Here is a 72,089-nt window from a genome sequence, read left to right on the forward strand (position 1 = left end):
CTTCCTAGACCCCCTGAAGGCACAGCTGCACAGGCTCAGGCACAGCATCCACTTCCTAGACCCCCTGAAGGCACAGCTGCACAGGCACAGCATCCACTTCCTAGACCCCCTGAAGGCACAGCTGCACAGGCTCAGGCACAGCATCCACTTCCTAGACCCCCTGAAGGCACAGCTGCACAGGCTCAAGCACAGCATCCACTTCCTAGACCCCCTGAAGGCACAGCTGCTCAGGCACAGCATCCACTTCCTAGACTTCCTTAAGGCACAGCTGCACAGGCTCAGTCACAGCATCCACTTCCTAGACCCCCTGAAGGTACGGCTGCACAGGCTCAGGCACAGCATCCACTTCCTAGATCCCCTGAAGGCACAGCTGCACAGGCTCAGGCACAGCATCCACTTCCTAGACCCCCTGTAGGCACAGCTGCACAGGCTCAGGCACAGCATCCACTTCCTAGACCCCCTGAAGGCACAGCTGCACAGGCTCAAGCACAGCATCCACTTCCTAGACCCCCTGAAGGCACAGCGGCACAGGCTCAGGCACAGCATCCACTTCCTAGACCCCCTGAAGGCACAGATGCACAGGCTCAGTCACAGCATCCACTTCCTAGCCCCCTGAAGGCACAGCTGCACAGGCTCAAACACAGCATCCACTTCCTAGACCCCCTGAAGGCACAGCTGCTCAGGCACAGCATCCACTTCCTAGACCCCCTGAAGGCACAGCTGCACAGGCTCAGGCACAGCATCCACTTCCTATACCCCCTGAAGGCACAGCTGCACAGGCTCACGCACAGCATCCACTTCCTAGATCCCCTGAAGGCACAGCTGCACAGGCTCAGGCACAGCATCCACTTCCTAGACTCCCTGAAGTAACAGCTGCACAGGCTCAGGCACATCATCCACTTCCTAGACCCCGTGAAGGCACAGCTGCATAGGCTCAGGCACAGCATCCACTTCCTAGACCCCCTGAAGGCACAGCTGCACAGGCTCAGGCACAGCATCCACTTCCTAGACCCCCTGAAGGCACAGCTGCACAGGCACAGCATCCACTTCCTAGTCCCCCTGAAGGCACAGATGCACAGGCTCAAGCACAGCATCCACTTCCTAGACCCCCTGAAGGCACAGCTGCTCAGGCACAGCATCCACTTCCTAGACCCCCTGAAGGCACAGCTGCACAGGCTCAGGCACAGCATCCACTTCCTAGACCCCCTGAAGGCACAGCTGCACAGGCTCAGGCACAGCATCCACTTCCTAGACCCCCTGAAGGCACATCTGCACAGGCTCAGGCACAGCATCCACTTCCTAGACCCCCTGAAGGCACAGCTGCACAGGCTCAGGCACAGCATCCTCTTCCTAGACTCCCTGAAGGCACAGCTGCACAGGCACAGCATCCACTTCCTAGACCCCCCTGAAGGCACAGCTGCTCAGGCACAGCATCCACTTCCTAGACCCCCTGAAGGCACAGCTGCACAGGCTCAGGCACAGCATCCACTTCCTAGACCCCCTGAAGGCACAGCTGCACAGGCTCAGGCACAGCATCCACTTCCTAGACCCCCTGAAGGCACATCTGCACAGGCTCAGGCACAGCATCCACTTCCTAGACCCCCTGAAGGCACAGCTGCACAGGCTCAGGCACAGCATCCTCTTCCTAGACTCCCTGAAGGCACAGCTGCACAGGCACAGCATCCACTTCCTAGACCCCCCTGAAGGCACAGCTGCACAGGCTCAGCATCCACTTCCTAGACTCCCTGAAGGCACAGCTGCACAGGCTCAGCATCCACTTCCTAGACCCCCTGAAGGCACAGCTGCACAGGCCCAGGCACAGCATCCACTTCCTAGACCTCCCTGAAAGCACAGCTGTACAGGCTCAGGCACAGCATCCACTTCCTAGACCCCCGTGAAGGCACAGCTGCACAGGCTCAGGCACAGCATCCACTTCCTAGACCCCCTGAAGGCACAGCTGCACAGGCTCAGGCACAGCATCCACTTCCTAGACTCCCTGAAGGCACAGCTGCACAGGCTCAGGCACAGCATCCACTTCCTAGACCCCCCGAAGGCACAGCTGCACAGGCTCAGGCACAGCATCCACTTCCTAGACCCCCCGAAGGCACAGCTGCACAGGCTCAGGCACAGCATCCACTTCCTAGACCCCCCACAGGCACAGCTGCACAGGCTCAGGCACAGCATCCACTTCCTAGACTCCCCGAAGGCACAGCTGCACAGGCTCAGCATCCACTTCCTAGACCCCCTGAAGGCACAGCTGCACAGGCCCAGGCAAAGCATCCACTTCCAAGACCCCCCCTGAAAGCGCAGCTGCACAGGCTCAGGCACAGCATACACTTCCTAGACCCCCCTGAAGGCACAGCTGCACAGGCTCAGGCACAGCATCCACTTCCTAGACCCCCCTGAAGGCACAGCTGCACAGGCTCAGGCACAGCATCCACTTCCTAGACCCCCTGAAGGCACAGCTGCACAGGCTCAGGCACAGCATCCACTTCCTAGACTCCCTGAAGACACAGCTGCACAGGCTCAGGCACAGCATCCACTTCCTAGACCCCCCGAAGGCACAGCTGCACAGGCTCAGGCACAGCATCCACTTCCTAGACCCCCCGAAGGCACAGCTGCACAGGCTCAGGCACAGCATCCACTTCCTAGACTCCCTGAAGGCACAGCTGCACAGGCTCAGCATCCACTTCCTAGACCCCCTGAAGGCACAGCTGCCCAGGCACAGCATCCACTTCCTAGACCCCCCTGAAAGCACAGCTGCACAGGCTCAGGCACAGCATCCACTTCCTAGACCCCCCTGAAGGCACAGCTGCACAGGCTCAGGCACAGCATCCACTTCCTAGACCCCCCTGAAGGCACAGCTGCACAGGCTCAGGCACAGCATCCACTTCCTAGACCCCCCTGAAGGCAAAGCTGCACAGGCTCAGGCACAGCATCCACTTCCTAGACCCCATGAAGGCACAGCTGCACAGGCTCAAGCACAGCATCCACTTCCTAGACCCCCTGAAGGCACAGCTGCACAGGCTCAGACACAGCATCCACTTCCTAGACTCCCTGAAGGCACAGCTGCACAGGCTCAGCATTCAATTCCTAGACCCCCTGAAGGCACAGCTGCACAGGCTCACACACAGCATCCACTTCCTAGACCCCCTGAAGGCACAGCTGCTCAGGCACAGCATCCACTTCTTAGACCCCCTGAAGGCACAGCTGCACAGGCTCAGGCACAACATCCACTTCCTAGACCCCCCTGAAGGCACAGCTGCACAGGCTCAGGCACAGCATCCACTTCCTAGACCACCTGAAGGCACAGCTGCACAGGCTCAGACACAGCATCCACTTCCTAGACTCCCTGAAGGGACAGCTGCACAGGCTCAGCATCCACTTCCTAGACCCCCTGAAGGCACAGCTGCACAGGCTCAGGCACAGCATCCATTTCCTAGACCCCCCTGAAGGCACAGCTGCACAGGCTCAGGCACAGCATCCACTTCCTAGACTCCCTGAAGGCACAGCTGCACAGGCACAGTATCCACTTCCTAGACCCCCTGAAGGCACAGCTGCACAGGCTCAGGCACAGCATCCACTTCCTAGCCCCCTGAAGGCACAGCTGCACAGGCTCAGACACAGCATCCACTTCCTAGACCCCCTGAAGGCACAGCTGCACAGGCTCAGGCACAGCATCCACTTCCCAGACCCCCCGAAGGCACAGCTGCACAGGCTCAGGCACAGCATCCACTTCCTAGACCCCCTGAAGGCACAGCTGCACAGGCTCAGGCACAGCATCCACTTCCTAGACTCCCTGAAGGCACAGCTGCACAGGCTCAGCACCCACTTCCTAGACCCCCTGAAGGCACAGCTGCACAGGCTCAGGCACAGGATCCACTTCCTAGACCCCCCTGAAGGCACAGCTGCACAGGCACAGCATCCACTTCCTAGACCCCCCTGAAGGCACAACTGCACAGGCTCAGGCACAGCATCCACTTCCTAGACCCCCCTGAAGGCACAGCTGCTCAGGCACAGCATCCACTTCCTAAGACCCCCCTCAAGGCACAGCTGCACAGGCTCAGGCACAGCATCCACTTCCTAGACCCCCTGAAGGCACAGCTGCACAGGCTCAAGCACAGCATCCATTTCCTAGACCCCCTGAAGGCACAGCTGCACAGGCTCAGACACAGCATCCACTTCCTAGACTCCCTGAAGGCACAGCTGCACAGGCTCAGCATCCACTTCCTAGACCCCCTGAAGGCACAGCTGCACAGGCACAGCATCCACTTCCTAGACCCCCTGAAGGCACAGCTGCTCAGGCACAGCATCCACTTCCTAGACTCCCTGAAGGCACAGCTGCACAGGCACAGCATCCACTTCCTAGACCCCCTGAAGGCACAGCTGCACAGGCTCAGACACAGCATCCACTTCCTAGACCCCCTGAAGGCACAGCTGCTCAGGCACAGCATCCACTTCCTAGACCCCCTGAAGGCACAGCTGCACAGGCTCAGGCACAGCATCCACTTCCTACACCCCCTGAAGGCACAGCTGCACAGGCTCAGGCACAGCATCCACTTCCTAGACCCCCCTGAAGGCACAGCTGCACAGACTCAGGCACACCATCCACTTCCTAGACCCCCTGAAGGCACAGCTGCACAGGCTCAAGCACAGCATCCACTTCCTAGACCCCCTGAAGGCACAGCTGCACAGGCTCAGACACAGCATCCGCTTCCTAGACTCCCTGAAAGCACAGCTGCACAGACTCAGCATCCACTTGCTAGACCCCCTGAAGGCACAGCTGCACAGGCTCAGGCACAGCATCCACTTCCTAGACCCCCTGAAGGCACAGCTGCTCAGGCACAGCATCCACTTCCTAGACTCCCTGAAGGCATAGCTGCACAGGCACAGCATCCACTTCCTAGACCCCCTGAAGGCACAGCTGCACAGGCTCAGGCACAGCATCCACTTCCTAGCCCCCTGAAGGCACAGCTGCACAGGCTCAGACACAGCATCCACTTCCTAGACCCCCTGAAGGCACAGCTGCACAGGCTCAGGCACAGCATCCACTTCCTAGACCCCCTGAAGAAACAGCTGCACAGACTCAGCATCCACTTCCTAGACCCCCTGAAGGCACAGCTGCACAGGCTCAGGCACAGCATCCACTTCCTAGACCCCCTGAAGGCACAGCTGCTCAGGCACAGTATCCACTTCCTAGACTCCCTGAAGGCACAGCTGCACAGGCACAGCATCCACTTCCTAGACCCCCTGAAGGCACAGCTGCACAGGCTCAGCATCCACTTCCTAGCCCCCTGAAGGCACAGCTGCACAGGCTCAGACACAGCATCCACTTCCTAGACCCCCTGAAGGCACAGCTGCACAGGCTCAGGCACAGCATCCTCCTCCTAGACCCCCCTGAAGGCACAGCTGCACAGACTCGGGCACAGCATCCACTTCCTAGACCCCCTGAAGGCACAGCTGCACAGGCTCAGGCACAGCATCCACTTCCTAGACCCCCTGAAGGCACAGCTGCACAGGCACAGCATCCACTTCCTAGACCCCCTGAAGGCACAGCTGCACAGGCTCAGGCACAGCATCCACTTCCTAGACCCCCTGAAGGCACAGCTGCACAGGCTCAAGCACAGCATCCACTTCCTAGACCCCCTGAAGGCACAGCTGCTCAGGCACAGCATCCACTTCCTAGACCCCCTTAAGGCACAGCTGCACAGGCTCAGTCACAGCATCCACTTCCTAGACCCCCTGAAGGCACGGCTGCACAGGCTCAGGCACAGCATCCACTTCCTAGATCCCCTGAAGGCACAGCTGCACAGGCTCAGGCACAGCATCCACTTCCTAGACCCCCTGTAGGCACAGCTGCACAGGCTCAGGCACAGCATCCACTTCCTAGACCCCCTGAAGGCACAGCTGCACAGGCTCAAGCACAGCATCCACTTCCTAGACCCCCTGAAGGCACAGCTGCACAGGCTCAGGCACAGCATCCACTTCCTAGACCCCCTGAAGGCACAGCTGCACAGGCTCAGGCACAGCATCCACTTCCTAGACCCCCTGAAGGCACAGCTGCACAGGCTCAGGCACAGCATCCACTTCCTAGACCCCCTGAAGGCACAGCTGCACAGGCTCAAGCACAGCATCCACTTCCTAGACCCCCTGAAGGCACAGCTGCACAGGCTCAGACACAGCATCCGCTTCCTAGACTCCCTGAAAGCACAGCTGCACAGACTCAGCATCCACTTGCTAGACCCCCTGAAGGCACAGCTGCACAGGCTCAGGCACAGCATCCACTTCCTAGACCCCCTGAAGGCACAGCTGCTCAGGCACAGCATCCACTTCCTAGACTCCCTGAAGGCATAGCTGCACAGGCACAGCATCCACTTCCTAGACCCCCTGAAGGCACAGCTGCACAGGCTCAGGCACAGCATCCACTTCCTAGCCCCCTGAAGGCACAGCTGCACAGGCTCAGACACAGCATCCACTTCCTAGACCCCCTGAAGGCACAGCTGCACAGGCTCAGGCACAGCATCCACTTCCTAGACCCCCTGAAGAAACAGCTGCACAGACTCAGCATCCACTTCCTAGACCCCCTGAAGGCACAGCTGCACAGGCTCAGGCACAGCATCCACTTCCTAGACCCCCTGAAGGCACAGCTGCTCAGGCACAGTATCCACTTCCTAGACTCCCTGAAGGCACAGCTGCACAGGCACAGCATCCACTTCCTAGACCCCCTGAAGGCACAGCTGCACAGGCTCAGCATCCACTTCCTAGCCCCCTGAAGGCACAGCTGCACAGGCTCAGACACAGCATCCACTTCCTAGACCCCCTGAAGGCACAGCTGCACAGGCTCAGGCACAGCATCCTCCTCCTAGACCCCCCTGAAGGCACAGCTGCACAGACTCGGGCACAGCATCCACTTCCTAGACCCCCTGAAGGCACAGCTGCACAGGCTCAGGCACAGCATCCACTTCCTAGACCCCCTGAAGGCACAGCTGCACAGGCACAGCATCCACTTCCTAGACCCCCTGAAGGCACAGCTGCACAGGCTCAGGCACAGCATCCACTTCCTAGACCCCCTGAAGGCACAGCTGCACAGGCTCAAGCACAGCATCCACTTCCTAGACCCCCTGAAGGCACAGCTGCTCAGGCACAGCATCCACTTCCTAGACCCCCTTAAGGCACAGCTGCACAGGCTCAGTCACAGCATCCACTTCCTAGACCCCCTGAAGGCACGGCTGCACAGGCTCAGGCACAGCATCCACTTCCTAGATCCCCTGAAGGCACAGCTGCACAGGCTCAGGCACAGCATCCACTTCCTAGACCCCCTGTAGGCACAGCTGCACAGGCTCAGGCACAGCATCCACTTCCCAGACCCCCTGAAGGCACAGCTGCACAGGCTCAAGCACAGCATCCACTTCCTAGACCCCCTGAAGGCACAGCTGCACAGGCTCAGGCACAGCATCCACTTCCTAGACCCCCTGAAGGCACAGCTGCACAGGTTCAGGCACAGCATCCACTTCCTAGACTCCGACTAGAAGGCACACTGCAAGGAGAAGCCTCTTTCATCCATGTGGATGCATGTTAGACATATGGTGACCAGAAATCAGGCAGAATGGAAACAAATGTAACTAGTGTGGAATGTATTGGGGTCAGTTTTTCCTCAGGAATGGTAGGACAGTGATGGTGAAGGAATGATGGATCACATAAGTACTTTCCTTAGCTAACACCGGCTACTAGAGAGAAATGAGGACCAGCAAGAGGCGATTTCTGTGTTGGGGTCTTTGTTAGACAACGGACAACAGTGTTCTGTCAATGCTGCAGTCTCGGAACCGGTAAAACAGTGGCTCCTAAAAATACTCCATTGGCATAGTCAAGTGAGATGTAATAAATTTACTGCACCTGAAATAGTGAGGTAAAGTATAGCATTGTGCCATGTACGTCAACATAAAAGTGTGTATTTGGTCTGTGCTGTTTTAATGTCTATGTGCCTCATTACGAGTCCGGTGGTAAACCTGCCGGTGCTACAGGAGGGTTGCCGCCGGACTCGTAAAATGTTAACGGCGCCTGACTTCCCGGTGCTACCGGGAGATTACAAGTCTGGCAGCCCGGGAAGTCAGGAGCCGGTAACATTTAAGTCCCATTCCCATATGTTAGTGGGGACACGGAAACGCTGGCACCGTTCTAATGGTGCGAGTGCTTCCGTGACGGCTCTGCCTCTGTGGCCACTGCGCCTGCCAGGGCCAGACCTGTCAGGCAGAGCAGCCCAGGCAGGCAGACTCATAGTTTCCCGGCCAGGTAACAAGGGTGCCGGTGAGTGTTAGGGAGAACTCTCTATTTAGGCTGAATTTCCTAACCTAGTGAGTCCCCCAGCAGCTTTGCTGACTTTACTAGTCTTAAATTCTGAACAGAACCAGTACAAACCATCATATTGTGGACGTACTGGCTGGGGCAATTCGATTGCCCCGGGGTCTGTTAGTCGAGGGGGCACGTCTCCGTCCCCCCTGATCGAGTTTTGGCTGGTGGCAGTGGATACTACTTTTTATGTTCTACCGCAAATATTTTCCTATGGGATTTCCCATTGTTTTAGGCTACTATCTTTATTTAATTATTTACGGTAGCCTCGAACATACCGCCGGTTTATTTAATTATTATTAATTATCCGGTTGGTATTTTTTGCCAAAGCTTGATTTTAAAATGGCGTTTGTGTTCTCTTCTGTGACTCCAACCCAAGTCGAGCCCTTTGTTCCACTTTTTGGCGGGCTTCTCCACAGAAGCCCTCCAAAGTGGTGCCACTCTGTCTGGGGTACTTAGGAGGGGTGGAGGGGAATTTAGGCACCCTGGACTGAGTTGCCTAGGCAACTCAAGTCACACTCCGTCCTGATTGGCCCAAGTGGCTCACCACTTAGAATGTTTGAGTGACAGCTAGGCTGAGTGAATGGGGGTTTTCTGCATAAAAGCAGGGCTTTGGGGACTGGAACTTCAGAAGTCGCCACAGGACCTAAGAATCCGACGAGGGAGAAGCAGAGCTGACCTGCCACGACACCACCACCGGCGGAGCCCTGCTGGACCGCCTCACCACTTTTCCCAACGACAGAGGAGATCTCCCGCCGGAGAGTCTTCTTCCTTTGACTGGTGGGGATAACCAGTTTCACCGTCTTTTCGCCTTCCCGGCGTACCTCGTGGCCGCCTTGCTGTGCCAAGCACCCCGGCAACCGGGATACCACGTTTTACCACGACCGCGAAACAAAGGTACCACCTTTAACCGGAAAACTCTGCGGCTGGTTTCTACCCTGGTAGTGCAACGACCTTCATCTTTCCTCCAAGTCGAGATCTTCTCTTCCCCTGGACGACGACAGAACTTGCACCCACTGCCAGGAACAACTGCCACCGCTGGAGGATCCTTCCCACTTAAGGTACCGTGTCCCGCCTGGCTTCCCTTGCTACCGACTGTACGGGGTAGATTTAGCCCCCGGCTTTCGAACCTGGGTTAGCCTGGGACACCCTGGCTAAACTTTCCTAAGCCTCTCTAAACTCTTTTTGAACTCTCTGCAAGACTTTCTAAGCCTAGAGTAACTGTGTGATCTTGGGTGCATTTGTGCTCTGCTCTCTCTAAGAGTGGGCCCAGCCTTCGGACTTTGGCTCACCAGTGACTTTTGCTCTTCTGCTTGCTAACAGTGTTCCTGAATCTTAGAGTGGTGTACCTTTCCATATTCTGCCTTTTTCCCTCCCTTTCTCACAAACTTATTGGAGTGCCATCTAGTTAAGCGCTCACCTCTGTATGAAAATAAGTGGTGTTTACTGTGACTTATCTGATAAGGAAAAAGGGGTGTACATATTACAATAGTAACTGTGTTTAGAATATTTTACAACAAGAGTGCTGGAGTGTTTCAAACCATGTGTTTTTAAATAAATAATTATATACTTTAATACCAAAGCTCTGGTCAGTGGTTGCTTGTATTATTGTATCTGAGTGCCTATTGTGTATACTTTGCATACTGCCTAACTCTTCTTGAGAGAAGTCTGGCTGCTCAGCCACAGCTACAAGGTAAATCTGGGTGGTACAGACTGCTACCAAGTGGGTTTACTGCTAACACCTGTAGTCTTAAATCTTTTGCAGTGGTCCCTAAGGGAATTGCACAGGTTTCTGCCTAACAGTGAGTTACCGGCACCCTTGTTTTCAGACCAGCAAACTTGTAACGAGGCCCTATGTCTCTATAACTTCAATACTGTCTTTGATCATGTGTGTATGATTAAATGATGCCTCACCAACTGGGACATTTTTAAAAAATGTTTATTAAGCAGAAAATATGATCCTACTGTAAGAACAATTCATCAGTTGCTACGAACATTTCCTGATTGGTGGCAAACTCACAGAGAGCTAAGCCTACAGGCGCACGTTTTGCACCTCCAGTGCTTCTCATGGGGTAAATGTATGAAAAGGTGCAGAAAAGAAATGATTATCCTACTAATGACAATACTAGGAAGGAATTGTTAAATAAAACAATAGGAATTGGATAAATTGCTAAGAGACTGTAGAGCAATACAACTGCACCCAAATATCATTTCTCTTCTGACTGTGACAAATATTAATCGAAATCTAAATCTCAAATAAGACAATCACATTTCTTAGCAAATGACGAATATTCAAAGTCCAAAATCCAATAACTATGAAGCAGGGCTCACAAAAATGTACTAACCAACTTGCATTGGCTAGTAGTCTTTATGCAGGGCGAATACCATTTGCATGATACTCGCCCTTCCTGGCAAGTATAGGGATGTTAGAAACTTATTTTTCATTTACTGCAAACACACTTTGCTTCCGGTAAATTGAAAATACAGGTTTCACAGTGCATGCTTGATAGCTCTGCATCAAATATGAAGTGTGCTTATGGTGACATGCACCACTTTACAAAAAGCACAGGTAAATATTTTGTCACCAGCCACCTTGGGGCAAGTGCATTTATCATAGGTCAAGTATGTAAACTAAGGAACTCGCCCTGCAGGTCTAGTGGGATTTCTAAGAATTTGCAAGGCCTGTGAAGACACTAGAAAATATAGTTTGAATAATAGTTTGTAAGAAGCAAATGGGAAAAAACAATGACAGTTTCAAACAACGCTAACTTCCCTTTAACAGTTTTTTTTCAATAATTTTCATAGGTTTTTATTAGTGCAACTAAACCATAATGTCGCTTTAACAAAGAATTTTCACTGAATAAATAAATAGTCCAATGTTTATAGAACTTGCACCTTTTATACCACACAAAGAAATTAGTACAGGGCAAACCAAATTACAACACTTTCCTTTTATTCTACACATAAATCACACTTCACGTAGTGCCGGTCTGATAAGAAGGTTTAGTAACTTTAGCCTCCAAAAACAGCAGTGCCCAAGTTAGGAGATCTAAGTTGTGGATGTTTTGAACATCTGATTTGCTCATGTCAAAACGTTTCATGAATGTCTCCATAGATCACGGATTTGCTTGAAAGTCTTCTGACATTTAGAACATGCATATGACCTCTCCCCTGTGTGATGTTTTGTGATGTAGTAATATGTCACACGTTTGCTTGAAAGCCCTATCACATTCAGATCATGGTATGGTAATGTTTATTTTTAAAGCGCCCATACACAAGGCAAGTGTTTCAAAGTGTTCAAGGAGGGAGGGAGCAAGGGAAAAAACAACAGTCATTCGGAACTCTAGAATTTCTGAACGAAACTAGTCTGCACAGGCAGAGTAAGTGCATTCAATGCAATTAACAGTGTAGATAACAGCAAATAGGTCTGATACGATTCTGGAGTTTTTCCAAGTGCATTGAGGGAACACCATGCAAGGAGGGGAGACAGGGAGATAGATAGGCGATCTTCAAGGCATGGTACGTTCAGATCGTGCAAGTGCACAGACGGTACAGGGGGGGACAAGTGGAGGAGGGGGGTCCAAGTGCACCGAGTCACTCAGAAACTGGGGTAAGTGCTGAGAGATGTCACTCTGATGGGTCATTGACCAAGTGCAGTAACAATGAGGCAAGGATAGAATGGGGAGAGAGGTTAGCAGGATAGAGGGAGAGAGATGGAGGAGCAGAAGAGGAATGTCTTAAGGAGTTTCTGGAATTTAGGGAAATCAGGCTCAAGACAAGAGGGCGGCGGGGAGGCTATTCCAGAGGGAGGCCCCCGCTGAGGATAAAGATCTCCGTCCAAATCTCTGCTTGGAGAACCGGCTCACACGCAGAAGGTTGGAGGCAGATGAGTGGAGGGCTCGGGAAGGACAGTATTTAGGTAGGCAGCGTTGCAGATAGGTAGGTCAGAGGCCCCAGAAAGCCTTGTTGATTTTGCATCATGCACCTATCCTCACCCCAGTGTGATTCCTCTGATGCATCAATAAATGACTTCACCTTAAAGGGCCCATGACATTCAGAACATGTCTGTGATTTCCCCCAAGTGCATCACAAGTTGATTATTTTGTGTGAAAGCCTCATCACGTTGGACATACATATGGTTTCACCCCCAGTGTGTTTTCCCTGCTGTCACATTTGATCTCTGATGTATGAAAAGATTACAGATGTGTGGAAAAGCCAGTTGACAATGAGTTTTTCTTGATGATATGCGCTCTATACACCGAGCCATTGTGTAATTTGAGGAAAGTTGGTTGATAGTTGATAGTAGTTGATAGTTGTGTGAACAGCTCCACTGAAAATGTCTTGGTGCTTTGGTGTGCCGGTCGAGTAATTGTTCTTTTATGAACATAAGGGACGGGCAATATTGCCATGCCTCTTTGCTCGCATCAGACACACACTGGAATACCAATAAAAGGCTTCAAAATACTGACTAGGGTATTGCAGTTTGAGACTTCTCAGCGCAAATGTTTTTGGTGTAGGCAGGCACACCCGACATGTCCTGGAGCATGAACATATAATGAACACCGTCTCATTAGGGGGAACTGAAGACTGAGTCCACATACAAGCATTTATTTGTCTTAGTCCTGATGAAGGTTATGGTCAACTATCGTATGAAGTGGCACAAGGGATTTAGGTGCACCCTGTAATTACAGGCCAAAACACGAAGTGTCGTCATGGTTGAAAAATCCCCTTAAATGACATAGGATGTCTGAGAGAGTACAATACGTACCACAGAACAAGACAAAAAGGATTGTTGGTGTGCTATGCTGAAATATGAGTTAGACATTGATCTGCAAGGCATTCACAGTATTGTGTTTTAGATTGATGTTAAAAAAGGGTTCTCTATTTTTTTTTTATTCTGAAATATTCGTAATGGATGTATTTTGGTATTCATTTTTTTAGCATGAGTGTACTAATCCCTAGATACTTTTCTATGAGACAGGAGGTGTTGTTAATGAAAAGATGCATTTATTGTCAAACCTGTTTAGAATGCAACGTTTATTCTGTTTATATCGGGTCGTCTACAATATAACTGGTGATTGCTTATGCTTCTTAACTTGTGTCACAATCCATTCTAATAAATCAGATGTCTAGGTGGGGTCTCCTACTACTCTTTTAGTATATATGTACTAGTACCCCATCTTTAGTAGGACCTTAGAGAGATTGACCCATTGGAAATATAGTCAAAAGATGACTTCACCTTGAAAGATGTATTACTTTCAGAACATGTCTATGGTTTCTCCCCAGAAATATTTATCGGATGTATCACAAATTGATTGATTTGCTTGTAAGCCTTATCTCATTGAGGACATGAACATGGCTTCACCCAGTATGATTTATCTTCTGTATGAATAGTTCAGTTTTGCTTAAAAGACTTATCACATTCAGAAAATGCATGTTTCCCCCCAGTGTGATTCATCTGATCAGTAGATGACTCTTAACACTGAAAGAGTTATTGCACTCAGAACACATATATGGTTTCTCCCGAGTGTGATTTCTCGGAGTTAACACTAAACTATGCTTTTCCTTGAAAGCCTTATCACATTGAGTACATGCATATGGGTTCCCACCAGTGTGTTTTCTCTGATGTCACATTTGATTTCCCTATTGCTTGAAAGATGTATCACATTCATAACTTGTGTATGGTTTCACCGCAGTGAAATTCCTGTGATGTATCACAAGTTGATAAGTTCTCTTGAAAGCCTCATCACATTCAGAACATGCATGATTTCTATCTGGTGTGATTTCTCTGATGTAACACTAAACTTTGTTTTACCTTGAAAGCCTTATCACATTCAGAACATGCAAATGGTTTCACCCCAGTGTGATCCCTCTGATGCATCACAAGTTGATCGTTTCGCTTGAAAGCCTTATCACATTCAGAACATGCATATGGTCTCTCCCCAGTGTGATTTCTCTGATGTCGTAATAGATTTGGCTTTTGCTTGAAAGACTTATCACATTCCGAACATGCATATGGTTTCACCCCAGTGTGATTTCTCTGATGTCGTAATAGATCTGGTTTTAGCTTGAAAGACTTATCACATTCCGAACATGCAAATGGTTTCACCCCAGTGTGATTCATCTGATGCATCACAAGTTGAGAATTTCGCTTGAAAGCCTCATCACATTCAGAACATGCATACGGTTTCTCCCCGGTATGATTTCTCTCATGTCGTAAAAGATCTGTCTTTTGATTGAAAGACTGATCACATTCCGAACATGCATATGGTTTCACGCCTGTGTGAGTCCTCTGATGTTGTAATAGACCACCATTTTGCTTGAAAGACTTATCACATTGAGGACATGCATATGGATTCTCCCCGGTGTGGATTCTCTGATGTACTATTAGTTCTCCCTTTTGCTTAAAAGACTTATCACATTCAGAACATGAATATGGTCTCACCCCAGTGTGATCCCTCTGATGTATCACAAGTTGATAACTTCGCTTGAAAGCCTTATCACATTCAGAACATGCATATGGTCTCTCCCCAGTGTGATTCCTCTGATGCATTACAAGTTGATCATTTTGCTTGTAAGCCTTATTACATTCAGAACATGCATATGGTCTCTCCCCAGTGTGGATCCTCTGATGTATCACAAGTTGGTCACTTCGCTTGAAAGCCTTATCACAATGAGAACATTTATATGGTTTCACCCCAGTGTGATTCCTCTGATGTTGTAATAGAGCACCATTTCGCTTGAAAGACTTATCACATTGAGAACATGCATATGGATTCTCTCCGGTGTGGATTCTCTGATGTACTATTAGTTCTCCCTTTTGCTTGAAAGACTTATCACATTCAGAACATGTATATGGTCTCACCCCAGTGTGATCCCTCTGATGTATCACAAGTTGATCGTTTCGCTTGAAAGCCTTATCACATTCAGAACAAGCATATGGTCTCTCCCCAGTGTGATTCCTCTGATGTATCACAAGTTGTTCATTTCGCCTGAAAGCCTTATCACATTCAGAACAAGCATATGGTCTCTCCCCAGTGTGATTCCTCTGATGTATTACAAGTTGTTCATTTCGCCTGAAAGCCTTATCACATTCAGAACATGCAAATGGTTTCACCACAGTGTGATTTCTCTGATGTTCCAATAGATCTATTGTTTCTTTAAAAGTCTTGTCACATTCAGAACATTTATGTTCTTTCTTTTCGGTGTGTAATCTCTGATGTTGCCATACATGTCCTGTTTCACTGAAAGTAGCTTCATATTCAGAAAATTCAAGAAGTACCTCCATTGTGAGGATGTTATTTTTAAATCGTGATTTCTTTGTAATGAGCTCCTTGTGAAATTTAAAATATGTATCTAATGATCTTAATCCCTCTGTTGGTCCAGAATGTCAAGAATGAACCTCTGTCCTCGGCCAGAGCAGGCAAGTCTGACAATAGACGTCCAGAGTATGGTATTTAGTCTGTGGTTATATATTTTGGGCTATAATCATTGTCAGCTGCCACTGGAACATCAACTACTACTGTCTAGCACCACAGCAGGGATGCCATTGATTCTGAAGCATCAAGTCCAGAGTTGGAGTTGAGCGCCTTTTTCATACTGAATGTGCTAACCTTTTTTTTTATATAGAAAATGCTTTTGAAAACATTTCACTGTGTCCATGCCCTGTTTGAAGGAAAAGGAAAAACAGGATTAGTGTTCCTTAAGCGACATATGCATATTTCCTGTTTCAAAAAGCATATGTGAAATGCAAACAAGCATGTCATAACTTATAAAAACTGGTTTAATGAAATCCTGAAATACTACTGTAGTGTATAGAGTACACTGGGTTAAATGAACAGAGTAACTCGTCCTAAATATCATGAAAAGGATTACCATAGAAATCACTAAACATGTGACCTATTGACCATTCCCACATCATCCTTTGACGCAGAAATCAATAAAGGTGTGACCCAATTAGACCACAGCCAGGATTAACACAATGTGGTGAAGTGCAGTAAATGAAATCTGTAAAATAGCCAACCTGTCAGTCGAGCGATTGCTGGTTTTGGTCAGGTGACTAGCTCTACGGTGCACAGAAAAGATGGTGGAACAGGAACAAAGAGGAAAGGAAAGGAAAGGTAATAATGTGAGGCAAGGACATTTTGCTAAGTTACTGCCTCAAAACCTGCAGTGGAACCATAACTTCAAGGAGCCCTACAGACGCAGACGTTGCGAGAGGAGGAAAGAAGTAAATCTCAAATGTAGTCATTCACAAATTCTGCCTGCACCCGATGACAGTCACGTTTTGGGGTTAGAATGAGTGGAAAGAAAAGAAATTCAGACACAGAGCCTGTAGCGGAGGAGGGGATGTGGAGGGCTGCGACGGGGAAATAATGGGATAAAACTATAGCAATATTCTATTACATTTTGAAGAAGATCCTCCCAAAAGACGTGCAGACGGCTTTGGATATGGTAGCAGAGACAGAGGCGAAAGGATAGGCAGAGATTCAGTCCATTATAGTACATCATTGTAAACGGCAACAGGAGAAGGAAAGGGAGGCAGTAGACACCACGCTCAAGATTGAAGGGATGTTAGTACAGAAATAATTGGCAAAATTAAGCATAGAAGGAGCAGAGATTACATGACCACCTGTAGGACATGTAGAGCAGTGAATGGCACCGGTGGTGACACATATAGTGCCAGAATGGGTAGGAGGATATGGAGAATATCCAGACAACAGAGGGTACCAGGGAGGATACCAGGAAGGTTATCAGGCAGGTTATCCCAGAGGAAGAGGGGAATTCCAAGGAGTTAGAGGGGGAGGGTTTGGTGGGATCGGGCCATGATTTAGGGGGCAGGACCGTGTTGGTCCTCCAGGAAAATGGCCCATTTCGCACAAGAGTGTAGGATTAGGCAAGCAGCTGCGTATGATCCCTGCGCATATCACAATGGGCCAATGGCCCCACCCACATAGCTCCAGCAATATGGGATGATGCCTCTAAATGCCACATTCAGCGCCTGTGCAGCAGCCCCAACGGGGCCAACAGCCCCAGTATCAATATGAGGCACCTGCACCATCACCAATGCAATCCCCAGCTCCCAATAGCATGCCAGTATATGTGCAGCAACAGACCCAACAGCCTGCTCCACAAGTGTCGAACACAAATGCACTGCCACACAGCAGTCACATAGTATTAAGGGGCAAGTGGGGTTGATGGTAATCCCTTCATGTTCCCAGGGACCAATAACTATTTAGATTAGGACAGCCAGAGAGAGCTTTGGCATGCCCAGTCCCATCAGTCACTGCCAACCTGGAAGAGGAACCCCTGGTAGATGTGGAGATAGGTAACAAATCATTTGTTTTCAAGGTTGACACAGATGCAACAAAATCACGCATTAAGGAAGGGTGCTCCCCCTTATCATGTAAAGTAATGGATACACAAGGGTTCTCCGGGGCAATACGTTTGGTTCCATTCACAGAAGATTTACCAATGAGGGTAGGTAACAGAGAGGTGTTCACTCCATTAATGTTCTCCACAGCAGCACTAGTGAATTTGTTAGATGGGGACCTGCTGAGCAAATTAAATATGACTCATTTTCAGAGGAAGGGCATGTATGGTCCACAGTTGGAATTTGTTATGCTAGAGTGTTGGCTATAACACGAGCAACGTACAGTGATGGCGCCACTAGAGGAATGCCTTTGCACCCAGATTTGTGTATGGAGTAACTGTATTGTTGAGTTGGGTGCCAGGAAACAAACAAGCCATGGAGAGTGCTGTCGGAGTTTTTGTTTCGACCAGCTGTGCCCCAGGATTATACCCCACAAACCATTATTACACTAGACTTGGATGGGGTGGTGATTGCAGACTATAAGATTGTGCTCATAGGAATGGACGAAGGAGGTGGTGAGTGGTGCACCGCGTTGTGCATTAACCCAGCTCAACTCTTGAGCGGGGTGTCAGATGAACAATTGTTTGAAGATGCTGACAATGATGGTGAAATTATAGTGGAGGTTTGTATCCCGTGTCTAATAATGATTTAACATAGGAATGTTCCTGGTCCTATACTTATTGCTAAATGCATGCCTGCACATTTACCGGAGGACTTGTTACAGGTCCCAAGCATTACATGGACGGACAATCCCCATGATGTAGGGCTCTTGAAGAGCATAGGGGCAGTACGTGTTAAATTCAAATAAGGAGCAGTATTTGCCAGAGTGCAACAGTATCCATTGTCAAGAGAAGCAGATGAGGGAATACATGAGACAGTCATTATGTTCTGGCAGCAGGGCACTATAGTACCCTCAGATCTACTTTTAACAAAGCTGTATAGCCTGCTAAAAAGGCAAAAGGGTAAAGTTAGAGGATGATAGCGGCTTTACGCCCATTGAATAATATTGTTGAGGCCAAATTTCCAGTTGTAATAAATTCTGCCATGATCATCTAATATTCAAACCGAGACTACATACACACTTCAATGTTATGGATTTGAAAAATGTGTCCTTTTCTATTCCATTGCACCCCTCACTGTGTTTAACTATCATGGACGGAGGTTCCAACACACTCGTCTTCCCCAGGTGTATTGCGCCCCCCAGTATTTTGAACAGAGAATTACACATAGATTTGGGCAATATACATGAACCTAACATGGTAATTCAGTATGTGGATGACCTCTTAATGTGCAGCACAACTGAAAGAGCGTGCATGGCAGATTCGCTTACTTTGTTGCAATTGCTCACAGAGAAGGGCTACAAAGTGGACAAAGATAAAATGCAGTATTGTCAGAAAGAGGTAGTATGCTTGTTAGGGAGAATTCTCTGTAAGGCTAATTTCCCAAACCTAGTGAGTCACCCAGCAGCTTTGCTGGATTTTTGGGTTTATTTTTTTCTCTCCTGCTAAGAGTGAGATTCTTTTGCTCCCACTCTTAGACATGATTTGAGGTGTTCCTTTAACTTTCCATGTGTTTTATGGGCTATGGGGTCTTTTACTCCATAGGGTCTCATGTGTTTTTTTGATGTGGGTTACACAGCACCCTCCGTGCCGTAACCCAGGGGTGTCGTAGCGACCCCCCACTATAGACTCCATATCCTGGGACTGACTACTGTCTCCCAGGGCATGTAAAGTCACCATTGGCTTTACTAGTCCCAAATTATGAACAGAAACCAGTACAAACCATCATATTGTGGACGTACTGGTCAGGGCAATTAGATTGCCGCGGGGTCTGTTAGTCGAAGGGGCACGTCTCCGTCCCCCCTGATCGAGTTTTGGCTGGTGGCAGTGGATACTACTTTTTATATTTGACCGCGAATATATCGCTATAGGACTTTCCCATTGTTCGAGGCTACCAACTTTAATTAGTTAATTCTCATAGCCTCGAACATACCGCCGGTTTATTTATTTAATATTAATTCGCCGGTTGGTATTTTTTGCCAGGACTCGATTCTAAAATGGCGTTTGTGTTCTCTTCTGTGACTCCAACGCAAGTCGAGCCCATTGTTCCACTTTTTGGCGAGCTTCTCCACAGAAGCCTCCAAAAGTGGTGCCACTCTGTCTGGGTACCACAGGGGGTGTGGGAGGGGGGGTTTAGGCACCCTGGACTGACTTACCTTGGTAACTCAAGTCGCACTCTTATGTGATTGGCCCAAGTGGTAAGCCGGCCGGCACTTAGCATGTTTGATTGACAGCTAGCCTGAGTGAATGGGGGTGTGCTGCATAAAAGCAGGGCTTTGGGGACTGGAACTTCAGTAGTCGCCACAGGACCCGAGAATCCGACGAGGGAGAAGCTGAGCCGACCTACCATGACGACACCACCGGTGGAGCCCTGCGGAACCGACTCACCACTTCCCGACGACAGAGAAGATCTCCCAGCTGGAGAGGCTTCTTCCTCTGACTGGTGGGCACAACCAGTTTACCTTCTTTTCCTCGCATCCCAGGACGTCTTGTGGTCGAATTGCCCGTGCCAAGCACCCCGGCAACCAGATAGCCACTTAGCACTGGACCACGAAATCCTTTTACCTGAGAACTCCTCGGCTGGTTTCTTCCCTGGCAGTGCAACGGACTCCTGTCTTCCTCCCCGACGAGATCCTCTCTTCCCCTGGACGAAGCACCGACTTGCATCCGCTGCCAGGAACAACTGCCCACGCTGGAGTATTCTCACCACTTTAAGGTACCGTGTCCGCCAGGCCTCCCTCTAAAGATTGCTACAAGGTAATAATAATCCCTTAACCTTCTGGACTGGGCTGGCCGCCTTGACCATATAACTGGTCCCTTTCTTTGGTCCAACTCTTTCTGAACCTTTTCAAGACTTTTGTGCACTTCAAACGTGTGACCTTGGACACATTTCGTTCGGATCCTCTTAAAGTGGATCCGGCCTTCTGAACTCTAACTTCACGGTTTTACTTTGCCTTCCTCTCTTGTTGTGTTCTTGTGAAAGTGTTGGGATCTGTTGCAAATTATACTCTGCTTTTCTCTCCCTTTTAAAACGAATTATTAGAGTGCCATCTGCGTTAAGCGCTCACCGCTGTCTGAAAATAAGTGGGGCTTTTTCTTTAGACTTGTCTAATATTCTTTTAAGGGTATAACTTTTAGTGACCGTGTTTTTGAACTGCTTAATATTAGTGCCTGTATGTTTTACTAGATGTGGTTTTAAATAAATAATTATATCTCTTTTACACCAAGCTCTGATCAGAGTTTACTTGTTATACTGTGTTCTTTTGACCTATTGTGAATACTCTGTATACTGCCTAACCCTTCTTGAGGGAAGGCTGACTGCTCAGCCACAGCTACCAAGTGAATCTGTGTGGTACAGACTTCTACCAAGTGGGTTTACTGCCAAACATCTGTAGTCGTAAATCTTTTGCAGTGGTCCCAGAGGGAACTGCACAGGTTTCTGCCTAACAATGCTTGAGCCAAATTATATCATCAGAAGGTAAAAGAGTGACACGTGAAAAGACTGCAGCAGTATGGAACACACCACTGCCAGTTACAGCCAGTTACAGCCAAAGAAAGGCAACAGTTAAAACAAAAATAGGATTGTGCAACTATTGCAGAGCCTGGATTTTTGACTACTCCACTTAGACAAATCCTTTATTGTAGAGACTGAAAGAGGCACAGAAAAAGAAAGGATCACTCACATGGGAAGGAGAAATAATAACATGTTTGCAAGAGCTTAAATATGCTACAAACAACTCTCCAGTATTGGCAGCCGCTGATTACACGCAGGAATTTTACTTATTTTCACATTACAACAGCCAAGTAATGACCGCTGTATTGGCTCACAAAACATCCAACGCACACAAACCTGTAGCATATTACAGTGGTATTTTAGACAATGTAGGGGCAATTTCCATGTGAGCAAGCGTTGGCCGCTGCTACCTTTGCCATTGTAAAATCAGCAACAATCACCATGGGGTGCTCAGTAACATATGTAGAGCATGCAGTGTTCACCATTCTTGAGAGATTTAAATCTGCATTGTCTGCGCAAAGGGCCTCTGCATATGAAGTGTTTTTGTCAAGCCCATCTATGCATATTGTAAGGTGCCGTACAGATAACCCTGCCACATATAGTGCAATACCAGTTAAGAAAGGTGAAGAAGTGTATGATTGTTACCTATGAGGGCCCTGAAGACGATATATTAAAAGATAGGGAGAAAATGCTTGAGTAGGGGGAGTTTCTCTTTGTTGATGGTTCATCGACAATAGATCAGGAGACAGGCCAGAGACATACAGGTGCAGCAGTGGTTTATTTTATTTATTTATTTCATTTGTTACACGCCCAGACCATGGGGTATCACGGCGTGGTTACAGACATCTTGGTCATACATTTGAACAGTGTACAGAAGTTATTTACAAATAGAAGATCAATCATACAAAAGCATTCAAGAACATTATTTACAAGTTAACCAGGAGGGCGTTATACTAGTATTGGTTAAATAACCAGGATTTCAGCTGTTTTTAAAGCCAGGGAAAGAAGTCTCTTTTTGTATGTAGATAGGGAGGGAGTTCCAGTGTTTAGGGCCTAGGACATGGAAGCTATTGCCCCCTGCTCTGGTATTGTTGTAGCGGGGTGACACTAAAAGTTGATTGTCATTAGATCTCAGTGTTCTGGTGGATTCTTCTTTCTGTAAGGCTTTGTTTTGCAAGTGTTGCAATTTGTTGAGGTTGGTATTGGAGATCCCTAGAAGTAGCACATTGCAGTAATCCAACTTGGATAATGCCAGCGCCCTAGCCAGGGTGAGGCAATTGGTAGGAGTCAGGAATTGTCAACTTAGTGCGATAAGTTTGGATGTGTAAGCCATGGATGATGTGTTTGGTCATAGTGAGGTTAGCATCTAGGTATTTGCCTAATGTTTTTACTTGCTTGAGTACTGGGATCAGAGTGCAGTCGATATTAACAGTGGTGTAATCTGAATGGAGGGCAGCTATTTTAGTAGGGGATCCGACAATGAGAACTTTAGTCTTCTCATCATTGAGGCAGAGACTATTCAGCACCATCCAGTTTTGGTTGATGGTGTATATTTTGTTAATGGTGTCATGCACGCACATTTAGGCACATTCACTAGGCCACTAACAACATGCAGAAATGTGCTTCCTATTACCCTTAACACGAAAGGCCCAGAGAGGGTCTCATACCTGAGTATACCCTATTGTGTTCACACATGAGAAGACTCAGGTTGGTCAATTCTGTAGGGGGTATTTTTATCAAATATTTATTTTAAATTCCTTTAAAACTGCTTCATAGATGAAAAAAGGTTTTAATTAGATTTCTCTATCCACAGGACATAAAAATAGGATACATATATAGGTATTTTTACTGAATGTTCAAATTTGTTTTTCTTAATGTGTAGTATCCAGTGCTTTCAAGGTTTCTTAAAAATTCGAATATCCCATGTTTTTTTCTATTCTGGTCTTTTTCATTATTATTATTCCAGAGTCCAGGTCGAAGTTTTTGATGGTTCCCATTTTATTTAGGGGGAATCATAAACAAGGATACCCAGCAAGTTTCTAGCAATTAAGCTGCTTGTCTGGGTTATTGCTGGTAAATGAGCCACGAAACGCCTACCGGTTTCAGTGGCATTGTCGAGGTAGAGGCCACATTAATCAGGGCTGGGCAGACACTCAGAGATTGACGTGTCAATAAGTTGGATAACAGTAAACACCACCTGCAGATGAAGGGGGGGGGGTAAAAACAACTGGGAGCACCATTATAATCGATTACCAATATCACGATGAGATGTTACAGACGTGCTGTGATATTTACTAGGACTTACCTAGTTATAGGGGTCCCCACATGTATCCGTGTGGTTGGGAAGGTAGAATAATGGACTTCTCAGAAGGGCATGGAAAACTTGTCATGCTCTGCAATCTGAAACAAGAGGTAATGTTTTAGGTCTAGGATCAGAGGGGGCGAACAACGCGTAGTCTCTTTTAAAGAACAGTTAAAAATAGTTCGAAATGGGGGGTACCCATGGCAACATTTTTCTCATTAGATTCCGAAAAACGGAACCGCACGTGTTTTTTTAGGAAAACTCAAGGGAGTGTGCTGGAATTGCCCCCTCATTGTTTTCGCATAGGCTTAAAAAGCTAAATGCAAGTTTGGGAAGGAGCATCGCGAACGGGCGTAATATTGTTTTATTAAACAGCCCGTTTTGGCTAGTCAGATATAGAGATGACTAAGTGTCTGTATGTAAATGCCCAAAGATTGTGTGAGAGCTCGTAAGTAGGAGCCGATACGTAGATCCGCCTAGTGGATCCACTTAGCGCTTACCTTCCATACTTTTGCATCTTGCATGAGTAATGCTAAAGTGTAGGGAACTAGTACTGCATGCCTCCGCACGTGGATACCTGTGACATGATATGTGAGAAGTGAGAAGGTTCTAGGGGTGTGACCACACAAAATAAATGTGGCCAAAAACTATCAAAAACTGCACCCACATTGGCAGGCCACTAGCTCGAGGGGTAGGGACAGGTAGATGAAAGTCCTCCCTTCGATGATAAATGGGTAAACTGGAAAGCTGCAGTGTTGTAAAGGCACCTGACATATATTTCTCTGAAGAGGCATATTAATCAGGCATGTTAGTAGCTAAAGGAGGTGACCAAAGGTTCATATCTGGACCCTGACAGATAATGGATAAAGGACATCATGACTCTCGTTCCCTAGCTGGACTAATGGAATTGCCACATTGTTTACGCTGATCTATAAAGTACACCTATTCAGTAGTACAACATAATATGCATACAATCATAACATCAAAATAGAATCATAACATGAAAATAGAATAGAAGTAGAATAGAAAAGATCGGGATCAACCATAATGGAGCCCTTCATAGGGTAGCCAGGGTCTGCCAGCTGGTTGGTTCATTCAAGCCTGTCTTGTCTGTTCCTATTACCCACCAGCAGCTACAGAGGTCTGCTTCACTGGCAGATGCACAGCGGTATACCAGGCGGCTGGCTTACCGGAGGAGATGGCAGCTCCCATGACACCTTTCTGAACGAGGAAAGCTTTCACGCGTTGCTATGGCAACTCAACAACGCAAGCTGGTTGTTGAGTTGCACTCGGACTCCAGTGTTCGTTCCTACTTGGAATCCTCGCTACCAGCTGGGGTTTTCTCAGTCTTTTCTTCAAGTCTTAAGTACTGCAATCCGCAGGTGCTTCCAGTGGAGTGGCTGCCATCTGCCCTGTCTGGCATTCCTCTTGTTCTGCTGCTCCTCCAGGAACAGGTTTGACATCTCTGATTTCCCTGACACCTTTTAGACTCCTCCCCACTCCGCAACCTGCATATCATCTGTTGGTAGGTGTTTTCTTTCTCTGTTCCTAATTGATAACTCACTGCATATAGATTGCCTGATATTTACTTAACCTGCCGTTTCTCCGTAGCAGCCATCCTGAGGGCCTGATGTTCCTGTTCCTGCCATCTGTGGCCCTAATATCCTCGAACAGTGAGTTGTTACTATCTCGCTGTTGGTTGCTTAGGGACGAAGGTATTCATACTTCACACGATCCTCGAGTCCTGGCAAATGGTCAATGTGTCCTGGTCATAATTCACTGAGATGGGTATGAGCATCTGAGTGTCATCTGCAAAGTTGGTGTAGATGACACCCATATCATCTAATGCAGAGAGGAGGAGCTTTGTGTAGTCATTGTAGAGTGTTGGAGAAAGGCAAGACCTTGGGGTACTCCGATGGGTACTGGTATGGGATCAGCAGCTTCCTTACCTATGGCCACCTCTAGAGGTACGTTCGGTAAGAAAGTATTTCAACCACATAGTGGCATCATTAGAGAAGTTGAACTCATTGGCTAGTGATGTGCATAGTTTGTCGTGGTCCATGAGGTCAAATGCTGCGGAGAGGTCTAACAGAAAGAGTATGCAGAGTTTCCCTGAGTCTCTGATAGTATCCATCTGGTTTTTGAGATCCAGGAGGGCTGTTTCCGTGCTATGATTTGGCTTAAAGCCTGATTTTCTATTTCTGAGGAGCTGGTGCTGTTCAAGGTGTGCTTGGATTTGTGTGTATGCTATTTTGTCTATGAGTTTAAGTAAATATTGGAACATTGTTATTGAATGATAATTAGTAGGTACTGTGGGGTCCAGTGTTGGTTTATTTAGAGGTGGGGTGACCCTGGCTTCTTTAATGCTGGCTGGGACTGTGTTAGAGCTGAAGGAGGAATTGACAAAGTTGGTGATGGTAGGGGTGAGGGTGGAGGCACATGCTTTCACTAGTTTAGCTGGGAAGTTATCCCCTTTACTGTTGGAGGCTTTTAATTTAGAGATAGTGTCGAGCACTAGTCCTTGAGTGACCAGAGCTAAGTGGAATAGGGAATTATGATTTTCAATGGCGATGGGCAGGGGGTTGGTGGTTGGGGCATTTTTATCAGCTAACAACAATCTTTTGGTGGTTATTTTGTTTTGTAGCAGTGCAATTGTAGAGGAGAGTGCGTCTTGCATGGTGTTGCACCATTCTTTACTAGAATTGGCAGGTGTCGAGATAGGGGTGGGAATTTCTAATTCTCTAAGGATAGAGAAGAGTTCTTTGGAATCTGATGAGGCATTGGTGATATGTGTGTTGTATGTGTTGGCTTTATGGGAGATAATGGCTGTTTTATAGATTTTGTTGGCGTCTTTGAAGGCTTTAGCGGAGTCAGGGGTGGGATGTTTATTATGGGCCTGTTTGATGGAGCGTTTAGTTCTTCTTAGGGAAACTAATTCTTCGTCGAACCAAATTGGATCATTTTGCCAGAGCGTCACGTTTTACGGAGTTCATCGCTCATGAGGGTGAACTTTATGCAGAAATGGTCCATCCAGCCGAGGGGGGTAATTGAATCTATGGTTATTCTGGTATTAAGTGAGAGGATCCAATCAAGGATTCTGCCCTTGATATGTCTGGGACCATTCACCAGTTGGGTGAAGTTCATGTCTTTGAGTGCTGAATGTAGGATTGCAGCTTTGTGATCTTGGTCATCGTTGAAACCTAGAGTTAGGTCTCCAAGGATAATGCATTTCGTATTGGGTTTGATGAGAGGTGCAAGAAGTAGTAGGATGTTTATTTCGGGGTGACTCTTGGCACTGGGTGTTCTATAGAGCACTACAATATTAATTGTGGTTTTCGTGGTTTGCTCATTTATAGCGAATTTGCCTAGCAGAAGATCATACCTTGAGATGTCTTCGATGGAGCTTGATCTGAGTTGTAAATTACTCCTAGCTATGATGGCTACATCACCTCCTGTGGTGTGAGTTGTATCTGCTCTGAGGATATTGTAGTCGGGCGGGATAGCCAGAGGTAGCAGCGGTTCCGAGCCTTGGTGAAGTCAGTATTCTGTGATTAATAATAGGTCTAGATTTTGTTCCGTGATTAAGTCGTGGATTTCGATTGCATGAGCATCTAGTGACCGGGCGTTGATGAGGGCACTTTTGAAGCTAGGGGGTGGCTTCAGCTCAACTGCAGTAACAATATTAGTCGTCTGAGGCTGAGAGGCATTAGGGGTTCTTTTAGGGGTAAAGGCAGTACGTGGCTTGTGTTTTTCATTTTGCCAGGGGTCAATGGATTTGGGTGGTTTAGGTATCCCGAGGGGAGGGGTGTGGGAGTATGGAGTAATTTGGTGCGTGATCTCAGGTGAAGAGCCCTATCGTTTCCAACCATGGGGTTGGTTTTGGTGGATGAAGGAGTGGTCTGCTGTATGATCCATGGGTACAGGCTCTTGACTGGGGAACCTGGTGGTAAAGCTAGGGATGTGGGCATAATCTAGGCTAGTAGGGAATGTCGAGGTAGGTGGAATGAAAGGTGTTGGGCAAGGTATAGGGTAGTGTCTAGGGCATGCCAGTCTGGAAAGGCCATTTCTGAATACCAATAGGTGATTTCCTGTGCATGGAATGCTATCTTGGACAATGTAGAATGGGAACATGGTGATAAGTACCCAACCTAGCATAACTGTGTTCAGTATGGGATGAGACTGGAAAGAAATGTATATGCAGCTAGGTTTGGCAGTCATGGGGCTCAATATAAAATATTATGCACAGTTAGGCAGGCATAGGACTAAAATAACCAGATCAATGCACGGTTTAACAGACGAAAGGCTAAGTGCACAATTCGATACTAAAAACACAATATGGCGTGGTGTGCTAAATGCAATATACTGCCAATAGCATAAAAAGGCAGGGTGCACTAAATGCAGAAAGATACTAGTAGATGCAGTATGCTACGACTAACATAAAATGGCAGGGTGGCTAAATGCAGCATATTTCCAATAACATAGAATGTCAGGGTGCGCTAAATGCAGTATGCTACCAGTACCATAAAATGGCAGGGTGGGCTAAATGCAGAATATTTCCAATAACATAGAATGGAAGGGTGCGCAAATACACTATGCTACCAATACCATAAAATGGCAGGGTGGGTTAAATGCAGAATATTTCCAATAACATAGAATGGCAGGGTGCACAAATACAGTATGCTACCAATACCATAAAATGGCAGGGTGGGCTAAATGCAGAATATTTCCAAATACATAGAATGGCAGGGTGCGCTAAATGCAGTATGCTACCAGTACCATAAAATGGCAGGGTGGGCTAAATGCAGCATATTTCCAAATACATAGAATGGCAGGGTGCGCAAATACACTATGCTACCAATACCATAAAGTGGCAGGGTGGGCTAAATGCAGAATATTTCCAATAACATAGAATGGAAGGGTGCGCAAATACACTATGCTACCAATACCATAAAGTGGCAGGGTGGGCTAAATGCAGAATATTTCCAATAACATAGAATGGAAGGGTGCGCAAATACACTATGCTACCAATACCATAAAATGGCAGGGTGGGCTAAATGCAGCATATTTCCAATAACATAGAATGGCAGGGTGGGCTAAATGCAGCATATTTCCAATAACATAGAATGTCAGGGTGCGCTAAATGCAGTATGCTACCAGTACCATAAAATGGCAGGGTGGGCTAAATGCAGAATATTTCCAATAACATAGAATGGCAGGGTGCACAAATACAGTATGCTACCAATACCATCAAATGGCAGGGTGGGCTAAATGCAGAATATTTCCAATAACATAGAATGGCAGGGTGCGCTAAATGCAGTATACTAAAAAGCGTAATTTAGCATGATATGCTAAATGCAATATACTAGCATGTGGGGAACACATGATGAGGTTGCTTAGGGTAGTAGAATGCTAGATGACTATCCTTACTGTTCGGTGGGTAATAGTACTTTGCTCGGTAAGTAGGTCAACATTTAAAGATTGTATAGAATGCTAAGGCGTGGAGTCATTTCATTCCATTAGGCAAGTTAGGTTTAGATAAGTGCATATGAGCAAATAACATAGCATGACATTTATAGAGGTTTGTAAAATGCAAAAATGGACGTGAGCTGCGCGGTTTGCCTTGTAGATGGGGAAAATGAGGTTGTTATTCAAAAGAGATTAGCGGCACATTTCTTGGCCTAGGCAGCGGAGCTCATTGCATTCATTCAAGCACTGGAAGCATCCCAAGGATGCTTGGTGACTATTCGGTTTCATTGTACGTAACCCCTACCGTACGTTCAGGCCTGTCCAGAGGGAAGAGAAGGGGGTTTTGAAATCAGATGGCCTGTACAGCATACAGCATTATTAGAAAGATTGATTCAATCCTTGTTCCGCCCAACACTAGTAGCAGTGGTTACATGCGCCGCTCACACCCAGAATACAGACACTGGGCCTCATTACGACCCTGGCGGAAGACCATGGTGCTGCTCCATGCCGGTAAGTTACCGACTCCGCCATGGAGAAAGGGGGAATTACCACCCCATTACAAGGTTGGCGGGGCGGTAATTCCCCCTTCCTCCATGGCCCTTCCCCATTCCCATTTTTGCCCCATAGGGCTCAATGGGACTGGTGAAGGCGCTAAGTACGGTGCCGCAAATTGCGGTACCGTACTCTTAGCACCAAGGTCCCTTTGCGGGTCCCTACTTTAACGGCTGGTCTACACCAGCCGTTAAGGTCGGGTCCCGCAAAGGGACCTCGTAATTAGGCGCTAATAGGTTAACGGCGCCGCAGCCTTTTGCGGTGCCGTTAACCCATTAGCGCCAGGGTCGTAATGAGGCCCCGTGTCTCTCTTGGCAGTGATGCAGCAGGCAAGGCTGCCAAAGAAGCAGCATATCACAGGGACCCAGAGATGTCACTGAGTAGCCTGAGGTGAGCAACCAACAATTAGAGTGAACTATCCCTTACTCAGCAGTGCCGATTACACAAATAATTGAGGTGCAGGGACAAGCACCCCAGGAGGAGAAGGATCTGAAGAGGGGCTGTTCACAGTAACCGATGGATTTGATTTGGAGACAAAATATTATAGGTAAGGTGGAAATGCCTTGGGAGTTGCACTACCCAATGCATATTTCTAAACAGCATCTTTTGCTGCCAACATCCAGGAGGACTGGTTTGTCCCCAATCTGCAAGAATTCCTTAACAGGTTTGTGGCAAATTGCACCACGTGTCATCTGTACAATACTGGCCAGATGCTCAGGCGTTGCGAAGCACATTGCCCCACCCCAATGGGCAATTCTGGGAGCTTCACATTAACTATGTGGGTATGTCTAACAGGTGTAGTAATGACCATTATCTTATTGTTGTAGTATGCCCGTTCTCCCATTGGATTGAGGCCAGCCCCTGTGCAAACCAAATGCAAAATCTGCAACATTTTTGGTACGCAAGGTATTTCCGCGCTGGGGTATGTGTGAGTCCTTAATCTGATAATGGAACTCACTTTTTTAATGAATTAAGGAGACAGCATTTCTATTGGAGATCAGGCACAAGTGCTGATCAATATACTACGCTCAAGACAATGACGTAGAAAAGATTAACAGATTTTTAGTAAATTATCTAAATTATGTGGAACATTAGGGAGGAACTGGGTGCAACTTCTGCCTTTGGCTTTATTTAGCTTGAGAACACAGCCCAGCAAAGACCACCACGTGTCCCTGCATGATAGTGATGGAGAGAAGGATGCACACGCCTCTTACTCCTACACACACAGCATCAGATGCTCATATTGCAGCAGGGGATTTGGAGGAGGAGTTTCAGGGGTAGTCGCGTTAATTAATACAATGTAAAAAGGTTTTGTCTCGGCAGATTGCTACTAGAAGAGAAGGCACAGCTGCAGCATCGGCAACTGATGAATTGAACTTGCTACCAGTGCAGCTATTTCACAGCGAGAATATTTATGTACGAAACTTTGTTCACTTCTGGAACCATCAGAGGTTCCAGGGCCCTGTTACAGTTGTGTATGCGACCCCCTTTGTTGTTAAGGTAAAGGAGTTGCGGAAATGGGTCCACATATCAGACACTCGGAACTCACCCAACACCGTTCCACCTTCTCACAGAACGGATAGCCTTTCTGACCAAGATTAAAGTACATCTTGCATCAAGTCCCCTAGTGACCCATTAAAGGTTGATCTGCACCACATTCTCTTTTTGACCCAGTTGCCTTTTTTGTATAATATTAAAGTGAATAGTGTATCACAGACCCTTTTTGATATTGCAGCTGATCCCGATACCTTTCTATGATGAAGGATTTGCGTTTGTTTGCGTGAATGTCTGTTTTTCCTCTCCCGCTGCAGGATTAATACTACAGAAGTGTGTAATATATATGTTCTCTTGTATAGGTCATTTTTTTTATTGCAGGTTGTTTATTGTGTTTGTGTGGTTATTTTATACAGTGGTGACATATAAAGGGGGTTTCAGGATGTCTGCGATATTGTCTCTGAAAATGACACACATTTAGGGATAACACACACTGCTATGAGGGACACTGAGGAAGAGAGAGAATAACAAATACAAAGGGGTGATTTTCAATACTGTCGCTGATGTGCACCACCCTGAATCGGACAACATGTCCGATAATCACATGCGGAAATGGGGGGCAAATCAGGGCTGATACAATTGTTCCTTGATAACTCACGCGAATAGCACACCCAAGTTGTTTATACCTCAAGAAATGCTGCCTCTTATGGCTGAGTGCCTGTTACATTTGGTCATGTGTAGAGTACAAAGTCTTTTCCAAGGGCACACTGCCATGCGGTCATCATGGACAGGGACGATGAAGAATGTGCCAAGAAGAAAGAACAAGCAGGTGTGAAATAGTGTATGTGCCCGCACTATAGCTACTCCTTAGAAATCGCACTAACTATAGTGAGCTATAGCAACTGAAACATGCCTCCACAGACATCCACCAGGAATACCAAAGGGAAGTCACAGAGGCCCGTGCATGCACTACAGCTACTACCTAGCAATCGCACTAACTATATTGGACTATAGCAACTGAAACATGCCTCCACACACACCCCCTACGAGCCGGTAATGGGGGGTCACACAGACATGTGCCAGCACTATACTACGCCTTAGCAATCGCACTAACGATAGTGGGCTACAGCAACTGAAACATGCCTCCACAGACACCACCTACGAGCCGGTAATGGGGGGTCACAGAGACATGTGCCAGCACTATACTACGCCTTAACAATCGCACTAACGATAGTGGGCTATAGCAACTGAAACATGCCTCCATAGACACCCACCAGGAATACCAAAGGGAAGTCACAGAGGCACTTGCATGCACTACAGCTACTACCTAGCAATCACACTAACTATATTGGACTATAGCAACTGAAACATGCCTCCACAGACACCCCCTACGAGCCGGTAATGGGGGGTCACACAGACATGTGCCAGCACTATACTATGCCTTAGCAATCACACTAACGATAGTGGGCTACAGCAACTGAAACATGCCTCCACAGACACCACCTACGAGCCGGTAATGTGGGGTCACAGAGACATGTGCCAGCACTATACTACGCCTTAGCAATCGCACTAACGATAATGGGCTATAGCAACTGAAACATGCCTCCATAGTCACCCCCTACGAGCCGGTAATGGGGGGTCACAGAGACATGTGCCCGCACTATACTACGCCTTAGCAATCGCACTAACGATAGTGGGCTACAGCAACTGAAACATGCCTCCACAGACACCCCCTACGAGCCGGTAATGGGGGGTCACAGAGACATGTGCCAGCACTATACTACGCCTTAGCAATCGCACTAACGATAGTGGGCTACAGCAACTGAAACATGCCTCCACAGACACCACCTAGGAGCCGGTAATGGGGGTCACAGAGACATGTGCCAGCACTATACTACGCCTTAGCAATCGCACTAACGATAGTGGGCTACAGCAACTGAAACATGCCTCCACAGACACCACCTACGAGCCGGTAATGGGGGTCACAGAGACATGTGCCCGCACTATACTACGCCTTAGCAATCGCACTAACGATAGTGGGCTACAGCAACTGAAACATGCCTCCACAGACACCCACCAGGAATACCAAAGGGAAGTCACAGAGGCACGTGCATGCACTACAGCTACTACCTAGCAATCGCACTAACGATAGTGGGCTATAGCAACTGAAACATGCCTCCATAGACACCCCCTATGAGCCGGTAATGGGGGGTCATAGAGACATGTGCCAGCAATATACTACGCCTTAGCAATCGCACTAACGATAGTGGGCTACAGCAACTGAAACATGCCTCCACAGACACCACCTACGAGCCGGTAATGGGGGGTCCCAGAGACATGTGCCAGCACTATACTACGCCTTAGCAATCGCACTAACGATAGTGGGCTATAGCAACATGCCTCCACAGATACCCACTTCGAGCCGGTAATGGGGGGTCACAGAGACATGTGCCCGCACTATACTATGCCTTAGCAATCGCACTAACGATAGTGGGCTACAGCAACTGAAACATGCCTCCACAGACACCCACCAGGAATACCAAAGGGAAGTCACAGAGGCACGTGCATGCACTACAGCTACTACCTAGCAATCACACTAACTATATTGGGCTATAGCAACTGAAGCACGCCTCCACAGACACCCCCTACGAGCCGGTAATGGGGGGTCACAGAGACATGTGCCCGCACTATACTACGCCTTAGCAATCGCACTAACTATATTGGGCTATAGCAACTGAAACACGCCTCCACAGACACCCCCTAGGAATAGGGAATGGGGGGGTCACAGAGGCATGTGCCAGCACTATAGCTACTACCTAGCAATCGCACTAACTATAGTGGGCTACAGCAACTGAAACATGCCTCCACAGACACCACCTACGAGCCGGTAATGGGGGGTCCCAGAGACATGTGCCAGCACTATACTACGCCTTAGCAATCGCACTAACGATAGTGGGCTACAGCAACTGAAACATGCCTCCACAGACACCCACCAGGAATACCAAAGGGAAGTCACAGAGGCACGTGCATGCACTACAGCTACTACCTAGCAATCACACTAACTATATTGGGCTATAGCAACTGAAGCACGCCTCCACAGACACCCCCTACGAGCCGGTAATGGGGGGTCACAGAGACATGTGCCCGCACTATACTACGCCTTAGCAATCGCACTAACTATATTGGGCTATAGCAACTGAAACACGCCTCCACAGACACCCCCTAGGAATAGGGAATGGGGGGTCACAGAGGCATGTGCCAGCACTATAGCTACTACCTAGCAATCGCACTAACTATAGTGGGCTATCGCAGTTGTAACGCCCTGCCACAGACACCACCCAGGGAGTACGGAAGGGAGGTCACAGATGCACGTGAATGTGATATGATATGGCATTTGTAACGCGCATATACACAAGTGTTTCAATGTGCAACGCGGCAAGGAAGGGGGAACAGAGGGAAGACAGAGACAACAATCTTACTAGGTCAAGTGACATTGAGATCAAGCAAGTGCAGGGGAGGGGGCAGTGCTGTACATGGGATCAAAGCAATAACAAGTGCGGCCAGCAGGTGGCAGGTGCAAGGGTAAGTGCAGACAGCAGGTGTCCAAAAGTGCAGGTAGGGGGACTGTAGGGTTACACATACAGACCCAAGTGCAAGGGTTGCCGGGAGGCAGTGCGGGTGTGCAACTGGGTGGGCAGGGACCTGGGCCAAAATCTGACGGTAGCCAGGTGAGCAGTGCACTATCAGACAGAAAATCAACAGGGGAGAGGAGGAGAGAAGGCAGAAGCAAAGAGGAAGGTCTTGAGGTGCTTCCAGAACCAGAGATGGTTCTCCTCATGTTTCAGAGAGGCAGGGAGGCTGTTCCGGAGGGAGGCCCCAGCCAAAGAAAGAGTTCTACCACCAACTTGTTGCTTGGAGAAGCAACTGACCCTGAGGGAGTTGGAGGTGCAGGGCAGAAGAGCTTGAGTACGAAGGTATTTACGAAAAGAGAGTTGGATGTATTGAGTACCCAGGCCACAGAAGACCTTGTGGACAATGCAGTGGGTCTTGAACTTAATCCTTGCAGCCACTGGGTGCCAATGCAGAGATTTCAGTGCCGGAGCGATATGATCCCTGGGCTTGAGGCCAAGGACAAGTATTGCAGTCCTGTTCTGGATGAGTTGCAGAGGGCAGAGAGTAGAAGCAGGCAGATTTAGAAAGTGGCTGTTGCAGTAGTCCAGCCTAGAGAGAACCAGAGATCTAGAGACAGTAAGCTTCTGGGGGAAGGAGAGGAAAGGAGGAATACCTCTGAGGAGGTGGAGTTGGTAGTTTGACTTTTTAGGGAATCAGAGATGTGAGGAGAACAGGTGAGTGTGGAGTCGAAGATGACCTTGAGATTCTCAGCCTCGTAGGTGGGAGCAGGAAGAGGGCAAAGGGCGGCCGGCCAGAGAGTGACAGGAAAGGAGGGGGCAGGTGTGCCAATGAGGAGAATCAGTCTTACTGGCATTAAGGCAGTGTTGAGACTTGAGTGTCATGTAGGCAGAAGAGGCCTCCGTCCCCAAATGCCGCACAGAGAGAACCCAAAGTCACTCTCTGTGCAACCGTTGAGGCCACAGGCGGAGTTGTTCAAATCCGGGACCGCGAAACTCTGGGACCCCAAGCTGCCGCAAGAAAACACGGGTTAAGTACCAAGCAACTAACAGTAACCACAGTGCCAGAAACAATGCAAAAGGTCTTACCAAGGGGGGGTCAATGAGGAGGTAATGAACATAAGAGAGAGATCCGGGACCCACGTGGACCGTTATACTCCAGAGGGAGTGGTAGTCCACTTTCCACCTGATGATGTTAGCGTGGTAGTCAGCTATGGAGCTATGAAACAGGAAGTTCAAAAGGAACCAGATGCAAGATGGAGAATCCGGGAGGCAATCCAAATAATAGTCCGTGATCAAAAGCCAAAACACGTCCAAGGTAACAAAGCCAGAGGGTAGATCCAAGAGGAGTCCGTAGAACAGCCAGGGTCGATTCCAAGAGTAGCCAGAAGTCCAAAGAGATACGTGACACCAAACAGGATGCAAAGCACAGCTGTGAAGTGGTGAGTAACCGGGCTTCCTGTTTTTAAATACTCACGCTTCTGGTCACGTGGATACTTGAATTGGGCTGATATGGACCCAAACACCATCAAACGGCATTCCAGGCGGCATTTGTGCCTTCACCCAGCAAGCCACTTCAGTCCCCCAAAACTATCTCGGTCTCACTGTTACGATATTGTGGATATTCAGGATATTTCTGATGCACCTCCCTACTGCTGTCTCCTGCAATAGATGCCGGCCTACAGATAAGTGCTGTGCCAGATCTTTTTATGCATTAAAATCTTGCAAATATGACAGCTTTATTCTTTGCCTGCGTATCATTTATGCAGTGCAAAGGTCAGATTACTTGACAAATACAGGAACTCTTCTTTAAATGTTTATCTGCATGGATGAAAGAGCAAGCCATGGAGAGGCCTCTGAAACAGAGCCTTCCTGAAAGAACCAGCGCACAGTGATCGAAGGAATTGTTTCTTACTGTTCAGCTTCTGCTGTGTTTTGTGTCTAGGTGTTCATAGAGCAAACGGAAGAATTATGCATACTTATTTTCCTAGCATTTTAGGAAAATAAAAAAATTAGAACAGTCACGAGGGTTAGGATAGGCCAATAGAGCTAGGTATTGTATCAAATCACCTATAGAGCAATCTTGGCTGTCCAATCAGTGAAGAATATTTCTAAAGTACTCTGAAACAAGTGTCACTCACACAACATAGCAATTTTGTCATGTTCTTTGAATGATTTTTGATCGTTCCTGACCGCGGTTGTATGTAGTACATTTTACCTGTAATACATATTAGTTTTTCTTGCGAAGGCAAGATCTATTTGCCATAAGAGGCATAAAAGGCCTGTTGCCCATTGCAAAGTAATAACGAAAATGAAGGCATCACGAGTGCCTGGACCCAACGGGTTGGCAAATGCAGTGTTGAAAGAACAAGCTCCACTTTTAGCCCACATTTTACTCTTTTGAGCAATAACAAGATCTGTCTTAATCCCTGAATCACAGAGAGAAAGTATACAAGTCCCTATACATTAAAAGGGAGAGCAGCTGAATAGTCAGACTTTCTAGGATATTGCAGCATGGAATTGAATAGTTTGCAGCATAAAAAGCAATTTGTGGCATTTTTGCAACACATTTTCTATTGAGTGGAGTGTAAGATTGACAGGTTGCAAGAAAAAGGCAGTTTGTGAGGGTACAAGAGAGGCAGGTTGTCATTATTTTCACTTTTGTATCAATTTAATAGGAAGAGTGCTAGATGCTTGTTTGTTTGTTTGTTTGTTTGATAAAGCGCACCAAACCCTCAGGTAGCTGGGCGCAACATTACAAGTATACTTAAATCTTAGTTGCAGAGTAAATACGTACATACATAATACATAAATACGGCATCTGTGTGCCCCCCCTGCCCCCCGTGAGTATCTGTGTGCCCCCCCTGCCCCCTGTGAGTATCTGTGTGCCCCCCCTGCCCCCCATGAGTATCTGTGTGCCCCCCCTGCCCCCCGTGAGTATCTGTGTGCCCCCCCTGCCCACCGTGAGTATCTGTGTGATTGAAGCTTTCTTTTTTGCAGTCTTAATTCTTTAAGTTGGGGCGTGAACCAAACATTAAGGTGAGATTTCTGTTTGCCTTTGCGGATTTTGACAGGTGCAATAGTGTCCAGGGCCTTTGTCATGGCGCCGTTAAAGAGCTCCACTAGTGTAGTGGGGTCCGTATTGCTGGATATGTTGTTGATGGCAGGAAGAAAGTGTGGGAGTAGTTTTTCTGCTGTAATGTCCTTTTTGCTTCTGGTCGGCATTGGAGGTGCCATAACAATAGTTTTAGGGCAGATGAGGTCTAGTGTCGCAGAGAAGATAATTAGATAATGGACAGTCCAAGATTGCGGGGTAATGTTAGTGATGGTAATATTACAGTTCAGGTCGGCAACCCAATCTAGGGTCCTTCCTTTGATGTGGGTAGGGGTGAGGGCTTTTTGTTTTAGCCCATGATCCTTCAGTAGTGCAGCGACTGATTGGGCATGTTTGTCATCAGTGTCATTAAAGCCAAGATTGAAGTCTCCCAACAGCAGGATTTGTGAATGGTCTTTGGTGTTATTGTATAGGAGGCAAGCAAGGTCGTCCTCGAAAGTTACTAATGGTCCTGATGGTCTGTATACTAGGTGGATTGCGAGAGTATGGTTATTGGTTAGAGGGAGTTTAGCTGTGAGTATTTCACAAGATTGGTATGAGGGAGAGGTAGTCAGTCTGATAGGTAGGTTAGTTTTTGGGATAATGGCTAGGCCACCGCCTCTGGTGTTTGGTCTATCAGCTCTGAGTATCAGGTAACCATCTGGTACAGCTATCATGAGGGCGGGTCCTGCTGCCTCGTGAAGCCAGGTTTCGGTTATGGCGAGCAAGTCCAGGTTCTCATTGTTTGTTTGTTTATTAATTTATAATGCGCGCCAGACCCAGAGGTAACCGGGTGCAGCAAGAAAGAGTAGGCGAAGCTTACAATGTTACAGGAATCTAGCATTTACAATGTTACATACATGTACATTTTGCATACTTGCAGGTATATGCAAGTAAATAACAGAGGAAGAATATACAAGATACAGTTGGTTTAAAAGCAGTGATAAAATTATATACAATTGTTGATAGATTTCTAATAATACAAATGTGCAAGCCAGATGGGCTAAGGATACCTAAGGTTCTATTGGGGTGACTACAGGTTGTTGGAGTTCATGTGTTTGATGACGTTCCTTCTGAAGTGTGAGAAGGGTTGGTCTGCTCTCAGGTTATGTGGCAGAGCGTTCCATAGTTTAGCGGCTGTCACCGGGGAGCTAGTGTAAATCTTGGTGCTTGGTGCCTTGGCTAGGGTATCTGCAATCTCAGCGGCATGATAATGCCCCAGGCTTGACAAAACAGTGCTGGCTTTGCTCTACCTTTCTGGTTGAATGTGCATGCATTTTTAATATTATTAACATTACTTGATCATTATTAGTTATAATAGTGAAATTATACTCCTTCTCCATTCGACAATCCGGCAAGAACCACACGCCTGACTCATCAACAACCCTCACACTCACCAATTCCCTGTTACACTCCCAAACCTCTCACTCTGTAGCTGGTCTGTGATCGGTCGCACAGCCAAGTCACAATTTGCACTCCCCAGTCCCTGCACACTCCCATGTTCCTAACTGACACGCTGCACCCGCCTGTTCCTCCTGGAGTCTACAATCCTGCATCATTTCTGCTATTCCTCTTCCCCCATCCTTCTCTCAATCTATTTCTGGCAAACCACTCCCTGTGCTTTCTGGTCCACTTATCCCCTTCTAGCCCACCACTCCATGTTCAGGCCCACCGCCCCACCTCTGGCCCACCGGTCCCTCTCTGCACTCTAGCCCACCACTCCATGTTCAGGCCCACCGCCCCACCTCTGGCCCACCGTTCCCTCTCTGCACTCTAGCCCACCACTCCATGTTCAGGCCCACCGCCCCACCTCTGGCCCACCGGTCCCTCTCTGCACTCTAGCCCACCACTCCATGTTCAGGCCCACCGCCCCACCTCTGGCCCACCGTTCCCTCTCTGCACTCTAGCCCACCACTCCATGTTCAGGCCCACCGCCCCACCTCTGGCCCACCGTTCCCTCTCTGCACTCTAGCCCACCACTCCATGTTCAGGCCCACCGCCCCACCTCTGGCCCACCGTTCCCTCTCTGCACTCTAGCCTACCACTCCATGTTCAGGCCCACCGCCCCACCTCTGGCCCACCGTTCCCTCTCTGCACTCTAGCCTACCACTCCATGTTCAGGCCCACCGCCCCACCTCTGGCCCACCGTTCCCTCTCTGCACTCTAGCCTACCACTCCATGTTCAGGCCCACCGCCCCACCTCTGGCCCACCGTTCCCTCTCTGCACTCTAGCCTACCACTCCATGTTCAGGCCCACCGCCCCACCTCTGGCCCACCGTTCCCTCTCTGCACTCTAGCCTACCACTCCATGTTCAGGCCCACCGCCCCACCTCTGGCCCACCGTTCCCTCTCTGCACTCTAGCCCACCACTCCATGTTCAGGCCCACCGCCCCACCTTTGGCCCACCGTTCCCTCTCTGCACTCTAGCCTACCACTCCATGTTCAGGCCCACAGCCCCACCTCTGGCCCACTGTTCCCTCTCTGCACTCTAGCCTACCACTCCATGTTCAGGCCCACCGCCCCACCTCTGGCCCACCGTTCCCTCTCTGCACTCTAGCCTACCACTCCATGTTCAGGCCCACCGCCCCACCTCTGGCCCACCGTTCCCTCTCTGCACTCTAGCCTACCACTCCATGTTCAGGCCCACCGCCCCACCTCTGGCCCACCGTTCCCTCTCTGCACTCTAGCCCACCACTCCATGTTCAGGCCCACCGCCCCACCTCTGGTCCACCGGTCCCTCTCTGCCCTCTTGCCCACCACTTCCCCTTCTGGCCCAATGCTCTCCCTCTGCTTTCCTTTCCATCACTCCTCATCTGGCACATTGCTCCCTCTCTGATGCTCCTTTTCCCCTTCATATTGTGACTATTTTTAAAAATAATGCAGATCTTGGGCCAGTTCCTCCCAAATAATAGTAAATTTAAAAAAGCAGGCAAGTAAAAATAGAACAGAGGATGCAATGTACCATCTGATAGCGAGAGAGTATGCAAGTCCCTATACAAGAAAAGGGAGAGTGGCTGAACACTGCAATGTACCAGCTGATAGCGAGCGAGTATACAAGTCCCTATACATGAAAAGGGAGAGCTGCTGAATCATGTAATATACCATCTAATAGCGAGAGAGTATACAAGTTCCTATACATGAAAAGGGAGAGCGGCTGAACCATGCAAACTATCATCTGATATCAAGAGAGAATACAAGTCCCTATACATGAAAAGGGAGAGCGGCTGAACCATGCAAACTATCATCTGATATCGAGAGAGTATACAAGTTCCTATACATGAAAAGGGAGAGCGGCTGAACCATGCAAACTATCATCTGATATCAAGAGAGAATACAAGTCCCTATACATGAAAAGGGAGAGCGGCTGAACCATGCAAACTATCATCTGATATCCAGAGAGTATACAAGTTCCTATACATGAAAAGGGAGAGCGGCTGAACCATGCAAACTATCATCTGATATCGAGAGAGAATACAAGTCCCTATACATGAAAAGGGAGAGCGGCTGAACCATGCAAACTATCATCTGATATCGAGAGAGTATACAAGTTCCTATACATGAAAAGGTGGTGCGGCTGAACCATGCAAACTACCATCTGATATCGAGAGAGTATACAAGTCCGTATACAAGAAAAGGGAGAGTGGCTGAACAATGCAAACTACCATCTGACAACGAGAGAGTATACAAGTCCCCATACAAGTAAAGGGAGAGCGGCTGAACACTGCAAACTATAATCTGATATCGAGAGAGCATACAAGTCCCTATAAAAGAAAAGGGAGAGCGACTGAAGCCTGAAAACTACCATCTGATAGTGAGAGAGTATACAAGTGCATATACAAGAAAAGGGAGAGCGGCTGAACCCTGCAATCAACCATCTGATAGCGAGAGAGTATACAAGTCCCTATACAAGAAAAGGTGGAGCGGCTGAACCATGCAAACTACCATCTGATAGCGAGAGAGTATACAAGTCCCCATACAAGAAAAGGGAGAGTGGCTGAACACTGCAATGTACCAGCTGATAGCGAGCGAGTATGCAAGTCCCTATACATGAAAAGGGAGAGCTGCTGAACCCTGCAATGTAGCATCTGATAGCACTTTTGGACATTACCAGAAATATTATTGCATCTATTTTAATTGCCAAATTAAATGAGTAGGAGGAAAGAGAATAAGTATTACTCCAGTGTCCGATTGGATTTAACAAGGGTTTATCCAAATAAACAAACATTATAATTTTCAACTTTATAGGACAGAGAACCAGATTATGAGAACAAAACCCACTCTGTGTCCCTTACAGAGTTTTTAGATCCGCATTCGAGAGTGCCTTTGGGCTAAAATGGCAGCAAACCATTAAGGGACCTGCTACTATATTGTACTCGGGTGCGTTTGAATTTAGATGGAATGTGGACTGGGAATCTTGAGATGGACTCAGGGGTAAAACAGGGGAGTGTCTTAGCCACCCTGTTATTTAATATTTACCTGGCGGACTGGAGGCTACACAGCATTTCCGCCACAGCTGGGATCGCTTTCCTGCCACGTGATGCAGCAGATATAGTTCTAATGGACTAGACCCAGATCCGCCTACAGTGGCTGCAGAATACGGGGTCTACTTATAGTGCTGACAATAAATGGGAAATACATATAAATACATATGTTGCTCCATAATAAAAGATAAGCTCTTGCTAGTTTGGGTGGAGAATTGGAAAAGAGCGCATCCAAGTTGTAGATGAAAATATGTAGCTGGGAATATTTGTCAATAATAACAAGCGAATCAAGTAGTTACACTGGTAAATGATAAATAAGCTGCACCCACCTATGGGCGCAATAAAGGGGGTTCCAGGCCCTTGAAATGTGGCAAAGTGGGGGCAGGAGTATGGAAAGAAGGGTAGAGGTGGGCACTACTTTTATATGTTGTGAAGTTGAATTTTTCCATGTATGATATGATATGATATTTTATTTGTATTGCGCTCGTACACAAGTGTTTCAGGGCGCGACTAGACAAGGGAAGGGAACAAGGGAGAACACAGCACAACATAAAAACGATCTTACAAGGCCCAGTGACATTGAGAACGCACAAGTGCATGGGAAAGGGAAAAGGGAAAAGTGCATGGAAGGGGAGAATGGAAAGTGCAGAAGCCGAGGAGCACAAATAAATAAAAATAAATAGAAAATGGAGGCAAACTGTGGTAGTGCAGCCAGCAAGTGGCAAATGCTGTGTTTAAGGCAGCAGACTGGGTAAGTCTGAATAAGTGCAGAAAAAGATGAAAAATGGAGGGGGGGACTGTATGGGTACAGATACAGTCCCCGGTGAAAGGGGTGGCCAGGAGGCAGTGCAGGAAGGTGGCAGGGTGAGCAGGTATATGGGCCCAGGGGACAGAGGGTGGCCAGGTGCACAGTGCCAAGAGAGCACATCAGCAGGGGAGAAGGGGAGCGAAGGCAGAAGCAAAGAGGAAGGTTTGATGTGCTTCCGGAACCGGAGATGGTTCTCCTCAAGTTTTAGAGTGGCAGTGAGGCTGTTCCAGAGGGAGGCCCCAGCTGAAGATAGAGATCTACCCCCAGCTCGTTTCTTTGAAAAATGACTAACCCTGATGGAGTTAGAGGTAGAGGAGCGAAGAGCTCGAGAGGGGAGGTATTTGCGGAGGGATAGCTGAAGGGATTTTGGACCCAGGCCCCAGAAAGCCTTGTGGACAATGCAAAGGGTTTTGAATTTAATCCTTGCATCCACTGGAAGCCAATGGAGAGATTTCAAAGCTGGAGAGATACGATCCCAGGGCTTGAGGCCAAGGACAAGTCTCGCAGTCCTGTTCTGGATAAGTTGTAGAGGGCGGAGAGTAGAGGCAGGTAGATTTAGAAAGAGGCTGTTACAATAGTTCAAGCTAGAGAGAACCAGAGCTTGGGATACCATGAGCTTCTGGGGGAAGGAGAGGAAAGGCAGAATACCTCTGAGAAGGTGCAGTCGGAAGTTTGACTTTTTAGAGACATCAGAGATATGGGCCGAGAAGGAAAGCGTGGAGTCAAAGATGACGCCAAGGTTCTTAGCCTCGCAGGTATCATCTGTATCACGTTCTCTCTTATACTATTAGGTACTAGGAGCTATCAGACATATATGGTCCCATGACACAAGGACCACAACAGACAGTGAACAGGAAAAAAACAGGTGGAAACCACCTAATTACATCTGATGCTCTCAAACTGCTCAATATATGAGTTTTTCTATTCCTTTGTATTTCGTCAAAAAAGTTAAATTTTTGTTCCACTTTTTAGTTTTCTTAATTTTCTTCTTTTTGTTTAGGAATGTTCACACTTAATGTGCCAATATATTCAATCCATCAAAAAAGGACAGAATCCTTCGTTTAAAAGTCTCAAACAGTGTTTAATTCACACATCTTGAGGCAAGAAGAAAGACTCTGGTCTATATTTAACACAATTCAGCCAATGCATTTTGGTGTACAACACCATCATCCGGGCTATATAATCAACATATTTTCATTAAATTCACCAAAACAATTAAACATTTTCAAGAACATGCACAAAACATATGTAAAGGTACATACCAGAAATGTGTTCAAATGTATCCCGTGTTCAAAGGAATAACAAACAATGAAAATAAAATGACGAAAGTCCTAGGTCTCATCATCATAGCTACAACTAGCTTCTGCATGTATGTTTCTCTGCTTGTGGGCAGCCTAAATCATCCCATTGTGTCTGAGTCTTGCAACTAGAGTTCTACACAATTGTTCTTCCCGTAATCTGCGTCTCGTGGTGAGCGAGGTTGCCTGAAATAAACATTGTTGTCAGAGTCTCTCCTGTGTGTGTAATTATTGTATGTGAACCATCTGTATTGTTCCCAATCTTTCTGCTTACCTGAGCAGCACATATCTGTTACAGCGCACTCCGAGGACACCCGCGTAAACGCGCAGCCCTCAGAAGCTTTATATGTTGCCATAGAGACCAACCCGGCGCCGCCCATCAGCTGCAAGCAGCTTCCGAGCTCACGCCTCGCGCCCCACCTTCCCATAGCAATGGGAGGGCGGGACAAACGGTCTCCATGGCTATCATGCATTAGCTTTGGTTTGCTATTTAGTAAAATCTATGTTGCGCTGCCCGCGATGTTAACTGTAATTCAGATTGCCATAATTGTATTTCAAATTCCGTCACAGATTGATCTGCTACACACCATATTAGCGTTCATTGCTCAGGAGATCTGTTAACTACTCCTCCCATGTTATGCATAACCAGCCGAGTAGGCGGGGCATATTAATACTGTTGCTTACACATGCTCCGTTACAGAGTGGATGTAACGAATGTTAAAAATGTACAATCCGTGTCAATGTTAACCACATTTCTGTACTCATAATGTAAAACCTCAGGTATAAGGGTTAATAACGCACTGCCAACCTTATTTGTTCGCTACCATGTACATACATTGTTGTTGAGGTGCAATCCGTGTTTATATTCATCAAATATCTATATTCATAATGGAATACCTGAAGTGTCAGGGTACATCCCGCACTGCCAACATTATTTGATCGCTCCCGTGTTAGTACATATCCGTGGGATCTGGTTCCAACCAAAAAATAATCATAAGTACGGTCTCAAGTAGCAAGCATATTACTATTGAGGACAATGCTTGGATATCACCTCCTAAGTTATGTAGTCAACTGGTATTAAAGAACCTTTACCTTTATCTTTGCATATGCCTATTTGACTAGGTAACTCTCTATCACGCAGACTAAGAGCAGATGTTACCTTAGTGCTATTGATCAATTATATATATATATATATATATATATATATACTTAAATATTGCAAGCAGCCCTCCTATGTATCATGATGACCTTCTTATTGTTATTCAGTTTCAAAAAGCAAACAATGTATTTCCTCATTGAGGCCTTTTGGTGTCAAAGTTCTGAGTTTATCAATCCAGAAGGATTCTCTTTGGTCCAACCTTCTCTGTGTATTTTCATGGGGATCTCGTCTCGACGCCACTTCTAGAATTAGAAACCAGATCTGTGCCAGGTTATGTTTCTTCTCATCCCAGTGTCGAACCACTGCTGAATTAACATTATGGTTTCGAATACAGGACCTGTGTTCGTTCCATCTCACTTTTGCTGTTCTTTTGGACTGACCCACATAGTGTAAGCCACACAGGCATTTAAACACGTAAATTATACTCTGTATATCAGGTGTAGCAAAATTACGCAGTCTGATCCGTTCCCCAGTGTGGGGATGATTGATGGTATTACCTTTCAATATGTACCCACAGTTGCTACAGTTCAAACAAGGATATGTCGCAGTGCATTCTGTGTCTTTTCTTACTACTGCTTGTGTAGTTTCAACAAGCTTATCCATGAGATTTTGACTTCTTATGTAAGCAAAGGTACGGAGCTCTTTGAACAAATGTTCAACCCGTTGGTCTCATACTACCGTCCTCCAATTTTTCTTTATAATGTTCTTTATTCGGTGGCTTTGTTTAGAGTATTTTGACACAAACACCAATGGTGGCTCTATATCAGGGTTTTCTTTCATCTACAGTAGATCTTCTCTTTTCTGGGTTGCCATCCGTGTCCCTGCCAACTCTACCTCTGTTGTGGAGTATCCGCGGTTCAGAAATGTATCACCCATTCTTATCAATTCTTCATTATAGTCTGCAGGTTTGCTAACAATTCTTTTCACCCGTAGGCTATAGGGCACATTTTTGATGGTTCCATGTCATTCCATCGCAAGTTTTTTTGCTTCAAAAACTCATCGAATTATTTTTTTCCTTTAGGTGGGTGACCCCCCCCACCAAATCCCTCTTATCACTGATTTGAATTCTAGCCCCGAAACACCCAGAAACCTTATATCCTTCTAGCCACCCCCCATATTTTTCAATGGGTTGTTTTGCGGTAAACAATCTGCGGCAAAAAATGCTGCAAAGAAAAAAAAACAGCGATGAATGGACGTCGTATCTTTTTGATAAGGCTTAGCTGGTGAAAGCTAAGCCTGTGGAGAAGAATGTTCCTGTCGGGTTGGCTTCCGATAGATGTTGGTCTTGTATCCCATATCAGTTGCTGTAATGTTATCTAGGAAGTGTATTGTTCTGTTTGACTGTCCAAAAGTAAATTGTATCTTCTGATCTATTGTATTGAGGTAAAGAAAGAATTCCTGTAAACTTTCTTCTGTATTTGTCCATATTCCAAAGATATTGTCTATATAACGGATCCACAGTCCTATTTGTTGTTGTCATATGGGGCGATTTAGGACATGGTCTCTCTCAAACCTATGCATAAATGAGTTAGCGCAAGCCGGTGCCATGGTGGCACCCATAGAGGTACCTGCTATTTGCAAGTAGAACTGTTCTCTGTAGTGAAAATAGGAATTCTCTCCTATGAATTGCAGTACCGTAAGAATACATTCTTTCTGCGCTGGGATGTCCCCTTCCCTTAGCAATAACCACTCCACAGCTTCTCTTCCTTGGTCGTGCGGTATTGAAGTATATAAACCTCTTACATCAATCGTGAATAGGATATGGTTGGCATTATATTCAACTCCATTACATTTTGCAGGAAGTGCGTGGTATCCTTCATATATGTACATGTTTTTTGTACTAGGGGCTGAAAAAAATAGTCTATATATATATGCATAGTGGCTGGAGTATGCTGTTAATCCCGGCAACAATAGGTCTCCCTGGCGGTTTGCTTGGGTCTTTATGCACTTTAGGTAGAGTATAGAAGTGTGGAATGTGTGGATGGTTATTTGTCAAGAATTAACTTGTATGATGTTTGATCCAGCTTAATTCTTCTGCTTTAATTAGTAACTCATCTAGATTCCTTTTGATGGAGGCTGTTGGATCCATATCTAGCTTCACATAAATGCTTGCGTCACTCAATTGTCTTCTGCATTCTTAATCATAATCTTTAGTATCCAGTATCACTTTGTCCGCTGACCTTCATTTTTGAAGCAATTACAGACCTGGACTAGGACAGTGGGGAGAAAGGACCCCAGGCAAACTGGTTCTGTCAAAGGAGTGGACACTGACCTGAACCTTTTCTTGCTGAACATTCTGGAAGGGAAGGCCTTTAACAGCAGCACAATAATATACTTGGCCTTTGTTGATCTGAGAAAGGCCTTTGACAGTGTAGATCGTCAACTACTGTGGGCAAAAATGGAGGTCTGGAACTGTCCGGTTGACTTACTGGCCGCCCTCAGGTCCCTTTACGAATCTACCAACTCTTGAGGTATCTGACCAGCCCTATTCACACTGATAGAGGCCTGAAACAGGGATGTCCATTGGCCCCGGCCTTGTTTAATTTATTTATCTCCGACATAGGGGAGTCGCTAGACAGGGTTAGAGCATTCCCTAGAGAAGACAAACTTGCAAGGATGCTCTATTTCCATCACTGTACAAGTTCTTTATCAGTTCCAGCTCATGTGGTTTCATGTTCTAATGACCCGCGTTTTTAAAGCTACATTTTTCAAGATCTTTGATTGTTTGTTTGGGGAAGGTCTCGACTGAAGGAATATTAATTGGTGGTATGAACATGTGTAAGAGGCATGTGGGGCAGACACGCTCCATCATAAACCTCGGTGAACACGAAGGGGTTATATTAGCCCAGAACTAAGAATAAACGCTAGAATGGGGGATATTAAACCTCTTACCTCCGATTCCCAGAGAAGGAGAACCCGGGCCTCTGACACCGCAGGCAAAGGACAAGACACGAGGGAAGCGCTGTCTGCACTGTGCTCATGCGCAAAAGCGGGAAACTGGATAATACGCATGCGCAATAGCAGCTGGGGAGGGAGTGTCTCTACTCTGCGCAAGCCCAGCAACGGAACAGCAGGTACAGGCGCATGCTGCAGCTGGAGAAGTACTATCTACACTGTACGCATGCGTAGAAGCCGAAAACTGGATACTGCGCATGCGCAATAGCAGCTGGGGAGGGAGTGTCTCTACTATGCGCAAGCCCAGCAACGGAACAGCAGGTACAGGCGCATGCTGCAGCTGGAGAAGTGCTATCTACACTGTGCGCATGCGTAGAAGCCGAAAACTGGATACTGCGCATGCGCAATAGCAGCTGGGGAGGGAGTGTCTCTACTATGCGCAAGCCCAGCAACGGAACAGCAGGTACAGGCGCATGCTGCTGCTGGAGAAGCGCTATCTACACTGTGCGCATGCGTTTGCTTCCCTGTCAAATGACCAATCAGGACTTCGAATACACAGGAGCTGCATTTGCATAGCCTGTTTTTCAGAAATCCTTTTGGGCACTCAGTTGCATATTGAATGACGTCACATTAATTGACATCACGCAATGTTTGACCCCCCCCACAGTATCACAGGAGGTGAGAAGAAATGCTGCAAGATTCCCTACAATCATTAAAACACAATGGGAATAAGCTGGCACATTTGCACAATAGTTTTTCAGGGCACTTTAGATGTGGAAGTGCATCCAAACCAGTTCGCAGTTTGCGTGGTTCCGTACATCTTCCTTTGCGGACTTTTGTCCCCCCATTTCCACATTCATGAAAACATTAGTGGTAAAGGCTTTTTACACACACAAGTTCCACACAAAACTAGCCTTACCAGCCTGTAGGACTGTTATGCATACCGGGAGCTGACCTGTTAGATGAGAATCATCAAGGCTCTGTGCAACAAAAGCCACGCAAAACCAGATATTCTGCACATGTATGTGAAGAATTGGCCTGGTGGGTTGACAGACCTTCTAGTGGTGCTGATTCTGTTTAGTAAATACGTTTCCTAGTAATTACATTTGTGGAGGTTCTTGATGCTGAAGATTGCAGGGATGGGTAAGACTCAACCATGTGCTAGTGTAACAATAGTTTCAGCGCTCCACGATAAAGGTATATAAAGAGTGTATACATATAGGTGTCCAGTTTGTGTGATTTACACAGCCACATATATCATGTTTATGTTTACGTACGTTTATGATTTATGTCACAAGACATATATCATGTCTTGTGAGATTCCTGTTAGTAAGTGATGAGTACAAACTTCTGTTACAACATGATGTTATTGACTACTGTTCATGCCAATATAATAAGAAGAGTGATTGCCAAATGCGTGGCCAACAGTTTTGCCTGTCCAGGCTTTGTCAAGGCAGTTTAGTCAAATATTATAACTACAATATTTTGGAGTCATAATGGACTGGAGCTAATGTGGCTCGTGTGGAACGCTGGGGCTACGGCCACGGTTTGTCCTTCTGCATAACGGAGGACAAACGACAACCAATGACAATTGCAGTGCGCGATACGAATGGCTGTGCACAATTGTGCACAGCTTACATTCAAAGCGCTCACAGGGGGAGGACAGTAACCAAATCCCCCATGAGTCTCTCTACAGGTGAGGGACTGCATAACAGAGAGAAAAAAAACCTCAATTTTGTGAATCCACCATGAGAGGATTCACATGGATGGTTTCCACAAACTCAAAGTAATCCGTGACCAAAGCCTGCAACTGCGGGATTTGGTCACGTGCTTTCAGAAACACTGCACGATTTGCCCATTTCCTCTTCTGGTGTAGATGCATCATTATTATGATGATAGATTTATTTTCATTGTGTGCTGCTTCGCTACGAACAGTGGACACGGTTCTACTCCTGATCTACTCCTTTCTGGTGTAGAGGATCAGTTATTAGTGATCCTCATTTGAGGTGGAGTTTCACATTCCCCAGGAGCTTGTACCCTCACTCCATTAGTAGGACCGGGAATCATTAGTGCACTTTCTTCATTTATTAACCAACTAGTCAAGGACGCCGACTGCTTGAACAAACGTTTCCTTGCGCGAGACACTTTTTTCCTGGCACGCTTCGAGGTCTTAGACATCACGTTTGTATTCTGGGGTTTAAGTGCTTCCAGCAGAGCCACCTTTCTCCTTTCTTTTTTTAAGAGCGGCAGATCATATTCATCAGAGACGATCGCGTGGTCACTGTCAATCACCATATTTTCTTCAATCCCATAATGTTGATCCTGGAGTGGCCTCGAACTTCTGGTCATTCGTCGGGGTTCACTATGGATGTTTTCTTGCATCCTACATGCCTCAGGCAAGACAGAGACCTTCTCCATGGCCACTTGCCCATGTGATAGTGCCACTGGTGTAAATAAGGTTTCATGTATTATACCCTTAATTAAAGTAGGATTTCCACGCAAATTGCATAGATACCATAAAGGAGTGTAAATCCGCATTGGAGACCACACTCCTTTTATTGCCATTTATTGACTGTGCCGACTTGGAATGTATGGCCGGATGAGGAAAAGCAGACCAATGCTCATTTACCAGCAGAGACATAACCCTGCCTTCTGTAGAAGCAAAGAGAGAAGGTGTGGATTGCACAGTGTCTACTATCACTCTCTCCTGCCATTGCAATGCTCTGCTGAATGGAATGTCCGAGATCTAGTAAGGAGTTGTTATCAACCCCCTCAAAATGGGAGGAGTCCTCATGATTCAGATTTTTGATTTTGATTTTGAATATTTCTTATGCACACCAGACTTAACTGCATTTGGGTGCAGATGATAACTATCCATCAGGAATAGAGTGCGTAAGTACTACACATGATCTGTAGCCGATTGGCTCACTTAATTTCAAGGTCTGGCAAGCCTGGATTTCCACTGGTAACTGGTTACACAGTTTGGGGCCAAACACAGAAAACCTCCTGTCGCCGTTAAGTACCCATTTGGCTTGAGGTACGCACATCAACAGTTTATCTCCCGAACAGAGATCTCTTGTTGGATGGCAGTGACACACCCTGACAGTCAGGTATTTCAATGCAAGACCATTAAAACATCTGCACATCAAACAGGCCACCTTGAATTTAATTTGGTCTTTATTCGCAAGATGACCGATCAGCCTGATCGCTGCATTCTGGGCCATCTGTAGTCTAGTATTCTGGTTTGCTGGGATCCCTGCCAACAGACTATTACAATAGTCGAGATGTGAGTTGGTCATGGCCCCCATCACCACTGCATGGTCTTCCATCAGAACAAATGGAAGCACATTCCTGAGAATGAGCAGTGAATAATGCACTGCCTTCACCTTGGCGCCTACCTGGGCCGCACTGCCCAGGTTTTCCTGCCAGATACACCCAAGGTTTTTGACTTTCTTCAAAAACTGAAGATCCTCACCTAGAATCAAAGGGGGTGGCATTTGTCTTTCCACCGACATTTTACCTTCTGGCCCAAACAGAATTAACTCAGTTTTCACTGCATTTAACTGCAACTGGTTACAGGCCATCCATCTCCTAATCTCTCCCATCCGTTGATTGGTCTTCTCAAATGCATCTGCAATGTTCTCTGTCTCAATGTAAATTTGGGTATCGTCGGCATAGTAATGAAACCTTAGCCCATGCCTCCTCAGTATATTGCGTACCGGGCGAATATATCGGTTAAAAATCAATGGCGAGAGTGCTGAGCCCTGTGTGACTCTGCATTTTAACCGCAATATCTCAGAGAGAAAACCCCCCCAGGGTCACCCGTTGGGTCCTATCCTTCAGGAAGCAAATGAACCATTCCATCAATGGTTTCGATGCCTTCTCAATTTCTTTTATACGTTGGAGCATTTTGCCCATTTGTGGTATTCACCATGACATTATCTCCCACTATGCACCCTTCGGTTAGCGGCTGGGTTTGGGTTTTCGTCACTGAAGCTCCTAAAGAGAAGAACTCTGATTTTGCTATCCTCTTGTTTAGCAGGGGCTAATGTATTACAGTTATTGGTTGTACTGCTTGAAGTTTAGAAGAAGTCAGAAGTGTCTGTTTCCCTCATTTCATTTCATTACTTTTACCCTTGTTTGGCATCTTTAGGAAAGCGAGGACATCAATATGGTCCTTTTAAACAAATAGTAAGGGGAAAAGGTGTTGATCACTCCAACACAGCAATCGATATTTCAGGTCTTGCTGCATCCTGAGTCTGCGGTGTAAGGAAGGCCTGGTATCAAAGTAAGACACAAGTGATCACAGTTCAAGGGTATTTATTGAACTTTATCAAAGGTGTGATAAACGCCATCTAAACCTAAATCTTAAAGAGGGGAGTAAGCTACGACCATCAGATAATAATAATGCATTCATAGTAGATTCTGGGAAAAGTACAAGGGCTTATTGCCAATTCTTACCGCTAACTTACAAATAGTGTGGGAAAATGTTCATGAAAAAGAAAGAAGTGTTCACAAAATGATAAATCAGGATGTTCAGTCCCTTCCCTATGTTTTTAGCACGGGACAAGGTGGTTCACTCGAGCATAGCACACTCTTGGGCTTCTTCAGAACTAGGCCACAGTTCCATTACAAACACCAGGGACTTCTACGCCCAAGTCTCTCAAGTTATCAAATGTCTGTTGCTTCAGAGGCCCTGATGAATCAAACAAACAAAAAGCTCCTTTCCAAGTATTCAAGTAGGGCGATTCACTCTTGACCCTGGATCCCCCTCAGCTGAATTCAGATCCCTTTTCTTCCACATTTCCAGGGTAAACCGTGAGTCACTCGAGAAAGATCTCCCTCAGCTGGGCTCAGATCCCTTTTACTCTGCACCCTGGAGCCCTCTCAGCCGGGTGTTAGGAAAGATTTCATATTTGAATGTAATTTTCCCTCCATGTGTCAACTCCTAAACATGTTGCTGCTGTTTTACACCATGAACTAAACGTTGCCAGAGAAGCACAGCCCTCAGCTGCACTCCTCTGAGCTTTCGCTCACTTCTTATGGGGAAACTGACATGCCCTTAAGACAGTCAGTACTGGGAGACTCTGTTTCCCTTAATCCTTTCCTCATGTTGCAACTGTTGTGCAACGTGTAACAGGTGTACAATGTAACTTCCCTTACAGTACACTTGGGTCTCTAGTCTTCCCACAGGCCCTAGAAACTTTTGTGGGACTTTTCATGTACTGTGTAGATGTGTCGCGGAGAGGACTAGTGGCAGCTTTCGTTTACATATGTTTTTAACCCTTTTTTGCCATGTTTAACCGCGCTTACCACGCTTGGCACGAAGAGGTGGCCTGGCTCCAAAATGGCCATGCCACGAGGTTGTTTGTCCTGTCCTTTGGCCATCTTGCCCCTTCACCTTCCCAGGGTCGAGTTGACCCGGGTCAGTCCTTATTTGGTCATGCACTTTCCGGCGAAACCCCATGCTTTCGCGGGCTTCTGCATGCCTTGTGTGTGTGCCTCCAGGATGTGGGCTCGGATGTCTATTCCTAGTACACATCCTGGGTGCCAGAGAGTCTAGAGTGTCCTGAATGCCTGGGGCCACTGTGGTCCTTGATTGGTCCACGTATGGAGTGAGTGTTTGTGAGCAGATCTCCCATTGAGTCCTCTCCGTTTTGGCGCGAAGGGAGCTTTGGATAAGAGGAGGCTGGAAACACCACTACCATGTCGATCTCCCGAGTTCAAACAAACAAAGGATAAGGAGCCAAGTATCCTGCAAAAAGAAGCTGAGTCGAGGAACCGCTGGTGACCCGCTGGAAGGTTTGGCACCCTGAGCCCGCTGTCGTCCTGTGGGACCCCTCTGCTTCTGATCGTCCTAGAAGGTCTGCGAAGATGCTTCGACCCCTTGGAAGAGTGGGACCAACTATTCTCGGCACCTTCATCAAACCCTGCAAGTAAGCCTCTTCGGAAGTGTCCCTGGGCCAACCAGTGGGCTGACCAGCTTACACGGGTTGTTTGCTCTGTCACCGCCGCGGTTTCGAGGAGGCCCTCGAAACTTGGCTAGCTCTGTGTCCACGCACCCTCACACCGAATTTCGTACACTTGGCGTTCCCAGGTCTGAAGTGAGATGAGTGTACCCGGACCGGAGTAAACACGGTTGCCGTGTTGCCCTGCTGTGGCAACGACTTGTGCACGTTCACTGCATTTGTGACCCCCTTGCCCCTGAAGCCTGCTGCAGTGGAACTGGGCTGATTCCTCTACCCTAAGTGGAGAAATCGCCACGGTCCCGTTTGGGAATCCTCGCTGCATCTCGGGAACTACACGATGTCGAGACGTCCTAATTGTCGCATTCGAACCTGCCAGCGAAGTCAACTGTACTGGCGAAGTCTGGGTCTACCTGCGTCGGGGACCGGTGAGTAATCCTTACCCCAACCGGTGGCCCCTAGCACAGGAGCCCATTTTTACGCATAAAGTGGCCACCGAGGGCCCCTTTCCTTTCCGCAGCTATTGTGAAATAGCGACTCCATCCTGAACTCTCCAACTGCCTCTGCCCTCCTGTGGAGGTCCTGTTTGAATAGTGGGAACTTGTTCTTCATCACCTTACCCACCTTCCTGAGCTGCTATAGACCCTTGAAGAGACCCTATTTTGTTCATTGGCACAAGCGCGTGCATGTACTATTGAACATAAGGCTCCTCTCTTCGTAGGGCTTGGACTGCCTCTTAAGTAGGTGTATTCTTGATGTGGAACTGGGTCTAAAGATTACCTGCACTGCCTGTTTTCCTCCCCATCTAGGTGGTCTACATATTTCGTGCTTTTAACTTCTTAGACCCCATCGGTCTTGTATATATACTGTATTGATTGTGATGCATTGGTTTATTTAGTGTTACTGTGATTCTTTGCTATGGTCTACGTTACAAAGGCCTTGTAATAAATGTGTCTATATTTTTAATATAACCCCTGTCCGGAGAAATTCATAAGTTCCTTACTTTGTGTGCTCATTGAGGTCTTTCAGTCACCCTCACCCCTCTTGAGACTTAGGGCCTCATCACGAGTTCGGCGGTAATGCAGCGGTTTTCCCGTCGGACGTACATAGCACGAACGCCAAGGCCCCCGGCGGATAATCCGCCAAATCACGAGTCATCGTGCACGCGCCCCGGGACCTGGCGTTAGCGCAAATAGCGTGAACCCTTAATATCGGCGGACCGTGCGCTACCGCCACATCACGCTAATAGCATCCGCGATAGGAGCGCGCACTATTAGCGCGCGGGAAACGCATCACTGCCAGAACGGGAAACAAAGCGGCGGCCATCTTGGGAATCACAATCCGTCAGATATCACAGCCCCTGGAAGCCATCCACGCCATCTGACACCAAAACATGTCACAGGAGCGCACTAGGGGCAAGACTGCCCTGGACAGGGTGAGAAAGCCCAAATTCAGCGACCAGGAGCTGGCTGTACTGGTGGAGGAGGCCGAGACACACCATGAGGAGCTCCAGCAGCGCAAAACCAGCGGCCAGCGTATAGCCCAGATTTGGTGGAACATCAGCCAAAGGGTCAGTGCTGTGGGGCGTGTGCCCCGGTATGGGGAGGATTGCCGTAATCGCCTGAACGACCTGCGTGTGCGAGTCCGTGGCATCCTGTCACAGCACAGGAGTGCAAGCAGGGGAACTGGAGGAGGGACACCACCACTCACACCCGAACTCACACCCTGGGAGGAGAAGATGAGTGCCCTGATTGATATTGGCACCATCGAGGGAATTGGTGGAACGGAGGCAGGCACTGGCATCGACCCAACTGCAGGTGAGTCCCACCCACGAATGCTTGCAGCTGAAAGTACCACACATGCAGACCCTGAGTGAATGAATGTGAAGGAATGTGTGTGAGTAACTGCAGACACCCATAAGTGAGCCCTACATCCTATGAACCGCAGTGCTGCCTAGACAACCATGCACGTGCAGTGCATCAATGCATCAATGTTAGGGGCAGGGCATAGACATCCATAGCCATGGTACAGCTACGTAGAGTTTGAGTGTGCAGGAATACACCCCCAAGACCCTGAGCACATTGCACCCCAACCACACATGAAATGTTGTCACTCAAACATTCCCATGCAGTGTACCTCCATAACCACTCACACCAAGCACCACATGGCGAATGGACAAAATGCAAGTTGAATGCATGATTCACACTGTCTGCAATCCCACTTGTTACCATTAACTGCATTACACTAATGTAAGTAGCATTGGACTCAAACCACACCCTATGTACCCCACAGGCACAGGTCGAACCCATCACGGCGCCTACGGCAGCGAGCCTCCACCAGCACCACCACCACCCCACAGAGAGGCCGCACGGAAGGGAGCCGACCAAGGCCACCCCTATCACCACCACAACGGAGCCCTACTAGAGCACAGCACCACCCACATACACGCAGGGAGGCCACCGCCAGCTCGCCTGAAGCCAACACACACCAGCCCCGATGCAGAGGGACTGACCTGTGGATCTGAGCCCGACGTGGGAGTGACACCTCCACATGCACATCATGGAGGAGGACAGCATTCACCCGGAAGCAGTGACGCAGAAGGGATGGGCACACCACAGGGAACCCCAAGGCCAGGCACACAGCAAGCATGAAGCCCGCATGTGCGTCGTGTCCGCACACCAAAGTCGGATGAGGACACGCCATCATATGGCAGCCCTGATGACCGGCACTCGGAGCCTGGCAGCCCAATCCAAGCTGGCGCCATGTCCCCTTGCAGCCCCCCCCCCACGAAAGTGCACAAGTGGCAGGCCGGCACATGCCACACCAGAGGTGCCCTTCATCACCGGAGCGGCAGTGATGGGCTGACTGGATGTGATTGAGGCCAAGCAGGCCAAGGTGGAATCAATGGCAATGGTGCACAGCCGGCACATCAAGGCTATCAGTGCATCGATACGCCATGGGTGCAAATACATAGCGCGTGACAATGCCGGCACACGCAGAGTCATAGAACAATGTACCGCTGCCCTGACAGGGTTCGGACAAAGAGTGAGGGAGTTGTGTGAGGCTGTGTCAGCACTTGCAGAGCAAACAAGGGAGGGTAACAACCTCATACGACAGCACATGCAGGCAACCTGGTCAGTCCCTTCGACATCAACCACGCCCACGGAGGGATCCCTAGAGCCATCTCCTAGGTTCCGGTCCATGCGCCACCTGAGGTCTCACACACCAGAGGGGCCCGGACAAGGAAAGCGCCCACGACCATCTTAGTCGTACATGGCATCGTTCTTTTTGCCCTGATAGGACACATGCACCTATCTGTACAGTTGTGGGGAGTTCACTGGGGGGAGGAGGGATTGTGTGCTGGGGGTTCACTGGGGGAGAGGGGTTTGTGTGCTGGGGGTTCACTGGGGGAGGGGGATTGTGTGCTGTGGGTTCACTGGGGGAGAGGGGATTGTGTGCTGGGGGTTCACTGGGGGAGTGGGGATTGTGTGATGGGGGTTCACTGGGGGAGAGGGGATTGTGTGCTGGGGGTTCACTGTGGAGGGGGATTGTGTGCTGGGGGTTCACTGGGGGAGAGGGGATTGTGTGCAGGGGGTTCACTGGGAGGAGGGGGGATGGTGTGCTGGGGTTCACCGGGGGGAGGGGGGTTTGCTGCACTGAAAATAAATCACATTTCAAAATTCACAAAGCATGGACAGTTGTGATTGTGGAATACCATTTGGTGTTGAAGTGACAGCTGTCAAATATACCCATCACCCATGTTAGAAAAAATATATCAATCATTCCCTGTCTGGCCAACCTCCCCTCCCTCAGCCCAACCCTTTGTGCATGTGCAACACCTTCAGGCATGTCATCACCCTCACTCCCATCCTCAGGTGGCTGCACATGAGCATCAGGGGGCAGTGGCACATCTATGCGACAGCAGATGTAGTGAAGCATGGCACATGTCAGTACTATTTTGCCATTTTTTTCTGGTGCATACATCAATGCCCCTCCCATGCGGACAAGGCACCGGAAGTGTGCCTTCAGCAGTCCACATGCCCTCTCCATGCAGATCCGTGTACGGGCATGGGCAAGGTTGTATGCCCGCTCCGCTGCTGTGTGTGGATGACACACAGGGGTCATGAGCCAGCTGTACTGGGGATATCCAGAATCACCTGCAGGGGACAGGAAGCCGGTATGGAGACAAGGTAAGTCCAGTAAGTGTACAGAGCTCAGTCATCAGTCTTATTTTGCCATACTAATCATCTGATCAACAACATTGTGGAGTGTGCTGTGCTACAAGCATTATTGGATCAATCAGGTACTCTCAACTGGGCATGCCTCTGTTTCATAAAGTAACTGTACTCATTTACTTGTCACTGGGTAAGGGGGCCCTTCCATCTACTTCTGCATGAGATGAGTGGCTGCCTCATGTGTCATTGCCATTCCCTTTGGCTGCAGTTGCATTTGCTGATTGACACTAATCTGTACTGTTCTCCATGCATTTCCTTGGCCATTCTGGGGACTGTGTTTGTGGGATGTACATTGCCATTTATCATGCTACTTCTGTGTGGTGCATTTGTGGATGGGGCTACTTATGGGTTTCATTTGAATATCTGTCTGGTTGGCAGGGTGGGATGTCTGTACTGTGTCAGTGTTGGGAGCCATAGTGCTACTCACACTGATGGTGCTGCCTATTGGCATTCAGGGATTTCATTGTGTGTGACCAGCCCCCATTAGTTGTGGATTAACATGCATTATGGTATACTTCTGTACTCACCCAGCAGCCATGTGTTTTGCCCTCATTGCCTTTCAATGTACGCTGGCAGGGTACTGTTGCGCAGGACCCTGGAGTCGTGGGTGGATCCTGGGTAGCGGGCACAGCAGTGGCTGAAGGTGAGGTCAGGGCCACATGTCATCTGCACATTCAGGGAATGGTACTGTTTCTGGTTCCTGTAGGCTGCCTCCTGTGCCTGGGGTGGTACGAGTGCTACATGTGTGCAGTCCAGGGCTGCTATTACATTCGGGACTTGGGCAATGGCATGGAATTGACCCTTCAGCTGGTTCACCTGTGCCTGTGTGGCTGGCAATGCGATGTGCTCGTTCACATGATTCAACAGTGCATCGAGCACCTTTCCCAGCATGGCACTGAATGTGGACTGGGCCATTCCATGCATCATGGCAACGGTAGGTTGGTAGCTGTCAGTCCCAAGGAATTGAGGCACAGACACAAGCTTCACTAGCGGGGTACTGCTGTGCTGATGGCTATGAGGCAGCCAATGTCAGCCTGGATTGTGTCCAGCAACTGGGTAATGGTAGCCCTGTCCAGTCGATATTCTGTCATCAACTGGCCATCAGTCAGGGCCCAGGGTGTTGGCCTAGCCCTGGGGATGGCTGGCCGCCTTGCTGGTGCTGCTCTCCTCCTCCTTCTCCTTATCCCCACCACCCCCTGCGCTCCAAGGGCCCTGGCCTGGTTGGCTGGCCTATGTAGCTCAAGGCGCAGCAGGTAGAGGTCCACATCAAGGCTCCCAGCTCAGAATGGCAGCATGGTGTTGGAGAGGGTGTGTTGTGCATGGGTGGTCCTTTGTAGGCCTGAGGATGGCATTGGTTTCACAAGGGCCCTTATTGCTGTCTCCTCCCTGCTACTACTGGTGTAATGGTGTTGGGGAGGGTGTGTTGTGCATGGGTGGGTCCTTTGTAGGCCTCAGGATGGCATTGGTTTCACCAGGGCCCTTATTGCTGTCTCCTCCCTGCTCCTACTGGTGTAATGGTGTTGGGGAGGGTGTGTTGTGCATGGGTGGGTCCTTTGTAGGCCTCAGGATGGCATTGGTTTCACCAGGGCCCTTATTGCTGTCTCCTTCCTGCTCCTACTGGTGTAATGGTGTTGGGGAGGGTGTGTTGTGCATGGGTGGGTCCTTTGTAGGCCTCAGAATGGCATTGGTTTCACCAGGGCCCTTATTGCTGTGGCCTGTGTTCTTTTACCTCCAGCTTTTTTGATGGGGGTATTTTCGGCAGATTAACCGCGCTTTTCTGGCGCTAATTGTGCCTACGCCAGACTTGTGATTGCTAATGTTTTGGCGCAAATGGTTACTGGCGCTTTTACAGCCGACGCTTGTACAGCCGGCTGTACTTGCGCCGGTTGTAATGGCGCCGGCAGTATTTGGACTCGACGGACCCTTAAAATCGGCGCAGATAGCGTTACCGCCGATTTTAAGGGGTACCGCCCAACTTGTGATGAGGCCCTTAGTCTTGACCGCCGCCATAGCTACCCTGATTGGTCTGGCTTGTCTAGAGGTTACCCTGTTCCAAGAAACTAGGCTGGCCTTCTGAACCTCTGCCCCTCCAGGTCAGAGTTCAGAAATCCTTTTTAACAAATTGGTGGCAGCAGTGGGATAGGACTGAAGGTATCCGGTGTTGCACACTAGTGAAGGCATTTTGAGTTATTTCTACCAGGACACATAGTGAATTGTTGTAGTACAACTTTTTAAAGGCCATAGTCCTATCTAACAGTATGGAAACAAGTACCTTGTTAACTTTAAATGCTTCTAGATCCAACACATTAAGAAAGATGTTTGCTGAGAGAGGTGTCTCCTCTCAAGGCAAAAAAGTAGAAATGATCCAAAGAATCATGGACTGGCAAGAAGCTCAGCTTACAGCTATAGCTTCTGAGGACAGTGCAGAAGGAGGTGGGGCTGTCCTCACTGGTACAACTGATGGTTCTGCCGCTGCACTGATTCACAGCAACCATGAGGACATGGAGGATGTAATGTCTAATGTTTCCTCTGCCAGTGCTGATGGAGAAGCCATACTTGAATTCAAGAAGCAAGAACTGCTGTTTAGGCAGAAGGAACTTGAGTTCAATATGGCCAAACTAAAGATAGAGCAGGCAGAAAAACAGAAAGACAGGGATCACCAGTTGGAACTGGCCAAGCTTCAAGTTGCCAATGGATCCAAGGGTCCTGGACATGGGTCTGGGGCCTCCTCTCATCCAAGGTTTCCAAAAGATCTGCTCAGTGTGTATGAGGAAAAGAATGACATTATGGACTGGCTGAATACATTTGAGTATGCATGTGAAGTTCAACAAGTTGACAATGCTGATAAAATCGCATGGTTACTCAGCAGACTGCCCCATTCTGGCTGCAGTGCCAATATGGAAATGTCAAAGGCTGAGAGAGCAGATTTTGCAATGTTGAAGCAGACTCTCATCTTAAGGTTTGGAAAGACTCCTGCCCAATACTTAAAAAGATTCAGAGAGTATAAGAAGAAAGAAGGTGGTACTTGGGTATCTTATGTAACCGAATCCTTAAAAAACTTGACTGGCTGGGTTGAAGGTTATAAGATTTCTACTTTTGAAGGCATGATAAGTCTTGTCATGCTGGAACATATGTTTGCATCTTCTTCCCCTGAGCTTAAGCAGCATTTGGCAGATTCAGAGGAGATAGATCCTAAGAAACTAGCCATTGCAGCAGATTTTTGGGTGTCACATCGAGTGTCCCATAAGGACAAGACTCATCCTGGTAAGCAGGAAGAAGGGAAAAAGTCCAAAGATAAGGAGGGTGTGTAAACAGTTAAATCTTCCTCACAAAAGGGCCACAAAAAGAAACATAAGGGTAAGACACAAGAGAACTCACAGGGTAGTGGAGGTCAGCCTCCAAAACAGAACTCTGGTTATAGTAAGCCTCCCTATGTAAACAGACCCAATGGATCTTGTTTTGATTGTGGAGCAACTGACCACGTGAAGGTGGATACCCGATGTAAGGTCAAAACCTTGGGGGTCCACTCTGCTAATCTGGCCTTCTCCTCCTATGAGGAAGAAGAGATTACAGGAGAATCCTTCTCCTCAGACTCCTTCCCTAGTGGGATAGAAGCTGAGGTAGTTTTAGTTTCCCTGGTTTTCTGGGAGCCTAAAGTCTCAGAGGCTTATGCTAGGATTCCAGTTAACACCAAGCACTACTTTAAAGACAGTGTGCTGATCAATGGAGTAGATACTCCAGCCCTTAGGGATAGTGGGTGCAGTCGAACTGTAGTGGATTCTACCTTGGTAGACCCAGAGGAAGTTGTGAGAGCTACTCTGATGCCCACTAAATTTGCTGATGGCCCACCTCTCATGTTCCCAGTAATAGCTGTAAATCTTACTATCAATGGTACAGCAGTCAGGATTCCAGTGCGCATCAAGAGGAGTGTCCCAGGAAAGGTCTTGTTGGGCAATGATCTCAGAGCTTTAGGGCTTGTGGGAGATACTACTGACAGACCCTGCACAAGGTCTCAAACAAGGGCAGCACTGGCCAAGATCAATATACTGCCCCAGCCAAAGGGGAAGCCCAAGGCTAAAGGAGTTAGAAAACCAAAAAGAGGGAATGAGAATATTCCCCCTAACTCACCTACCACTGAGGTGGAGGTAGTTGGTCCATCACCAGGACCTGACAAGGAGGTGGTGATACCTGAAGTGTTTGACCTCAATGACCATCCTGAACTAAACAATTTGTTAGTAGAAGGTGGTCCTGACAGGGAAGAATTCAGTAAAGGCCAACGTGAGTGCCCATCTCTGGAAGGCCTAAGGAGACAGGCCTGCTCCCAGCTTGAGGGTGAACCTCCTGGGAAGCATCAGATGTATTGGGAAGGTGGGCTCCTATATAGTGAGCCCACAGAGTCTACAGAAGGAGACCATAGGAGGTTGGTGGTGCCCCTTGCTGTAAGACCCTTCCTCCTGCAGTTGGCACATGAAGTGCCCCTTGCTGGTCACCTTGGAATTAAGAGGACCAAGCGAAGGTTATCCATGCACTTTTACTGGCCCAAGATGGGGGTGCAAGTAGAAAGTCACTGCAGGAGTTGTGCCTCCTGCCAGTTATCTGTTAAGAGTGGCTCAACAATCCAAGCTCCATTGGTACCACTCCCAGTTGTGGGGGTACGATTTGAGAGGTTAGGGATCGACATTGTTTGTCCCCTTGCGCCCCAAACATCCTCAGGCAATAGGTTTATCCTGGTGCTGGTCGACCATGCCACCAGGTATCCTGAGGCCATCCCATTGAAAACTGTGACTGCCAGGTCAGTTGCAAAAGCTTTACTTGGCATCTTTACTAGGGTTGGCTTCCCTAAAGAAGTTATGTCTGACAGAGGCAGCAACTTTATGTCTATGTATATGCAGGCTAGGTGGAAGGAATGTGGGGTCACCTATAAGTTTTCTTCCGCATACCACCCCCAGACCAATGGTCTGGTGGAAAGGTTTAATAGGACCTTGAAAAGTATGATTGGGGCTCTGGAAGAACCTCAAAGAAGAAAATGGGATCTTCTTTTACCATGCTTACTGTTTGCCTACAGAGAGGTACCACAAGAGGGTGTTGGCTTCAACCCCTTTGAACTCTGTTTGGTCACCCTGTACAGGGACCGTTAGCCATAGTCAAGGAGAGATGGGAGATGCCCACTCCCCCCATTAATACCAATGTAGTAGACTATGTGCTAGGGCTCAGAAAAAGGATGGTACTCCTGATGAGGCTGGCTAGTGACAAGTTGAAGGCAGGACAAGTTCTGGTGAAACATTGGTATGACCATAAAGCTTCCCTCATCAACTTCACACCTGGTCAGAAAGTACTGATCATGAATCCCATAAGGCCTCGAGCTTTACAGGACAAATGGTCAGGCCCTTACACAGTGGTGGAGTCACTGGGTGAGGTCAACTATTTAGTGGCCCTTGGAAGGCCTGGACAGGCTCCAAAAGTATTCCATGTAAATAGGCTGAAGGCTTTCATCCCAAGAGTTGAAATCGCAGCACTGCTATTGGCTTCAGATGCTGAGGAAGAGGAATCTGAACCTCTTCCTGACCTATTCCAAAGCAGTCCTTCAGATAGCTCCATTGAGGGTGTCAGAGTGGCCCCACACCTGACTTCTGATCAACAGGCTGAGGTGAAAAGTTTGCTTAGGCAATTTTCCCCCCTGGTCTCACAGTCCCCTGGTTTGACACCTTGGTGCAAACATAACATAGACACAGGAGACAGTGTACCTACCAAAAGTAGGGGTTACAGAATGTCAGACAAAGTAAGGTCTTACATTAAGTCAGAGGTCAACAAAATGTTGGATGCTCGGCTGATTGAACCCTCCAGTAGTCCTTGGTCCAGCCCTGTGGTTTTGGTTCCAAAGGCAGGTACTTCTGAATTGAGGTTCTGTGTCGATTACAGGGCTCTGAATGCTGTCACCAAGACAGATGCACACCCCTTGCCTAGAACAGATGAGCTGGTGGTTACCTTGGGTGCCTCCAAGTACCTCAGCACGTTTGACCTCACTGCAGGCTATGGCAAATAGCCCTTGCAGAACATGCCAAGGAGAAGACAGCTTTCTCAACTCCAGAGGGCCTTTACCAGTTCAGGGTAATGCCTTTTGGGTTGAAGAATGCACCTGCCACTTTCCAGAGGCTTGTGAATCATCTGTTGAATGGGTTGGATGAATTCTGTCTTGCATATCTGGATGATATAGCAGTTTTCAGTGCCACCTGGGAAGACCATGTGAAACACCTTAAGATTGTGTTACAGGCTCTTCAGAAGGCCCACTTAACCATAAAGGCCAGTAAGTGCCAGATTGGACAAGGGTCAGTGGTCTACCTTGGACATGAAGTAGGTGGAGGGAGGATACAGCCTCTACCCAGTAAAGTACAAGCAGTACAAGACTGGCCTACCACCACTACACAGACCCAAGTGAGAGCCTTCTTAGGACTCACTGGGTACTACCGACATTTCATGGCAGACTATGGTACCATAGCTGCCCCTCTGACTGCCCTCACTACTCCAAAGAAACCCAAGAAGGTAACTTGGTCTGAAGAGTGTGAGAAGGCCTTCAATGGCCTGAAAGACTCCTTGTGCCAAGCCCCTGTTCTCAGGGCCCCTGATTACCAAAGACCTTTTATTGTGCAGACAGATGCCTCTGACACTGGGATAGGAGCTGTACTATCACAAGTAGATGAGAAAGGTAAGGAACACCCTATTGGATTCATTAGTCGCCAGTTTAAGGACAAAGAGCTCAGATGGTCCACAGTAGAGAAAGAATGTTTCTCTGTTGTGTGGGCCCTTAGGAAGCTGAAGCCCTACCTCTATGGGACCCACTTCACTGTGCAAACTGACCATAAGCCCTTAAAGTGGCTAATGAAGATGAAGGGAGAGAATCCAAAGTTGCTTAGGTGGTCCATAAGTCTGTAAGGCTTTGACTTCACTATTGAGCATAGGCCAGGTGTCCAACATAGCAATGCTGATGGGTTGTCCAGAATGTTTAACCGACCTGAACAAGAAACTCATCCAGGGGTGGATTAGTTCCCCCTGCCCTTAGTCTGGGGAGGGCGAGTGTTAGGAAAGATTTCATATTTGAATGTAATTTTCCCTCCAAGTGTCAACCCCTAAACTTTTTGCTACTGTTTTACACCCTGAACTAAACTTTGCCAGAGAAGGACAGCCCTCAGCTGCACTCCTCTGGGCTTTCGCTCACTTTTTATGGGGAAACTGACATGCCCTTAAGACAGTCAGTACTGGTAGACTCTGTTTCCCTTAGTCCTTTCCTCATGTTGCAACTGTTGTGCAACATGTAACAGGTGTACAATGTAACTTCCCTTACAGTACACTTGGGTCTCTAGTCTTTCCACAGGCCCTAGAAACTCTCGCTGGACTTTTCATGAACTGTGCAGATGTGTCGCAGACAGGACTGGTGGCAGCTTTCGTTTACATATGTTTTTAACCCTTTTTTGCCATGTTTAACCACGCTTACCCCGGTTGGCACAAAGAGGTGGCCTGGCTCTAAAATGGCCATGCCACGAGGTACTTTATCCTGTCCCTTGGCCATCTTGCCCCTTAATCTTCCCCAGGTCGAGTCGACCCGGGTCAGACCTTATTTGGTCATGCACTTTCCTGCGAAACCCCATGCTTTTGCGGGCTTCTGCATGCCTTGTGTGTGTGCCTCCAGGATGTGGGCTGGGATGTCTGTTCCCAATACACATCCTGGGTGCCAGAGAGTCTAGAGTGTCCTGAATGCCTGGGACCACTGTGGTCTGTGATTGGTCCACGTATGGAGTGAGTGTTTGTAAGCAGATCTCCCATTGGGTCCTCTCCGTTGTGGCGCGAAGGGAACTTTGGATAAGAGGAGGCTGGAAACACCACTACCATGTCAATCTCCTGAGTTCACACGAACAAAGGATAAGGAGCCAAGTATCCTGCAACAAGAAGCCGAGTCGAGGAACCGCTCGTGACCCGCTGGAAGGTTTGGCACATTGAGCCCGCTGTCGTCCTGTGGGAACCCTCTGCTTCTGATTGTCCTAGAAGGTCTGCAAAGACGCTTTGACCCCTTGGAATAGTGGGACCAACTATTCTCGGCACTTTCATCAAACCCTGCAAGTAAGACTCTTCGGAAGTGTCCCTGGGCCAACCAGTGGGCTAACCAGCTTACACGGGACGTTTGCTCTGTCACCACCGCCGTTTCGAGGAGGCCCTCGAAACTTGGCATACTGCTAGCTCTGTGTCCACGGCACCCTCACACCGAATTTCGTACACTTGGCGTTCCCAGGTCTGAAGTGAGACGAGTGTACCCAGACCGGAGTAAACACGGTTGCCGTGTTGCCCTGCTGTGGCAACAACCTGTGCATGTTCGCTGCATTTGTGAACCCCTTGCCCCTGAAGCCTGCTGCAGTGGAACTGGGCTGATTCCTCTACCCTGAGTGGAGAAATCGCCACTGTCCCATTTGGGAATCCTCGCTGCATCTTGGGAACTACACAGTGTCGAGACATCCTGATTGTCGCATTCGAACCTGCTAGCGAAGTGGACTGTACTGGCGAAGTCTGGGTATGCCTGCATCGGGGACCGGTGAGTAATCCTTACCCAACCAGTGGCCCCTAGCACAGGGGCCCATTTTTATGCACTAAGTGGCCCCCGAGGACCCCTTTTCTTTCCACAGCTATTGTGAAATAGCGACTCCATCCCGAACTCTCCAACTGCCTCTGCCCTCCAGTGGAGGTCCTGTTTGAATAGTGGGAACTTGTTCTTCATCACTTTACCCACCTTCCTGAGCTGCCAGAGACCTTTGAAGAGACCCTATTTTGTCCATTGGCACAAGTGTGTGCATTTACTATTGAGCATAAGGCTCCTCTCTACGTAGGGCTTGGGCTGCCTCTTAAGTAGGTGTTTACTCGATGTGGAACTGGGTCTAAAGATTACCTGCACTGCCTGTTTTCCTCCCCATCTAGGTGGTCTACATATTTCGTGCTTTTAACTCCTTAGACCCCATCGGTCTTGTATATCTACTGTATTGATTGTGATGCGTTGGTTTATTTAGTATTACTGTGATTCTTTGCTATGGTCTACATTACAAAGGCTTGTAATAAATGTGTCTATATTTTTAATATAACCCCTGTCTGGAGTAATTCATAAGTGTCCTTACTTTGTGTGCTCATTGTGGTCTTTCAGTCACCCTCACCCCTCTTGAGACTTAGCTTTGACCGCCGCCATAGCTACCCTGATTGGTCTGGCTTGTCCAGAGGTTACCCTGTTCCAAGAAACTAGGCTGGCCTTCTGAACCTCTGCCCCTCCAGGTCAGAGTTCAGAAATCCTTCTTAACACTGGGTTCAGATCCCTCTTCTTCAACAATTCCTTCTCGGTTGACTCATGGTTCACCCCGGAACTCCCTCAGCCGAGCTCAGAATCCTTTTACACAATTAGTCTCCCTCAGCCGGGTTCGGAACAATTACAGTTCATTTTAGTCTCCCTCAGCCAGGTTCGGAACAATTATAGTTCATTTTAGCTATCGAAGCCTTTCGAATATGCACTGGATTTAGCTTGACCCATTGCAGGACCACTTCGATTTCACAGTTCAATACTTCCCACATGCTCTATTGGATAACAAACAGAGACCTTCGAATGAGCACCCACGTAGCACCGGACCACTATCTATCTGGTACCTATTTCGGTTTCATGAAAGTCAATCACATGCGAGTCATCTTTCCTCATACAATCTCAAATTTTGCAAAGTATCTGCACACACACATAATTGTGATATCAATGCCCAGTTTGTCACATTATCGCATTTGGGAAGCTCAATGTGTAGCTGATACGCCCACTTGGTCTCTGCGGAGGCGTTGGGGCACGGTTGCAGCCCTCCCTGAACTTCAATCACCCCCTTCAGGCCTCTCTCTCAGTAGAAAAGCAGTGAGCGGTGGTACGTGGCGATACTGCTCCTGCGTGGAGATAAGAGTGTGTGAGTGCAACAATCTGTGATTGTTGTACCTCTCGAACCCTTCACCCCAAAGTACGGTTTCTGTGAGCATACGCCAGCCCAGAAGGCCGTTTTCCACTTGTCTCCCTCTTTTACTCTTACAAGATGGTATGCTCCTCTTAAATCCATTTTTGTGTAGATTTGAGCATGTTTCACTTGGTCCAGGAGCGCTGGTATAAGTGGTAAAGGATATCGATTTTTTTACTGTGATCTTATTAATGGCTCTATAGTCGATGCAAGTTCTTAAATCCCCCTCCTTTTTAGGCATGAAGAATAAGGGTGAGGAGGCAGGCGATTTGGACGGGCGAATGAAACCGTTTGTCAGGTACTGATCCAGGTAAGTTCTAAGATGCTGATTTTCCTGTTTTGTCAGAGCGTAAATTCGGCTGCAAGGGATCTGAGCTCTGGGTACAAGATCTATTTGACAATCGTAGGGTTTGTGCGGGGGCAGAACGTTGGCTTGCTCTTTTTTGAAGACATCCTGGTAATCTATGTATTCAAGCGGTAAGGAGCTGATGAGGCCCAACACGATTCCTTTCTTCGGTTTCAGATTGGTGTCATCTTTTTTGTAACATGTGTCGGCACAATCATGAGGAAATGTCAGAACTCGTTTTCGCCAGTCGATCCTAGGATTATGGATCTCCAGCCAGGGCATTCCCAATATCATCTGGAACTGAGGAGCACCGATGAGATCGAAAGTAATGTCCTCTTGATGCCCATCCTGATGCAAAAGCTTGACTTTCTCTGTGTATTGTGTCACCGGGCTGGATGATAACTGAGAACCATCCACAGCAGTGACGTTTTCCAATTTCTGCTTCTGTCAGAGAGGAAGGCCTATTCGGAGAGCCAAATCTTGGTCAATGTAGTTACCCACAGCTCCACAATCAATATTTGCCTCCAAGGCATGTATTTTTGATGGTTGCTTGTGATTCACCAAAAGCATTGGAAGGACTAGATGTGAGGTCTGTACGGCTTCCTTTTTCATGCTCGACAAGCGGACCCCTACACTTGCCGGGCATTGGCGTTTCCCGAGTTCTGTTCTTCTTCTTCATCAGTTTTGTCTGTTGCCCTAACCGTTTTCTTAGGTGGTTTTACCGGGCAGTCGTGGAGGAAGTGACCTGCTTGTCCACAATATAAGCAAAGCTGTTATTGTCTTCTTTTTTCCCTTTCTGCTTTCGTAAGGGGACTTTGTAATCGACCAATTTGCATTGGCTCAGACTGTTCATGTGGTTTAGTCTGATTCTCACGAGGTCGTATGTAAACTGACCGTCCCTCTGATCTAGCTCGATCCATTTTCCGATTCTGCAACCTATGATCAAGTTGCCCTGTCAGGTCTATGTAGTCCGCACACCTCTCAGGGGGATTCACCACTTGCGCAACACATCCTTAAGTTCTCCACGTAACCCTTGGTAAAAGAGTGTAGTCCTCTTCTCTTCTGGCCAGTTGGTCTGGGCTATGAGAGGATTGGAGGTTGCAATATAGGTTAATAGATCTTGACTTCCTTGTCTGAGTGACAACTCATTGTCCAAAGCTTGTCCTTGAGTATGACGGTCAAACAATTTCTCCATCTCATGTTGGAAATTCCCAAAGTTCTGGAGTAAAGGGTCATCTTTATTTACCAAAGGTATAGACCAGTCTGCTGCACTACCTCCTAAATCCGAGAGTACAAAAGCCACTTTGGCTTGGTCATTAGGAAAGGCTCCTGGTCTGCACAAGAAATGAAGGCGCCATTGGTTCATAAATACAGCAAACTTGTTTGGGTCGCTTATGAAGCGTTCGGGAGGGGCTAGAGGCACTGGTCCTGGAAGAACCTCTTGTACCAGTGTTGATTGTTGTGGTGTGGAAGAATGAGAAGTATGGGTCGCTCCAGGCAGTGGAACCTGTCCTGCTTGTGCTTGTAGCATTTGTCTTGCCAATTCGTCAGTTCTTTCTCGAGTTACAATAAGATCCCTCTGTAATGCATTGGTTTCCTATCTTGAAGCATGTACTTCAGCCCGTAATTCCCCTAGTAAGAGAGCTAACTGATCTGTTTCTGAAGTTTCCATAACGCCCAGGCAGAAAGTATTAGAGGCTTTGCATTCTGTTACGCTCACCTGGTCTCTGCAGGTTGCAGCCCTCCCTGAACTTGAATCACCCCCTTCAGGCCTCTACCTCAGTAGAAAAGCTCTGAGCGGTGGTACATGGTGATACTGCTCCTGCGTGGAGATAAAAGTGTGTGAGTGCGCCAATCTGTGATTGTTGTACCTCTCGAACCCTTCACCCCAAAGTACGGTTTCTGTGAGCATACGCCGGCCCAGAAAGCTCACCTGGGAATTATGGAAGATAATCTCTACGTCCTGCTACTTCTGGCAGGGGTGCGTCGAATGGGATCTAGTTCCTTCACTGATCCCTGATAAGGATTAGTCCAGTCCAGCTGCGACTATGTTTCTCCTTATGATTGGTAAGTCTTTCTTGAGCTCTTGTGATGCTGTTCGTTCTGTTAAATGTCTTTATATGTTGCTCCTATTTATGCCTGCAATAATGTCTCTCTTCTGTTTTCTTCCCTTAGATGGAAATGCGGCCTCAATGCAGCTGTGAGACTCGAGACGCTGCCGGATGGAAGATGGATGCTACCGCAATGTTCGACAGCAGGTAAGTGATGGTTTAAGGAAAAGCGCGAAGTATGGCGAAGTGTAACCTTAACCTGTTTTTTTTTCCATGTCTAACCTTGGGCCTCATTAGGACCCTGGCGGTAAGGGGTTTGCGCCAGCGTTAGCTGCGCCGACCCCTTACCGCCAACTACGAGTTCCCAGAGCGCCATGGTCACTTTTCCGCCCGCTTTTTGCGGGCGTAAAAATCCATGGCGCTATGGGACCTCGGTGTTAATTACGCCACCGTAGTGTACGGTGGCGTAATTAACACCTTCCCCACTCCCATTGAGCCCTATGGGGCCGAAATGGGAATGGGGAAGGGTAAATGGGTCAATGGGGACTTACCGCCCCGCCGACTTCGGAATGGGGCGGTAAGTCCGCCATCCGCCATGGCGTAAAGGGACTTTGCGCCATGGCGGAAAAGTCCGCCGATGGCGGAATAAATCCGCCAGGGTCGTAATGAGGCCCCTTGTCTTCTGTTTTTCTTTGCAGGCGCTGCTGTCGACGATGGAGCATGTCGTGCTGCGGTGCCAAGATGAAGATTTCAGCCTTCCGCAAAGTGTAAAGATGAATACTTGGTTCGCCGAAGAGATGTACAGGTAAGAACAGCTTCCCCCAGTTGGTAAGTATGCTGGCAGGAAACAGGATGTCCAGGAAGCAGGATCTTCAAAGGTAAGTCTTACCTCAGGCGACGGTGAGCATTACACTGCTTGCAAGTGCAGAATAGCGCTAAGCGTCTGTCTTGAGGATCAAAGCAGCTTATATAGCTGAGATCGTGGGCACGCCCATTAGGGCCGGTTTACCA

At 47.8% G+C, this 72,089-nt stretch overlaps 1 pseudogene; it reads right to left on the bottom strand.

The window, feature by feature from the left end:
* Nucleotides 1-11,225: 11,225 nt before the first annotated feature.
* On the bottom strand, nucleotides 11,226-48,539 carry LOC138514436 (zinc finger protein 268-like; annotated as a pseudogene).
* Nucleotides 48,540-72,089: the final 23,550 nt, after the last annotated feature.

Source organism: Ambystoma mexicanum, chromosome 12, assembly GCF_040938575.1.
Source record: "Ambystoma mexicanum isolate Mex_15411 chromosome 12, UKY_AmexF1_1, whole genome shotgun sequence".
Taxonomy (NCBI): Eukaryota; Metazoa; Chordata; class Amphibia; order Caudata; family Ambystomatidae; genus Ambystoma; species Ambystoma mexicanum.